General features: G+C 37.1%; 1 pseudogene; it reads left to right on the forward strand.

The window, feature by feature from the left end:
* The first annotated feature begins 25059 nt into the window (after positions 1-25059).
* Positions 25060-31306, forward strand: LOC149212984 (putative galacturonosyltransferase 3; annotated as a pseudogene).
* Positions 31307-72089: the final 40783 nt, after the last annotated feature.

The raw sequence follows: 72089 nt of genomic DNA on the forward strand, positions 1-72089 counted from the left end.
TCAAGGGAGTCTCTCTATCCCTTTTTCTGCTCACATCCTCCCTTTGTGGAGTTTGGAGGACTGAGGTTTCATTGGCAGCTTCTTGCCTAGGAGGCACTCTGCTTTGAGCCTGCTGGTCACTGAGATTTTGGGCCTCAACTGCCCCTTCTTGCTGTGTGGGCTGCTCCTTTTCCTGCTGCCCTTCTCTTTGCTGTGTACCCTGTTGCTGTTGTTGTTCTGCCTGCTGCTGTTGCTGTACCTCCTCCTGAGGTGGCTGTTCTGATTGCATTTCTTTCTCCTTTCCTTTGGCAGAGGCTTGCTCAGTAGCTCTGGCCACTTGCTGATTTGTTGTGGAGGAAGATGCAGCTGTTCCCACTTGGATGTTTGGAAGAGTGAGCACCTGTGCAGAAAGCTCCAAGTCAGCCATTTTTAGAAGATTTCTACGTGCTCTTTCTTTCAACTCTTCTTGTGTAATAGCTTCTTCTAGGGTTCCTCTCCTCCATTTAATTTGGTTTGCATGTTGTTCAATGTGAGGAATCTTGAGATGATCATAACGAGATAGCTTATATTTAAGCCTCCTCAAACTGATGAAGTGGTTGGGGTCATAAGGTTTCCAGAGGAAACTGGTCTTCAAACCAAGGTCTTGTAACATTCTACCTGCCTCTATCCAGCCTTCCTCCCTTATAATATAGACGAGGTGGCCAAGTTGGTTCCTAACTTTCAACTGTGCCTTCTTGCCCTTTCCTGAAAAGTGAAGCACATCAACATTGCCAAACTGCCTGAAGTATTCTAGGGCAAAGAGCCTCATGGGCACATATTTGGGCAGTCTGTATGGGGGTAACTCACAGCCATAAATTCTAATGACTGTGTGATGTTGGTAAAAATACCAATCCCCGATGCTGTATGCTTTTGACAAGTGAAGAGTCTTTGCATCTCATCGGTCAATCTTGGAGGAGGTGAGCCCAGCAGCAGAGTCATGGCTGGATGGATGAAGAGATCTATGAACTCACAGTAGGTGTATGGAGAATAGAAACTGCAGTGGAAACCAGAGGTCCAATACACTATTGATCTGAGGTTGCCCTGTGCATCCTCTCTTTTCATAGGAAAAGAGAATTTATCATGTTGATAGTATAAGATTAAGTGGTAAATGTAGGAGGTGTATTTGAACACCCTTTCCCTTGGCAGGTTCATCAACTGCTCATGCATTTTCTCCGAAATGTAAGTGACATAGTCATAGCAGACTGGATTTTTGCCAGGAGAGAACATGAGCATCATCAGCAGCACAGTTTCATCTATATACTCAATCGAGTCATACCCCAGAATGGGACTGATCATATCTACAAGGTACCTGCCCAATTGGTTGAGATAAACATGACTAATGGGAGGGTTTATCACAGTATCAGAATTAACAAACAACTGGTTGAGTTTGGTAATTTGGGCATCTGTCATTCTGGCTCCCTGCCTTATCAAATCAACCAGGGATAGAGGAACCAATTTCTTGTTTGTTTTGAATTGCAACATCTCTTTGATGGCCTCAGGGGTAATGTAGAACAGAACTGTGCCTGAAGGGTCAAGCACAGCCCTCTGGGTGGCATCATACTTATCAGCACATAAGTGAATCAGGTCAGGAAATTGATTCACCTGAGGGAGCTTGAAAATTGGGAGGAAGGAATCCCAAATGCCCAAGATGTCTGTTCCAGTCTCATGTTTGATTTTTAATTCATTTAACAGATGAATATGGAACTTGCTCTGGCTTAGCATTTCTTCTGAGATTTTATAATCTAAGTCTGCTAATGCCTTCCACTCTAATTGTCCGTGGGGAGCATTCAAAGGGGCAACATTAAGGGCTATGGGAGCCACTGGTGGGTCCATGATTTCTTGTAGGATTTATGGATGGAGTTGCTATGCAGAGCAACCCAAAAAGTTTTCTTTGAGGAAGGAATGTGAATTGTATGGCACAGAGTGAGTGAGAGGGTTGCAGTAATTGAAATACTGCTTGAAGTGTAAATGAGACCAGTAAGAGGTGTAAATCTGTCTTTTTTAGCAGGTGCATACAGTTTGAGTGAGTACTTTCGCGTTTGCGTGAACAGAGTACCGTTTTCAGTGAAAATATGGGTAAACAAGGCTCGGCTGTTGTTTTTCGAGCTCACAGTTGTAAATGGGGCTAGGCATCAAGATTTCACCGGTGAATTTTGAGATTTTTATGTGGCTTAAGCTCTTTCGAGGGAATTCACAGACAGAGTAGGCATATGAAGGTTTTTAATGGAGAATACCTGGTAAAGAGCGAGCAATGGTCACGGATGACTGTGGAAATGGCGCGCTGGACGTCTCCGAGTTGGCTTCAGCAAAGGTGGTGTAACTTGGACGTAAAAATCATGCAGAGAAAGCAACAGCTCTTGCAGCAAAAGTATGAAAAAACGCAAAAATTGGCCTAAATATGGACTTTTGGCATTTTGGCGCGTTTTTTGGATGACGTCAGCATGACGTCATCAGGTGGGGTCAAGGTGGGATGACGTCAGCATGACGTCATTGGGTGAGGTGGCGAGCTGCTACTGGTCCACGGGGATGATGCGGTGGCAGACAGATCAGCATGGGGGCGGACGCAGGAGCTGACGCGAAGGCGGAGTGGCAGTGACGTGGGGATGACGTTGGATGAGTGGATCGAGCGAAACCGGAAGCGGTTAGCGGTTTTATATCGCACCGCTATAGTTACGGAGGCGGAATGTGTCAGGCGTACCTCCGATGCATTGTGGGGGAGGCGCGTGGCGGGCGCCTGACGTCACCTTCCGGTATCTGTCGGACGTCGGGGCCCGTCCGATATGGATAAGGACCGTTGGATTTCAATCGCTTGATCGGACGGCGATCGGGTTGATGAGATGATCGGTGGATATGACAAGGGGGCGGTATTATTTAATATTTATTTCGGGATCAGCGCTCGGCGGAAAACATTAGGATAGGGTATTTTCCAATGTTTTTCAATGTATTTTGGAAATATACAATACGGGCGGAACTTTGGATAAGTGAACAAAGTAGGTGTTTTGGGTTATTTTTGTAAATGAAGCGGGTATAGGTAAAACAAGGTCATTTATGAGATTTTCTTTAGCAAATGAAGCTTTTTAGGGGCCAAATGAAATCAGAAGAGGGGAGGGGGTTAGATTTAGGTTCATCAAAGTGACCAGATGCCATTTGATCCCTGATAGAGAACTTATTGGCTATAATGCCAAGGGAAGGGATATTTATACATTGTTTGGGGTTTATACACCATGGTGTTATAATACTAGGGAAAGGGTAACATAGGGGAATTATATAATAGAGTTAGGGTTAATATGGATGAAAGGAGTGGGTGGGGGAGATGATGCTAAGTTTATTTGAGAAACACTTAGCTTTTAGGAGTATATCAAAATGAAAAGAATTTTACACAGGAAATGTGGCTTTTAAATGACCAAGAACCATCATAAAACCTTAGAAATTTCTCATCAATCTCCATGGATGAAGGGATGTTAGTAATAAAGTGGAAGGGGAATTTAGGGAATTAGACATGCTCCTTTGCCTTTCTTTTCTTATCTAGACCAGCAAGATTCAATCTGAAACGAATACCACTTCTGCAACCCCATCTACTTACCCAGCTACTTTGCCTAGCATTTTCTGTTTCTTCTTGGAGGGTGCATTTAGTCTTGCAGACCCTTGTGTGCCTTTTCTTTTCATTGGCTTTTCTTTTGCTCATCTATCTAAGATTACCCTTATTCCTTCCATGGCCCCAGATTAAGCAGTTGGGAACCTTACTTCTCTACCTGCACTACTTGTCTGCCAAGATTAAACAGTTTGGACAGACTTGTTTCTCTATTCTACAACAGAAAATTCAAACATGGCATGATCCAGATTAGGCTGTTGGACCATCCATCAAACTCTAAGATAACATGAAACTATTTACACACCTTGTCTTCTTGGAAATATGGGAGCTTTTGTACCATCAAAGCGGAGCATATTTTGCCCTTTCATAACCAATCATGAAATATGAAACCTATTGATATAGGTAGCTAACAGGAGGAGTTAGAGTTCAGTTAAGCATGTGTGATTTCTAATTTGTTGCAGTCAAAGTCGTGTATATCAAGTTGTTTTCAGTTAAAATAGGTCTAACTGTTGGAGGAACTAGTGGAAGGCTAGTGTGCAGTGAGACTTCAGTCAAATGTAATGATCATCTAGTTAAGTGATCAATCATCCCAAAATTGCTAATGCATGCAAACAATTCGAGTTCCCCAGGTATGGTGGAGATTCCAAGGCAGTTTAATATTAGTTGTAGACTAGCCTTGAGCTTACAGGTGTTGCATGCAGTCACATTATCAACCTTAGGAATTGTGCAATCCATTTTGGAAAAAACCTAAATAATAGGGGCCTAATTTCTCAAGGAATTGCGCAAGGAAATAGGAGCTCAAGCAGAGGTAGAAATTGACAAAGTTTGGGTTTCAGCTTCTTAGTGAGCAGAGGGATAGGTTATTCACTTACAGGTTGTGCACAATTGAGTAAATCAATTGTAATACATCTATATTCATAAGATTGATGCAAGAAGGATTTGGAGTTATTAGAAGATTGCTTTCCCCATGAAAAATATTGTGTGCATGTATTTTATTTCTTATTGCATGTCTGAATTTTTTGTTCTAAATTGTGAATTAACTTTAATAAAGTAGTAGAGTAGGTCTATGTCTTATGATTTTGAAAAAACTTCATGATGAGTTGTAAATCTACACCATAATTTTTACATCGTATCATAACAGGATTCACATTAGAGCATGGATTTCGAATTTGTTTCTCAGGAGGTTCGAATTTGCAGTTCAGTGTAGCAAGAACTCTTAGGAACTAAAAATATGACCTTCAACGGGTTGAGGCTAGAGTATTCCTTGGAAGGCAACTCTAATTTCATTGACTACAAGGATCGCATGGAGGAGGTATTCGATGATAATGGATTGCTAGAATACATCAAGAGAGATGTTACAAAACCAGCAGAATCTAATGCCCAAAACCTTGCTCAGTCGAAGAAAGTTGTAGCCAAGGTGTGGATAATAATATTGGAGGGAGTACGAGACCACATTGTCAGCAATCTCCATGGGAAATACAATCATTATGGAATGTGTTAGGCACTCACAAATCTATTCTAGAATAGTAGTGACCACAAAAAGTTGGTGCTCAAGGATAAACTTTGAAATATCAAGATGTAGAAGAATGAATTTACCCTAAAATATCTGAGGAGGTTCACACAAGTTCATGATGATCTTGTAGGAGTTGGTGTTACTCTTTCAGAGGATGACTTGGTAAGAATATCCCTTCTGGGCCTTCCCAAGTGTTGGCATACCTATCAAGATTAAGTGAATGGGAGGGAGAAACTACCGAATTGGGAACACTTATGGTACAATTTGGCACAAGAGGGAATAAAGCAGAATACTAGAGATGGCACCTCATCCAAGGGCAAGGATGAAGAAAAATTTGCATTGGTTGGAAAGGGAAAGAAGGGAAAAGGGGAAGAAATCTCAAACCAAACTAGAATCCAACCAAGGGAGAAAGAAGAAAGATTTGTCAAAAATTGAATCCTTCCATTGTCATGAATACGAGCACTACGCCATGAAGTGCCCACAGAAAGAGGCAAGTGAGAAGACCTTAGGAGGAGCAGTGGGTGAAGCCTTGGATTCATAGTTCGACCTTGACTTTACCCTTATCGCATGCATGTCCAACATAGTGATGGGGAGCGTGTGGTACTAGGACTCAGGTGCATTGTTCCACATGACATGGTGTGGAGACTTTTCAGTGACTTGGAGGAGAAATATCTCCATATGTACATCAAGCTAGGGGACGACAGAAGGTACAACATGACCATTATTGGTACAGTCAACTTTCAGAGGGAGTCAGGCTCCCCTCTCAAGTTCAAGGATGTCATGTTTGTTGTAGGCCTAAAGAAAAATCTCATCTCTGTTGCAGTTTTGGAAGACCGTGGTTATGACGTGATCTTCAACAAAGGAAAAACATTCGTAAGACACATAGCCACAAGACAGGTGAAGAAGATCAAGGTTTGTGTGAAGAATCTATATAAGTTAGATGTGGAAGATTGTGTTGCATTAAAAACTAAGGAATAGAAAGTGTAGGGCCATGATGTAGGTGAACTTTAGCACATAAGCCTTGGCCATTTGCATCATGGCACCTCAAATAGTATACACCAAATATCCACTAGCCTCCCTAAAGGAGCACTTGAGCAGTAGGATGTATGCAAAGGATGTACCTTGGGCAAGTACATGAAATCTGAATTTTTTGATTGGCACAACAAAGCGCATGCAGTCCAAGAAAGGATCCACTTTGATGTCTGTGGACCTTTCTTTATAGCCTCCACTGCCCGACACAAATATTTTTTCCTTTTTATTGATGAGTTCTCACATAAGTGTTGGATCTCTTCATGCGGAAGAAAGATGGGACATTCTCCAAGTTCATAGAATTCAAGGCACTATTTGAGAAAGAAACCAGGAAGAAGGTGAAGGCTCTCTGGAGAAATAATGGAGGTGAGTATGTGTTGAATGAATTTAAAAATTTATCTGTGAAAGAAGGCGTTCGACGAGAGTTGACAACACCCCACAACCCACATCAGACTGGGGTGGTTGAGAGAAATATCCATAGAATTTTGGTAGCAACAAGGGTGATGTTGCATGACCAAGGCCTACCTCTGCATTTGTGGGTTGAGGCATGCAATACAACAATTTGTTTGCAGAACTGAAGTTCTCATCGGATTCTTGGCATGATATTACACCGGAGGAGGCTTTCTCGAGAAGAAAGCCGAATGTGTCGCACATCAAGATTTTTGGAGCCTCTATTTACTGCAATGTCTCCAAATAATCAAGGAAGAAGCTTTAGTCAACAGCAAAATTCAGGGTATTTCTGGGTTACACAAAAACTCCCCACAACTAACATGTGTACTTTCCATCACTCATAATGATAGTTATGTGAAGGGATGTAAATTTTGATGAGGAGAAATCTATGTGGTGCTCTCTTGAGAGGGAGATTTAGATGCCACCAAAAGATGGGATTTTAGCTCAAAAATAGGAACCTAAAGAAGTTTTAGAGCAACCACAAATTGTGGAGTAGAGAGTGGAGACATTCACTAATGAAAAACCTCTAGAGAAGGCAGAAAAAGAACTAAGGAAGTTGATAGACTTGTGCAGGATGCGAGGGAGAATGTGGGATATCCTTCAAGTTTACGTAAGCAGAGGTCACCTAAGAGGTACACTGGTGACATGGCCCTTATGAATGAACTTATAGAGATTGAGCCATCCTATTTTGAGGAAGAAATAGAGAAACCTGTATGGGTTGATGCAATGGTGGAGGAATATGAATCCATTGCAAAGAATTGTGTTTGGGAAAAGATCCCAAGAACAACATATAAATCAATAGTGGGTTTGAGATGGATCTTCAAGGTGAAGCAGGCAATAAATGGAAGAATAGGGAAGCATAAGGCTAGATTTGTGGCCAAGGGGTACTCTCAAGTTGAGGGAATTGACTATGAGGAGACATTTTCTCTTGTAGTAAGGTACTCATCCATTAGATCAATTCTTCATCTCGCTACATAGATGGGGTGGAATATCCACCAGATGGGTGTAAAAACAACATTTCTAAATGGGGTTATTAAGAAGGAGGTGTACATAGAGTAAAAAAAAGGTTTTGAGACATTTGAGCAAGAGTCTCATGTGTACAAACTCAAGTGAGCACTGTGTGATCTCAAGCGAGCACCTCGTGCTTGGTACACCAATATCAATAGTTATCTCCCCAGTTTGGGCTTCACCATAAGTGAACTAGATGTAAACCTCATCATGTATGGATAGAAGCTAAATTTCTTATTATTGTCTTATATGTTGATAATTTTATTTTAACTAGTGATGAGACGTTGATAATATCTTGCAAGGAGGACCTTGCAAGGGAATTTTAAATGAAGGACATGGGTCTCATGCACTACTTTCTCGGGTTGGAAGTATGACAAGGTGATGGATAATTATTTATCTCTCAAGGTAAGTATGAAAATGAGATATTGCAGAGATTCTGCATGGAGAGTTGTAAACCCATGGAAACACCTCTAACAAACAACTAGAGGAAGGAGGATGCCGCTTCAGGTGAAGTGGATGCTACCATTTATCGATAGCTAGTGGGTCCACTCATGTATCTTGTGAACACATGACCAGATATGTGATGTGCAGTCAACGAGCTAATACACGCTATGGTTATGTCAACCAAACTATTTTGGAAGGCAACTAAGCATGTTTTACGGTACCTCACAGGAACTACCCAATTTGGGCTATGGTATAGACGAGCAGAGGGAGTGAAGTTGTGCAGCTTCACATATGCAGGTTGGGCACGAAGTCCATCAGAATGAAAGAGTACATCAAGTGTAACTTTTAGTGTTGGGTTTGTAGTTGTTTCTTGGTACGACAGGAAGCAAAGATCTGTGGTGCTCAGCTAGACAAAATCATAATACATGGTTGCAAGTCAAAAAACATGTGAGGCGATATGAATGAGAAAGATACGTGTTGGACTATTTGGTCAGATGATGGATCCAATTGTGATAATCAGAGTTTCCTCAATATCTCTGAGAATCTTATATTTCATGATCAATCCAAGCATATAGATATCCAATATCACCATTTACGAGACTGTGTCTAGAGGCAGATGATGTTGCTACACTCCATTCTAATAGAGGAGTAAGATGTTGACATTTTGACTAAATCTTTGTCAAGGGGGAAGTTCGAATTCCTTAGGTGCAAGATAGGGGTGGTTGATAATCCCTTTCTTGCAGAGAGGGAGTCTTAAAAAATGTAGCAAGAAATTCTTAATTTTGATTTTTCCTTGATTAAATTGAGAAAAATTGAATTTCCACATCAACAGACAGCTTGGATATAGTTAACTTGTGTGACATGGCTTGTGTCACCTAGTTTACACAGTAAATTTGAGTTGGAGGAGTTATAGTTCAGTTAAGCATGTATGATTGTTAATTTGTAGCAATCAAAGTTAGTTATCTCAAGTTATTTTCAGTTAAACTAGTTCCAATTGCTTGAGTAACTAGTGGAAGGCCAATTGTGCAGTGGGACTTCAGTCAAACTCAGTGATCATTTAGTTAAGTAATCAATCAACCCAAAATAGCTAATGCATGGAGAATTCGAGTTCCCCAACTATGGTGGAGATTCCAAGGCAGTGTAACATCACTTGTAGACTAGCCTTGAGTGTACAGGTGTTGCATATAGTCAGATGATCAACCTTGGGAATTTCGCAATCCATTTTGTAAAAATTCCTAAATAATAGGGGCCTAATTTCTCAAGGAATTGCGCAAGGAAGTATGGGCTCAAGTAGAGGTAGAAATTTACTAACTCTGGCTTAGAGCTTCTCAGTGAGCAGAGAGACAGGTTATTCACTTGTAGGTTGTTCTCAGTTGAGAAAATAAATTGCAATACATTTCTATTGATCATATAAGTGCAAATAGACATTGGGGTTTTTAGCATATTGTTTTCCTTAGGAAAAATTTTGTGTGCATGTGTGTTATTTCTTATTGCATGTTGTTAGGATATTCCGACACATAGGAAATAGTTAAGTACAACTTGGTCTAGTATAGGGTTAGGTAAAGTGTGTTTCTTTACTATGTACATTTTGTAACTTACAATCCGACGGTCACGATATGTAGTGATCCAACGGTTCATTGTCTCCTCGGTATTACCGACACTTGATCCGTGGCTTGACACCCGATTGGTCCATGATTTCTATTTAAAGCGCATGGAGGGTCATTGTTAGGGTAATCCGTCTATGAGAGAAGCTTATGTAAATTTTCATTCTTTTATTAATAAATTTCCTGAAGTGGCCGCGTTGGCTCAGGCTGTGGACTGTTTCCCTCTTTGAGGGTTTTAACCACGTCAAAAATACTGGTCTATTGATCTGTGATCTGGTTATGAGCGGTGTCCTCTGGTGTTCTTTCTGAGGAACTTACCCTGTAAATTCCTACATGGTATCGGAGCTATTTGAGGGTCGCGTTCGTTGGTGATCCAAATCTGAAGCCGGTAGAACTGCATGCGACTGTCATTTCCTAGATATACTGTTTCTGACTGCTTTTGGGCTGAGAGGACTGCTCTATTGTGTTGGGACCATCTGTTCCAGTGAGGAACCCCTTTCGTTTCACGCGAAAAGGTTTCCGGTAGCCCTAGCTGCGTCAATTTTAAGATCTGGAGGTATACAGTGTTTATTTGCAGTTTACAGTTATTTTCTCTCTGTTTATTTTGGTTTTGGTTTATTTATATTTTTTTATTACCGGATCTATACCTTTCATTTCTGCGTATGATCTTTTCCCTATGACTCTGTGCGATTTGGGCAAATCAAAAACAGAAAGGAAGTTTTTTTTCTCATGCGTATGCTCTTTTCCCTACACCTTAGTGTGATCTCGGAAAATCAGAAACATTGAGAAAAATATTTAGTTTCCGGCTAAAGCTAACTTCAAGCCGTAAGGTTCGTTTTCTTTGCATGTCCGTGTTGGGTTTTGTGTTTTTGTTTTGTAGGAAAAAAGAGATTTCTCAAGGCAAGCACGCAACCCAAGGCACCCCCCCTCTCTCTCTCTCTCAAATTTTTTGTATAGCTCAATTGGTTCAAAGCTATTTTAAGAGAGTAGAGGTCTTGGGATCAAATCTCCATTTTGTGGGGGCATTTTTTTTTCATTCCCACACATTCGCGCACTTCGTCAGCAACTTCAACAACTTTTCTTCAAAAAGCCATAACTTCTTCATCCGGAAGTCGTTTTCAGTGCCATTTTTTGAAACCAGCCTAATTTTTTGAGATCTATCCATTGGAACACTTAGTTTCAGCATCTACAGCTTCATTTTTCTTAAAAGAAAAAAAAAATGGAAAGTCCATGCCAAGTTATTCTTGACAGCACTAACTACTTCCAATGGTTGTCCTACATGGAGGATTTACTTAGAAGTAAAGGTCTCTACCGAATAGCCACGGGCCAAGAAAAAAAACTGAAAGATGAAGACAAGGCTGCTAAATGGGAAAATAGACAATATCAAGCACGTGGTTTGATAGGGATGTCTATTTCTCCAGATCTTAGATTCCATATTTCAGAACTTGAAACTCCTCATGAAAGAATGGAACAAATCAATAAAGTTTTTGGGATTAAAAATGAACTTAGAGCCCATCAACTTGAAAATGAGTTGCTTACATTGGACCCTAATAATTTTTCTTGCATTGAAGATTTCGTGTCTAAATTCAAGACCCTTAGATATCTTTTGAAAGGTGTTAAGGTTAAGAAAGAAGATAGTAACCTTATTTATTCCATCCTTACTAAGTTGGGACCAGCCTACTCTGTGTTTGTTTCCACCTTCCATTCTACAAGAGAAGCCTTCATTTCTCAAGGAATAGACTACAAGCCCCCTTCCTTTGACTCTTTTTGTGATTTTTTAATAACAGAACAAGAAAAACTCTTACACCTTGGTCTTCTTAATCTTGGAAACTCTTCCAAGAAAGCGTTAGTCGCCCAGCAACAACCAAATTCAAAGAATCCTAAGAAGTCATATCCTAAAAAGAATGGTCCTAAACCAAACAAGGGTCCTAAGCAAACTCAGCCTCAAAATGAAAAATCATTTTAGCAAAATGATAAGACAAATAAAAACAAATGGAAGAAGACTGATAGACATTGCAACTTTTGTAATCGAGATGGCCACTTAGAAACCAAATGCTTTAAGAAGATGGAAGCCTTGGAAGCAGCAATGAAGAAGCATAACATCCATTTGGAGCATTCTTCAACTTCAATTTCATCTTCAGGAATGGCACTTTCTGCATGTGGTTGTCAATCATCTCGGTCTGGTTATGCATTAAATGTATCTTCTTCTTCTCATTCTCATGAGTGGCTCATTGATTCTGGAGCTTCTTATCACATGGCCAAAAATAAAGCCATGTTTTCTTCTTTAAATGATTGTAACACCAAAAATATATATGTTGGTGATGATAGATCTCTTAATGTTGTAGGGACTGGAACTGTTCATCTAGACAATGGTCAGTTTAATGATGTATTATGTGTTCCAACCTTATCATGCAACCTTCTATCTGTATATCAGATAACTCATTCAGGTGAAGGTAAAATCGTTGAATTTTCACCTCATGATGTTGTAATCAAGAACCTAAGAGCTCCTAAACAGATTTTAGCTACTGGCATTGCTGATGATTCTACAAGGTTGTATAAGTTTCACAACTTTGGGTCATCAAATCTTCCCTCAGTATTTGTTGCTCATAACGATGAAGTGAGCAAACTTTGGCATGAGCGATTTGGTCACTTAAACTATCGCTCCCTTCAACATCTATGTAAAGAAAATATGGTGATAGGTCTTCCTATGGTATCTTGCAGAGATGGTGGTTGTTCCGGATGTGTACTCGGAAAACATCACCGGGAGAGTTTTGAAAAACGTGCCTCTTGGCATGCCTCAACCCCTTTACAGCTTGTGCATAGTGATTTATGTGGTCCACTTCCAGTTGCTTCATTCTCTGGCTACAAGTATTTCTTAACTTTCATTGATGATTTCTCCAGACGCACTTGGGTATACTTTTTAAAACTCAAGAGTGACGTATTTAACACATTTTTGGCCTTCAAGGCCTTTGTTGAGAAACAACCTGGACATCAAATTCTTAAGCTAAGATCTGATAATGGTGGAGAATATGTTAAAAACACATTCATCAACTTTTGCACTGAGAATGGAATTCAAATGCAACATGCTGTTCCATACACTCCACAACAAAATGGTGTAGCTGAAAAGAAGAATTGCACCTTAAAGGAAATGGCTAATTGTATGCTACAATCTAAAGGACTTAGTCTTAGTTTTTGGGCAGAAGCAATTAACTGTGTAAATTACATTATAAATCGCACTCCTACTAAGGCTTTAAAGAATATCACTCCAGAAGAAGCATGGAGCTCAATCAAACTAGATGTAAGTCACTTTCCTATTTTTGGAAGTGAAGCATGGGCCCATATTCCAGATGAAAAGCATAAAGCTTTAGAACCTAAGAGTGAAAAATGTACCTTTGTTGGATATTCTGAAGATGTTAAAGGCTATAGACTTATTCCAGTTAAGTCCAAAAATGTTATCATTAGAAGAGATGTAAAATTTGATGAAAATATATCGGCCTGCGAGCCTAGTCTGGCGGATGTGGCACCTCTCCCTATCTCTCCTACTTTTGAAAACATTTCTTCTTCAGATGATGAAAGTGAGGATGAAAATCCTCCCCCACCTTCTCAGGATCCTCCTTCAGCTCCTCAGCTTCCAATATGGGTCTGTGCTACTCGGGATGAAGCAGGTGATCTTGTCGGTGATCCTATAGATCAGCGACGTACACGTTCTTAGTTTGACAGAGCCTCTTCTTTACTGGCTCAAGCTCCAGTGAATCATGATCCTGACACCTTTGCAGAAGCTTCAGGCCATCCAGATTGGGAAGCAGCTATGAAAGAAGAATATCATTCATTGTTGGCAAATGATACATGCGATCTTGTTCCTCTACCAAAGGGACGAAAACTTGTTAGATGCAAATGGGTTTACAGAACCAAGTATGGACCAGATGGGAAAATTGATAAACATAACGCTCATCTTGTTGCTAAGGGCTTTTCATAGGTTGAAGGCATTGACTACACTGAAAACTTCTCCCCTGTTGCCAAAATGAACTCTATCCGCCTTGTTCTTTCCCTTGCTGCCTCCTTCAAATGGGAAGTCCATCAGATGGATGTTAAATCTGCCTTCTTGCATGGGGAATTGCATGAAGAAATCTATATGGAACAACCCATTGGCTTCATCCAAACAGACTCCAGCCTTGTATGTCGACTTAAGAAATCCCTTTATGGTCTCAAGCAAGCTCCTCGGGCTTGGTATGCCAAAATGGATAGCTTTCTTTTAGAATCTGGATTTTCTAGGTGTCATTCTGACAATACTGTCTACACCAAGAAAGTGGGCAAGTCTCTTATCATTCTTGTTCTTTATGTTGATGATCTTATCCTCACTGGTAGTGATCCCAACCTTATAAACCATGTGAAGTCCAGCCTTAAAAAGAAATTTGAAATGATAGACTTAGGACACTTACACTATTTTCTCGGTCTTCAAGTCTTGCAATCCAAGGAGGGTATTTCACTTTCCCAGTCCAAGTATGCTTGTGATATTCTGCGTCATTTTCACATGGAATACTGTAAGCCAGCCCCTTCTCCCTTTCAGTCTGGAGTCAAACTTTCAGTCACTTGTTCTTCTCCTAAAGTTGATGCTACCTTATACCGTCAACTTGTAGGAAAACTCTTGTATCTAACCCATACTCATCCTGACCTTTCCTTTGCTATTGGCCTTGTTGCTCGGTTTATGAAAAACCCACGTGAAAGTCATTGGAAAGCAGCTAAAAAAATACTTCGTTATGTTCGAGGTACAGTTCAGTTTGGGATTCATTACAGTGCCGAAGCAGCTCCTCTATTGGTTGGTTTCACTGATTCTGATTGGGCTGGTGACCCTGATGATCGGAAGTCTACTGCCGGTTATGTGTTCACTCTTGGTTCAGGACCTATTACATGGGCTTGTAAGAAACAGGGTGCCATTTCTCTTTCGTCAGTAGAAGCAGAGTATCGTGGTGCCGTGGAAGCTAGTAAGGAAGCCTTGTGGCTTCCTCAGATCCTATCAGAGTTTGGCTTTGATCAGCAGCATCCGACTACTCTTTGGTGTGATAATCAAAGTGCCATTCATCTATGCAAAGATCCAGTCCAACATCAGCACAGCAAACACATTGAACTACACATGCACTTCATCAGAAAGCTCATTCATGACTATGTTCTTGAAGTGCAATATTGTTCAACAGATGATCAGGTTGCAGACATCTTCACAAAGGCTCTCATAGAGGCGAAGTTCAATAAACTTCGATTTATGGTTGGAGTTCAGGAAGTTGTCACTAAAGGGGGATAGGCTCTAGTGCCTCCTTCCTTCTCCTATTGTGTCATATTTGTAATTCCTTCAATCCTATCCAAGTTGTTCTTAAGGGGGGATGTTAGGATATTCCGACACATAGGAAATAGTTAAGTACAACTTGGTCTAGTATAGGGTTAGATAAAGTGTGTTTCTTTACTATGTACATTTTGTTACTTACAATCCGACGGTCACGATATGTAGTGATCTGACGGTTCATTCTCTCCTCGCTATTACCGACACTTGATCCGTGGCTTGACACCCAATTGGTCCATGATTTCTATTTAAAGCGCATGGAGGGTCATTGTTAGGGTAATCCGTCTATGAGAGAAGTTTATGTAACTTTTCATTCTTTTATTAATAAATTGCCTGAAGTGGCTGCATTGGCTCAGGTCATGGACTATTTCCCTCTTTGAGGGTTTTAACCACGTCAAAAATACTGGTGTATTGATCTGTGATCTGGTTGTGAGTGGTGTCCTCTGGTGTTCTTTCTGAGGAACTTACCCTCTAAATTCCTATACGTATGAAATTTTGGTTCTAAATTGTGAATTAACTTCCAAAGAGCAGTAGAGTAGGCTTGTGTCTTATGATTTTGATTAAAACTTCATGAGTAGTTGCAACTCTACACCATAATTTCTACAAGGATGGTGGAGGAAAATTACAGAATATTCGTTAGTCAATATGCCTACTTCAAAATATCTATGACAACTTTTACGAGAAGAAGACGTTGAGGATAAAAGATTGGACTTTCAAGGAATTAGTCACAAAATTCACAAGGGCGGTAATTTTGGTTGCAGGTGTGGAGGTAGACGAATTAAATGTAATTTTAGCTGCATGTGTGTAGGTAGACAAGTCACAGTTACTCCTTTTATTTTTGTCGATGATGTGTTACTATTTGGTAGATTGACCTCTTTTGATCAGTCTTTGGACTCTTTATGAATAATATTAAATCTCATATGATTCATTCTTACCCAAATGATGCATTGGTACTGGAGATTTATCATATTTTTGGTGTTATCTCCAGTACATTGGATGTCGGTTTTAAATATCTTAGATTTATGCTCCAACCTAATTGTTATGGAATTAAGGATTGGAGCTAAATTATAGAGAAAGTCCACTGTATACTTTTATCATGGGCACATAAGAGGCTCTCCCTAGGAGGCAAGTTGACTCTAGTTTGAGCAGTCCTTTAGAGCATCTCTGTATATTGGCTTCATATTTCTGCTCTGCCTAAGAATATCAATAAATGCATCTTTCCGGCTTCATCTTCGCATGGGACAATTTGTATCATAAAGGATAGAGTGGGCTTCATTGTTGTTTACTCTGTATGGAGGTGATGGATGACCAGAATCATCTATTTCTTTGATTCTCCAAAGTAAAATCAATTTGGAATGGTGTATTTAATATGTTCCATTTATAGGAAGATTAGAACTACTCTTTTGTGGTTTATTGTATTTGGCACTAGATTATTGAATACAAAACATTTGGACCACTTCCAATATACATTGGGGGTTCGACCCAAAGAATGCATTACTGTCCCAAGCTCCTTTTTTGTGATACATCCACCTCCATCCTTGTCAAAAAAGCTAAAGTCCTCCCTGAACTTGGACATAACCTCCATCCCATATTCCTTTAGTAGATAAAACCCTTCTCTCATTTTCTGACCATGCCAATCTACCCTCCATCCCATATTCTCTCATGAGCCTTGTGTAAACAACCATTTCATTCAAGTATGGGGATTTTGATGCCTACTCTAACCATATTTGTTAGATACTTTCCCCCTTTTCCTACTTATGGTTTCTTGAGTTGGCCTCCTCTAAATATTCCCTACTTTCCTTAAATTATTTGAAATGTATCCTTTGGCTACTAACCCCATTTTACCAGAGATCCTTGACATGTCCCTTGAAATTTTGATTCAGACCTGTTACACTAAAATTTGTCACCATGACTATTTGCAGTTAGTATGGCTCCATCAACTGTCATACTATCCTCCTTGGTAAGTCTCATACCTCTGCTCTCCATGTCAAACTCCAAGAAAGAGAGAAAGTCTTTACAAATCTATTTATCTCTGGGTACGCAATTTCTCTCAGCCTTACCTATGTGTACGCAACCCAAGTTCACAATACTTGCGTACTTGTACGCTCTATATGTAAAGGGGTGGGTGCGTACCCCTGTAAAGGTCAAAAGGCGCGAGTTTCATCTTAAAAAAGTTACTTGTGGTCATTTATAGAGAATTCTAGAAGCTTGTTCGACGTGTATTGAGCGCCTCCAGATGGTTCATGTATCCCTATGAAAGAGGAACTTATCCCATCAAGAGGGGAGCTATCCCATCCAAAGAGGGGCTTATCCCATTGATGGTGGACCTGATTAACTTCCTCTAGGGCACTATAAATACATGCATTGGGCCAGAAGGGAGGGAGGTTGAAAGTTGAATATTCCTAAGGGTAGATGCTGCTGGAATTAGGACTTCCTTGTAGAAGCTTGTGAGGAGAGATTCCCATCCTTTCTTGTTTCATTTGGAAGTGGGTGAGCTTATCAAAGTAAAGGATAACTCTTGATGGACCCTGGGAGGGACCTGCACAACAGGCCCCATGAACTATTTTATGCCAGTGAGTCGAAAGCTTTATATTTCTTTTCCACATATTCATTCATGACCAAACACTATACCACTAGTTCTAAGAATCTTATGGTTACTATCACCACAATAAATGTATATTGTATTTTAGAGGAGATAAGAATTGTATATTGCCCTTTGGGACACTCCAAAAATATTTTGATGCACCCTATTTTCTAACACTCTAGTATACTTTATAACCTTAATTCCCATTCCTTGTTCATCCATGTGGATGCACTTTATGATGTTCTAGGACAACCTAATGTCCTTGTCAACTCCATCTCATCTTCCTTGTCATGATTTCTAGGACTTGTGTATCCAACAAGAAATTTGGGAGATGAATGACATCAAGGTAGAAAATCAAGGGGTTTTCAAGTCATTTATTTAGGGTTCCCACTAGCATAGTCCCACCATATGATTCACCCAATCCCTAAATTGGGGTTTAGTGCTATTTCAATTAATTATTAGATGATCATGGTGGGCCATAATTCCAGGTTAAATGTTATGACTATTCATAGGATATTATTGGAGATACTTTAGGAGACACCTCTTTGGCTAAAGCGTCAAGGAAGGATTTTGACTTCAATATCAAACCATCAATCGTATCCTCAAAATTTGTCCCATCAACCATATCCTCAACATATCGAACCAACAATCAGGAAGACAACTGAGGTGAAGCATCGGAATCCTCTCTCACCCATGTTGTTTAGGATATATATCAATCTATGAATGCCTCTACACTCCACCAACTGTGCATCAATAAAAAAAAAATTTGCCCCATTGTCCACCAAGATGGATACACATTGTCCCAACATTGTGCCTCTCATTTCCAAAATTGTAAAATTGGGATTTTCCATGTCAAAATTTTAATTCAAGACTGACTATGCATTGGAAGGCCATTAACAAAATATTAGGACATAAAAATTGAATAATTGACACAATACCAAATACAATACATACATTGAGTTTTGTCTCACAAGGTATCTAGATGCTAATTGAGCAAGTTCACACAAAGAGAGAAAGGCAATGTCATGATACATTGTTCAATTTGTAATCAAGAGCATTATCTTGGATAAGGGAGAAGTAACATTTAGTTTCTTTCTCATATACAAAGGCAAAATTATGAATCAACGTTAAACGCCTTTTGTGAGGCAATGTTGTTGTAAAGGGTGTTAGAAAGCTTGCATTGTAGGGAAGGCCCTCACACCATACTAGATTGTGTTAACCAAAACATGTTAACCATGTCCAATGATCTCAAATTTCATGAGCATGTTCAGTGAGTGACCATAAATGAGGGGTGTTAGAGTGGCTAATAATCATAGCTTATAGTGGATGATTGTCATCGTACCTAACATCTGTGGTCTAAGTCATTTGTTTGGTGCCCAATATTGGTGAATCATTGTATTACATCATGGTAGCATATCTTGCCTTTTTTAAAGAAAAAATATATTGAAAATAAATTAAGTTATGTCTCATGCAAATGTTCAATATTGTTGTGTTGTGAGTGGCTTGCATATTATATGTATCATATAACTATAATCACTTATTTCAAGCCTACCTTAAGAAATAAACGAAGAGGTGCAAGGCCTTTTCATAATAAGGACTCCCACCAACTCCTCTCCTTGTAGCAATCTTTCAAACGTTAGCCCATAAATCAAACACATGCCCTTGTTTCTCTAGTTTGGAAACCCTTGGATGGATATGACAATGAACTCCTCCCAACCACTTCTTTAACCATCTATTGAATGCCTTTGATTGGTATGTGTAAATGATTTTGATTGATTCCTGGAGCAGTGTGAAATCTAATTTTGCATTGACATAATACAAACACCAAACTTAACCCGTGGTAGTTAAACTTTCAGCCTTACAACTCTCTCATCCAATATTAAATACTTCACTAATTAGTCAAGGGGTAATCTCCTTAACAATATATTAAATATTAGAAGCATTCATAATAATTGAAAAACTAAAGAATATTATTTAATATTAAGTTATAATGCAGGTAGCTGCCAAGTTGACATATGAGAACTCGTTGTTTGTGAGACAAGGGATGCCCTCCATTCAATGCTTTAACTATTTAATCTATGGATGTGTACATACCTTAATTTCCATTGGATCGAATCTTGTGACCTTTAAAGAGGAAACACTTTAACACAAATCGAACATATAAATACAAACTTAATTTGTATGTGTATCAAAGTTACATCGAGAGTTGCATGGAATGCTTAATTTTGTATAGAAGCAAGGGAAAACTTGAAGGGTTGATCACAACAAACATGTATGGTTTACTGGTGTAACATCATGTACATTTAGTTGTGTCTATTAAAGGCATGTTAGTTTAATGACAAAACCAATGGTTTGTCAACTTGGTCAGCTTAGTGAGCTATGTGTTAATCATCTCAATGAACAACATATAAGGTCAATTAGCTTAGCCATTGACCTACACATTCCGTTGTCACTATTAGTGACATGTTAGGTTGGATATTAATATGTATTTTTTATTAGTATTATCTAGGAGATTGACCGAATCAACATGCATGTTTGACTACAATTGTGGGAGATATGTTAGATAGGTCAACCCCATCAACAACATTTATGTTCAATTGCACATGTTAGAGGCATGACACAATGGTCAATTGATTAGTAAAATGTACATTTTGGTTATCACTATTAAAGTTGTGTTAGGTTGGTTAACTTGTTCAATGACTTGTATGTTTGGTTACAATTATTAAAGCCTCACTTGATTGTTTAATGCAATAAATGGAGTGTAAGTCTAGTTACCATTGTCGAAGGCATATTTTTTTGGTTAAATTAGTTAATATCATATACATTTAACTATGATTGTTAGAGTCATCCAAGGCTATTAAACCCATTTAAAGTAGTGCATAACATCGATGGGGGCTTTCTTATTGCATTGTGTGTGAGTATAGTGTGTTATTTTTTTTTTGTAAGTCGAATATTTTTCATTAATCAAAAACAATGTACAAGGGCGTCAAAATGCATGGCTTATAATTATATATATATTTAATGTAATATGCCTTTCATTAAGAAGAGGAAACAGACTTTGGGGGATAGGGGATATGGTGTTGTATAGGGGAAATGTCGATCTCATCTAACTCATCTTCACTCTCCCTTCCCTATCATTAGCATCCCTCTCCTTTTTTTTTTATCCATCAACACCAATAATAGACTTTTTGTGAAGAAGTAGCATTGGATGACTCAGGACAAGGGTTAGAGCTCATATGTTTATCTTGGGTTTCTCCTTGAGGTTTTTGAGCTTACGTATCTTTCTTTAAATTCTTCCTAAACGTCCCAACAATATCCTTTCCCATCTCTTGTTCATGAAACTTCAGCTTGCGAGCACAATATTCATCCTAAATTTCCTTTGAAGATTCATGTAGCCATTTTGCACCGAGGCCTATTCCTGTGGGGGGAGATTGGGAGGATCTACATTTGTCAACATACCTTTTTATTGTTGTCCCATGCCGCCCCAAACTTTATAGCCCATGTTTGTAGCCAAGATATACCCTCTTCCATATGTAAACTATTTATCAAATTGATAAAAGGAGAAGACTGAGCTCTTCCATGAGCTTCTATTTGAAGATGAGAATGACAGTAAAATGTTCATTTTTAACTATACACCTAAACAAGCTTAGAGACCCTTCCACCTCATTGGCTTAAAATTTGGACTCAAACCATGGCAGAATGTGAAATTTTGAAGCGTGTCACTCTAGTCCCTTTGACAAGGAATGACATGACACCTTTTGTGAAAGAGCACCAAGAGACTGTCGCCTCTTGCCCCTTTGAAAAGTGGTGAAACTTTTTAGAAAAAGGGCAAATGTCTAAAAACATCATGGAAAAAGGTTTCCAAAAATTTAAGAATGATTCCATCTTATTGAATCACTACTACAAGAGACTATCGCTTCTTCACCCTTTGAAAAAGGTAAAACTGTCTAGAAAAAAAGATATCTAAAAACATCGTGAAAAAAAGATTCCAAAGCATTTAAAAATGATTCCATTCAATTGAATCACTACTACATGAATTCATCTTAAAATTTCATTTTATTTATTAAATTTATCATAATCAAAATTCCCCATGGAAGACATTGAGAGGCATTAGAGGATATATGTATTATTTTTCATAAGAGCTTGTTAAAACATACCATGGAAATTTAATAACTTTATTTAAAACATTTTGTCTCCTGCGTACCAGTCACCAAATAAAATTTCGAGGTGGCCGATGCCATTTTTGTTCAAACCCTCAAGGATCACCCTCGAGGAGCTTTCAAGAATGGAAGAAGAACAATGGACGACACAATTTTATTCATACCTTGGATTTTTTAATTCTGGAGAAGGTTTCGGCAATTTTGTTCAAACCATGAATTTTTGAATTTTGGAGGAGATTTCAGCAATGGAGACCAACGTTTTGCTACGAGTATCCTATTTTTCCCTTCCAATTTGATAGAGGTAGGGGATTTTTGGGGTTCTGTGCAGGGAACGAGACACCTAACTGGAAATTGTGCGGCTCCTTGATTTCGCTATGGAACCCCAGACCCGCATAAGGTTCAAACAGGGCTTTTCCTTTCCATCGTCACCCAAAAAATGCCCCTCTCTCTCTATAGGTTGTCGTCTTCTCCTCCAAGGTAGTGAAAGAGGTTGATAGACCTATTCCAAAAATTCTGGACTCGAGTAACTGTTGGAAAAGCTTCGGTTGTTGGACATCCCCTTCGGAATCATACATTTTCCCTAGCACAAGCAACAAAAACCCCTCTGAGGTTGCTACAGTAAAGGCCGTTGATAAATCTGGGGAAGAGGGAAAAAAAATATATGGAGCCCGTCGAACCACCAAGTCTTGGGAAAGAACTTTCGACTGTATCCATTTCTCGCAGCGGTAAGTCTCTATCTGACTCCAGTTCTATTATCGAATTTTTGTCTTTGGAAGATTTGATGGTTATTGAAACTAGAGTAAATTAAAGGAAAGGAAAAACCATAGTAAATTAAATTCAGTTTGAATCCATCAAATAAAATAGACTTCTTTGACTAAGACTAATTCTATCCTAGCTTTAACTGATGGAATGCAAATTTGGCAGCTATGAAAAATAATGTGTAGCATGCACCGAGCATGGGTACTAGAAATTACTAATTAGAGTATATAAAGGTTTTTTAAACCCAAGATGTAAAAATCATATAAAAATTGATGGCTCTAGGCTAAACCCATGTGTGTGTCCTAATTGCCTCAATGAGTTGATATGAGAAGAAATGTTGAGATGCATTTGGCTTAGACACCAATAACAATCATACCTATTTAAATTAGATTTTAGGATATTGTGTTTTAGATTTCAAGATCCTTGAAATGATCTTTATCTGTCATGAACCCCGTTTCCTTTGATACAAGGATCTTAGAGACGCACAAAGGTTGATCCTTTACCTTCAATAAGCATCTACCCAATGGAAAATCACAAACAATATTTTTCAAACCCTCTTGATTGATGTCCAAGGGCCGAGGATACTTCACCTTTTGTAGCCTTTTAGACTTCTCTGTGAGACAGACAAAGCCCTAATACAAGGCCGAAGGCATGTCAATGAGCTCAAGAATAATATTATATATATGAGCTTAGATGCTAGGAACTTTATAGCTTCAGATATGATTTTATATAAACCTGCAATAGAGAAGGAATTCCGAGTGAGACACTATCTCCAAACCAAATTCAATTCAAGGGTAATTTCATAATAGAAGATTTGACCCTAAAGAAACCAAATCTTCCTGGCTATAGTCATGACAAAAGGCCTTAGATATAGATCGTTTTACCAACAATTTGACAGAGAGCTCTATCCTAGAGATGCTTGATTGATGAGGCCTTGATCTCATTTCCTTTCTGGGATCTGCAACCTAGAATTTTGCAGTAGGAGTTTCAGGGCTTCACGATGACTGATCTTTGAAGAGGAAGGAGGTCAGTGTTGTCAGAAAACTTCTTGTGATTTCTTTCTTCCTTACTTGGGCTTGTCGTCACCATAGCTCTTATACCTTGCCCTCACCTTAACTTTGATACCATTCTGGTGGGGCAAGCTAAACATGACAACAATAAAGGTAAGAAGTTGTAGATTCTTATGTTGTCTATCTTTTAGCTTCTATAACATCATATGTTTTATTGCCAATTTATGCTACATTTAAAATTGGCATACTAATCTGAGAAGAGGGTTTGCAATGCTAATAACCTCTTCTTCAGTCCATGTTGGCACACTCAAGTCTTGTTAAAGGACCAACTATTTCTTGTGCAAAATTTGAAGAAAACGACAACATACAACATGTTTTCTGAGAATCAAAACAACTTCTAGAAGTGCTATGATATTAATCCAACACTATGTTTATAAACCAATTCATACTAATGGACACAGGATGTGTAAAATGTATTCTTTAAAAAAAAAATTCTTTGTCGGCTAGTTTAAAGCTTATAGCCTTACTCCTACCTTGAAGAAAGGGCACTTGCTTCCCTTTCACTTCATAGGTATATTATACCAACTCCCTATGGTTAGTGCATCATTAATGTAAGTGTAACACTCATCCATGTGGCAGTCACAAGGCATTTAGGTAAGGTTTTACTAACACTGGCATCCTAGACCATTAAGATCTATCCACGGCCTCAAAATGATGTATTTCCTTTACTCAATAGAACACTCATCATTTCTCTTCCCCAATCATCAAATTTTTTCTCTTCATTCTGAATGAGAAATCAATCAACAAGTCACCATTTTAAATGTTATATCACAATATGTTTAGCTTCTCTCTCGTGCTTACACTCTAGTATTCGCGTAGCTTCAGAATTGTGAATCTTAAACACAGTCTCATGATGTGCATTCAGGGAGGCATAATTCACCCTTGCTTTGCATCAAATTACCCCCGTAGCATTCCCTTTACCTTTACATGCCTCAATGCAAGGCATACCAAGTCGGTACTTACTCAGTTAAATTAGTAAGTTGAGGGGCGTCATATATACCCAACACTGCCTACCTATTCTTCCTCTTCCTATGTCATAGTGTATGAATAGTTAGCCAGACTTGTGAGGATCCCCATTAATAATAACATCTATGCTGGTATCTGAATCCGAATGACGTGTTTCCCGTAATTATATGTTTTGGTTTTTTAACTGAAAAGGCTAATAGAGATAGAGACCCTCAAATCTGTCTACTTCCGGCCCCTATGCCCATTTTCATCTAGGTTTTTACCATGTCAGTGTCCTTTTCTTTCTCAAAAGTACATGAAATCAGTTGATCTATCCATTTCGTAATAACTTTGGTAAATTTTTCTAATAAAATTCTCTAAAGTATATATCAGATCTAAGGGTTTTTTTGGTTGTTGCCGACTTCATATATTTCTGCTAACCATGATATGGGTTTGATCTAGAGGATTATGATTGAGTAAGGGTTGCATTGCTTGATATCTATTTAGGAGGAGGAGAAGGAGAAAAGTGGTGTTAGGGTTGAGAGCTAAAGATGCCTGTGAAAAGAGGAGGTGTGTGGAATGGAGGGTGGCAAGACTACCAGCATGGTAGAAATGGAGGATGGGGAGGTCGGGGTTTTCATCATCAAATCGCTGTGGTGGGTTTCCTTGTTATCTTTGTGGTCATGCCATTGGTTTTTCTGGAAGCTAGGTTTCGTCACGCCGCATCTACATCTACAACTGGTAAGCTTCTTCCTTCCCTCGTCCCTCACTGGTAAGCTTCTTCCTGCCCTTCTCCCTCACTGGTAAGATTCTTCCTGCCCTCCTCCCTCGTCAGGTTTCTTCTGTCTCTTTTTTTGGGGTGGGTCAGCGTTTAATTTATCTTTATTGGCAAGCATTCCCTTTCTTAATCAGGTAGTATTACAATGAAGTGTAGAATTCTTACAACATTCAAGTAAGATCTGCATTACAATGAAGTGTAGTCGTCTTATACTATTTTAGAAAGATCCCTTTCATTGAGAACCAATTGAACAATGTATTTATGTGATTTGAGCCTTGGCGGGGAATTATCATCACCCTTGGTTAACCATTGAACCAAGACCTCATGGACCTGCTTCAAAATTTGATTTGCCTTCACCACCCCCGGTTAACCATTGAACCAAAATCCCATGGACCTACTTTGGTATTTGATTTTCCTTTTAGCTTTTTTCGCAGGATCTGAAGGCGCAGATGTTATCAAACTTACTTTCCTCACTTATTGTCAAAACTTTAGCACCTCTAGCATTTTTCCTGACATTTTGTGAGTTTTCTTTATAGGTTTCCTTTCATTTAATCTATGTGAAGCTGTGAACTCCATCTCTGCATTAACACAATAGAATACCTACCAGGAGAAAGATTCAAAGTTTGTACCTCTCTCATGCAGGAGCAAAGGTTTTACCAACTGCTCCTAGGGTAATTTCCCTTTCTAAAGATAATGAAACCATTCACCCCGATAGCAAGAAATAACAATGCTCTTTCCATTTTTTAACAAAGGGAAATGTATATAACAAATATTTCATTAAAATTGGATTTTTTTTTATTACAAGGACATCACTAGAATTGAGTTTTTTGGTTATTTTGAAATTCTAGATCCACTATTTAATTCCGAATTTAATAAAATATGTGTTATATGACTGGTAAATTCATTGGGCAATGGCTCGGTGAATTCGTTGGGCACTCCTCATTCTAAGTAGGATGGTACTAAGTGTGCACTGGATTTTGCATAAGCTGGATGGGTATTATAAAAATATATTTGTTAAGAGTTTAGTTCAACATCTTACTCATGGGAATTGAATCAGGGTGGGAAGGGTAACAATCATTCTTCCCATCCACTCATTATCCAAGCCAGACCCACTTTCCATCCATAAAGCTAAATCCACTTCTCATCAGTCAAGCTAAAACCAGTTCTAATCCACCCAACCTAGACCCAATTCACAACGACAATCTTGTTCACCAACTGCTTTCTACTATACATATCATTTTCACACTGTTCCCACAGTGTTCAGAGCACATTGGCCAAAACAAACAATAGATATTATACACACCATTTTATTATTGATGTGTAATGAAATCTCTATCTTAGCATATGCATGATAGAAAAGCAACCCCCTTTTTTCAGTATTTTTATAGATATTCTTCTTCATCAAGTCTTTCTACCTGACCTTTTATGTGTTTTTTGTCATTTAAAACAGTAGGGCACAACTTCTTAGGAGATTGATCTGTTAGAATGGTATTCTCTTTCCACATCTTGAAAACCAATTCTATTTTTCTATGGCCATTTTGTTCTTTTTCAGGATCTAGGTAATGCACTTGCACTTACGTTAGTCTAATCCCAGAAAATAAATAGTGTCCCTAAACTGAAATTTAATCAACCTGAGTGGATTGAAATGGAGGCGAATTATTGAGGACACTGGGGCTCTGTCATATGTTTAAAATCACTCTTATCTATTTATCTGTGGGGTTCACAGGAACAGGTAGATGACTAAAGAAAGTAGAGTTTAACAGAGAGCATTGACTCTCTCTTCCCAAAGGAGGCAAGTATAAGAAACCTGCTGCATTTGGATATCTTAAATTTTATTTCTCCCCTATTGAGCAGAGAATTGAAAATAAATTTTATTTACTGGGTAGGTGATTGATGTCATAACAGCTAACACAGAGGACTCGGGAACTCTAAACTTAAATATTGTTGGATGGAATGATTTATCTTCCTCGTGGGTATTAGAAAAGCCCTTTGAAGTAAACCAAAGGGATATTACTAACTTTGAGGTACGAATGGTGAAAATTTTGGTTATTTTCTCTATTGAACATGTAAGGAAACCTATGTGATGATGATCTATGTAGTTGAGTAGGGTTGTATTAAGCAGGAAGCGAAAACTGACATTGGCAGGGGTGCTTCTCTATTTCTAATGGTGTACATCAAGCAGAGGCAAATGACTTCTCGAGACAGCTCAGAAAAGTTACATTCACAACAAGATTGTGTGATCTTCAATGAAGAAGGTAAGGAAAATCCTGAGGGGGGTAAAATGAATGACGAGGTGTAGAAAAAAACTTCCAATGATGAAGAACTTCTTACGAGGTTTCAAGAGGATGACACAGGAAGTGAACATCGAGACGTCAAAGAGAATGCTCTTGATGGTAAGTTTTGATTTTCCCTAGTTAATTGATCTATGATGTTGGTAGCCTACTGTAAGGTAATGTCTAGTCAAACTCCCAGGACAATGGTTGTTGTAATGCAGACCATTTGCAACTTGAAGATAGTCTGACAAAAGTTTTGCGAAGGGTAAAATTCTTTGCTGCACTAGATCGCTACCTTTTGTTCTCATGGAAAAGGGAATTGTTATATTATTTTCCAAAATCCTTTTTGAATGTTACTTCTCCAATAGAAAATTTTTATATTTCTTAGATTTTAGCACAGTATACTTTAATTTATAGTATTTTAATGCTTACAGCAATTGAGACAAAAGAGGAGGGAGAAAAGGTCAACAAATCTGATTCAACAGGATGAAGAAAAATGAGTTGAGCTTGAAAACATAGCAATTAAACGTTCCAAGGAGGTAGATTTTGTTTTCTTGGGAAAATATATCATTTGGAGGTGGGGGAATGAGGACGAGAATTCTGACTCCACTATTAGATTGATGCGAGACCAACTGATCATGGCTAGGGTGTATTCAAGCATTTCCCAGGCTAGGAATAATCTTGATTTATAACATGAATTGATGCTTTGTATTAAATAATGTCAGCGTACATTGGGTGAGGATAATGCAGATTCTGATCTACCTCAAAGGTAATAGTTTTCACATTCACTACTTCTAAATCAAGAGTAGTAACTGCTTCCATTTGCATTTGGTGTTCATATCCTTTGTTTCTTTTAAAGTTGCAATCTGTGTGTCAATATTTTTGCTTTTCATTCTCTTTTTCATGGCCGATAATTGATATGAATGTTCCAGTGCACCTGAGAAGATCAAGGCTATGGGTCATGTCCTATCCAAGGCTAGAGAACAATTTTATGATTGTGCGACAGTAACAAAGAAGTTGCGAGCCATGCTTCAGTCTGCAGACGAGCAAGTAAGGACCTTTAAAAAGAAAAGTACATTTTTAATTCTACTGGCAGCAAAGACTATTCCCAAAGGCCTACACTATATGTCCATGTGATTGACCATGGATTATTACTTGCTTTCCCTTGAAAAGCGAAATTTCCTAAAAAGGACAAGTTGGAGGATCCAAATCTTTATCACTATGCGTTATTTTATGACAATGTATTGGCTGCATCTGTGGTTGTGAATTCAACTGTCATGAATGCTAAGGTGAAGTGTTATTAATTTAAAATACTCTAAAGTTTAGAAATCCAACAGTTTTTCCGCATTTTACATTTAATATTTTGATCTCATTGTAGGTGATTTACTTGTGTTTGCAGGAATCTCAAAAACATGTATTTCATCTCATCACAGACAAGTTAAATTTTGGGGCCACGAAAATGTGGTTTTTACTTAATACCCCAAGGAAATCTGCGATACATGTAGAAAATGTTGACGATTTTAAATGGCTCAATTCCTCCTATTACCCTCTGCTTCACCAACCTGAATCCACAACTATGAAAGAGTATTATTTCAAGGCAGATCACTCGACTACACTCTCAGCATGTTCCTCCAATTTGAAATATATAAATCCAAAATATTTATCCATGCTAAATCATCTTCGTTTCTATCTTCCACAAGTTTATCCCAAATTGGACAAGATCCTTTTCTGGGATGACGATATTGTGGTGCAAAAAGATTTGATTCCCTTGTGGTCAGTAGATCTTCATGGAAAGGTTAATGGTTCAGTGGAAACTTGTGGAGAAAGCTTTCACTGGTTTGACAAATACCTTAATTTTTCAAATCCGCACATAGCGAGGCACTTTGATCCTAATGCTTGTGGTTGGGCATATGGGATGAATGTATTTGATCTCAAAGAATGGGAGAAACAAGATATAACTGGAATATATCACAAGTGGCAGAACATGGTAAGTGTGTAGAGTGGTTTATTTATGTTGATTCATGTGATGCTTACTTTAAAGTATTTGAAGTAAATCTAAAGTAATTAGCTAGAAAACTTAATGGGCTTTTCTTTGTTCGATTTCCAAGTTTTTCTTTTATTGTATGTCAGAATGAGGATAGAGTGTTGTGGAATCTTGGAACACTACCCCTTGGATTTTCGCATTGGCTGCTTCTAAATCAACAGTAGTAAGTGCTTCCATTTGCATTTGGTGTTCATATCCTTTGTTTCTTTTAAAGTTACAGTCTGTGTGTCAATATTTCTTCTTTTCATTCTCTTTTTCATGACCGATAATTGATATGAATGTTTCAGTGATCCTAAGAAGATCAGGGCTATGGGTCATGTCCTATCCAAGGCTAGAGAATAATTTTATGATTGTGCGATAGTAACAAAGAAGTTGCAAGCCATGCTTCAGTCTGCAGGCGAGCAAGTAAGGACCTTGGAAAAGCAAAGTAAATTTTTAAGTCTGGTGGCAACAAAGTCTTTCCCCAAGGGACTACACTATCTGTCCATGCGATTGACCATAGATTATTACTTTCTTCCTCTTGAAAAGTGATAATTTCCTAAAAATAACAAGTTGGAGGATCCGACTCTTTATCACTATGCATTATTTTCTAACAATGTATTCGTTGCATCTGTGGTTGTGAATTCAACTATCATGAATGCTAAGGTGAAGTGTTATTAATTTAAATTACTCTAAAGTTTGGAAGTCCAATAGTTTTGCTGCATTTTACATTTAATATTTGGATCTCATTGTAGGTGATTTACATGTGTTTGCAGGAATCTGAGAAACATGTATTTCATCTCATCACAGACAAGTTAAATTTTGGGGCCATGAAAATGTGGTTTTTACTTAATCCCCCAGGGAAAGCTACAATACATGTAGAAAATGTTGATGATTTTAAATGGCTCAATTCCTCCTATTGCCCCGCGCTTCGCCAACTTGAATCCGTGGCCATGAAATAGTATTATTTCAAGGCAAATCACTCGGTTACACTCTCAGCATGTTCCTCCAATTTGAAATATATAAATCCAAAATATTTATCCATGCTAAATCATCTTCATTTTTATCTTCCACAAGTTTATCCGAAAATGGACAAGATCCTTTTCTTGGATGATGATATTGTGGTGCAGAAAGATTTGACACCCTTGTGGTCAGTAGATCTTCATGGAAAGGTTAATGGTTCAGTGGAAACTTGTGGAGAAAGCTTTCGTTGGTTTGACAAATACCTTAATTTTTCCAATCCACACATAGCGAGGCACTTTGATCCTAATGCTTGTGGTTGGGCATATGGGATGAATGTATTTGATCTCAAAGAATGGGAGAAACAAGATATAACTGGAATATATCACAAGTGGCAGAACAGGGTAAGTGTGTAGTGTGGTTTATTTATGTTAATTCATGTGATGCTTACTTTAAAGTATTTGAAGTAAATCTGAAGTAATTAGCTAGAAAACTTAATGGGTTTTTCTTTGTTCAACTTCTAACTTTTTCTTTTATTGTATGTCAGAATGAGGATAGAGTGTTGTGGAAGCTTGGAACACTACCCCCTAGATTGAACATTTTATGGCTTGACCCATCCGTTGGACAAGTCTTGGCATGTGTTATGTTTAGGATATAATCCTAGCGTGGACTGTTCAGAGATTTACAATGCAACTGTTGTTCATTACAATGGGAACATGAAACCTTGGTTAGAGCTGGAAATGACGAAGTGCAGGCCTTACTAGACAAAATATATAAAATATGATCATCCTTTCTTACAACAGTGCAATATAAATGAATAGTTGTGACCTCAATATTCATATTGCAATAGATTGTCAAATGTAAAGTGTAAAGGCCCTTGATTCTGGTTGATAATTCATTATAATTCATTTGTTTTTGGAGTTCCACGAAAGGTTTCTAGTTTATTGCTTAATGAGTCAGGTTTTTGGAGGTGCAGTGGCCTAGCCAAGTTTAACATTTACAAATTTTGTGTCCTCATTGTATTCCTTCATAGTTGGAAGTAAAATCCTATATAAGTATTCTTTTCTTTGTTAGTTAATATTTCTCTTTCATCCAGTAACTACACAAATTGTTCTTCCAAGAACAAGAAGAAGTACAAGACAAAAAGATTTAGGCTTTCAAGGCAGGGAAAAACCTCTCAATAGGGGAAAACCCAACAATCCTCCTCTTATTGAATTTATTCAAAATGAGATATCCAACACAAGACCAAAGAGTCCCTCCAAGTTAGCCCTCCTCTTTAAGTCAAGGTCAATAGTTGAGTCTCTTCCTAGTCAAAGTCAGAAGCAACTTCTGAATTTTTGTCCTTATTGCTGGTTTAGTCTTTTATTATAATACACTAACTTTCAATTATATAATATTTGCCTTCTATTACTAATCTTCGGCTACTACAGCAAACCCTTGACTCTTTACCACAGATATTCAGATCCTGCTGCAAATAGATAGCTTTAGATTGAGATTCGGCTTAGTCACAGACTTCGGTTTCTTCAAGTGTTGTAGACTTCTTTTTATCTTCAGTTTTTCTTCTCCCCTTGGATTACAGACTTTGAGCTTTTTCACTTTCTTGGTTGCTACCCAAAAGAGGTCAAATATAGGGTAAAACGCCTGGATATCATTCTCCATGAGCTTTGACTTAACTAAACAAAGAGTGACTATGCCTAGATTGTTGCCTTTGTAATGTTGAAATGTCCTGCAATCTTTGCATGTGACAAGATGCAATAGCCCTAATTGGAGAACATTGAAACTAGCTCAATTCAGTGTTTAACTACCATGACCAATTCCTTCATTTTCCCATAACACCTATGCTGCAATAGTCTCACATGGAACGAGGGTTAATTTGCACATGGACATCTCTCTTTTGACAATGAAGGCAATGTGCTAGGCTCTCATCTAATAAATGTTCCTAAGATATAATAAACTTATGGTGTATGAGTTATCATCATTCTTACTCCTTAGTTATATTATATGTGCTCCCTGTCTTTGTGCTCATGGCTGAAATAAATAACTCTCCATTGAATTTCTACTAGCATCATTCAGAAACTCTTGATTGATTGATGCTCTATGAAATGCATCAACTCTGAGTTACTCATAATCCACTTTCTTGTTGAGTTAGAGATCAACTGCCATGGTTCTGGAGATGTTACATTTCCTCAAGGGGTTGCTAATTTGGTTTCTGTACGATTGTTAAGAATTTTTCTCTCCTTACATAGTGTTCTTAAGCATTGTTGGGTGGATTTCTACTTACTAGAGTCATTTCCCTCTCCCCTAAGCATTATTTTCATTTTCTAGGGTGAGTTTGAGCTCAATCTTGGTTGTCTAAGAGGCCATAGGTACCAGACAAGGCCATACATAATTGTAGGAGATCATTGGCTTTCAAATTTCCCTTCATTCCCATAAATCCATCGAAGACATGGGTGCTGAAATCTACAAGGCAAAGCATTCTTGATGTGTATTTATGGTAGAATGTAATTATATTATAATGTTGTTAAATTGAGATTCATTACTTGAGTGATTCAAATTATATGTTGTTCCATTGGTATTGGGAATCGTTACATGAGAACCCATTAACTACAATTATTCACCAATAATATCCAGAGGTTGTTCTGTACTAGAATGATGATTGTCCAGTATTATGTATAATGAGGATAAGGTTGAAGAAATGAATGAGGAGAAATCGCATTCAAGGGGCAGTGTGGATGAAATTTGTACTGTAGAAAAAGAAAATACAACAGTATGGACAAATATGGACAAATTTTGATGAAGAACATGCAACATCATCCAACTTCAATGAAAACACAAAGTGTGAATAGTTTGATTTGTCTAATTTGTCACTTATTTCATATTGAACTGGTGGATCTGTATCTTCTTGTATTGATAATATGGAAGATCAAGATTACATACAACAATGTATACACACTTTTACCTTAAGGCAAAGTGTTGGGCAAAAGACCCTCAAGGAGAACTCCCCTGAGACAAGTATCAAGTCAGTGAGCAAAAACTGTTGTAAAGATGCTAGTAGTCAATTGTCCAAGGGTGATGTTTGGATGCCCTCACAAGAACTAAAGATTGTATCCCACTATCCAAAGGATCTTCTCTCAACTAAAAAGGGTATGCTAATAAATGTTTATGGGAAAAAGGCACAACACATTTATATTTGGTTGGGAGTTTATCCATATTGCCCATGATGTAAATAGTTATAATGTCATGTTGAGTAGATTTTTGGCACACCTTTAAGAAGGTATCATTATCGAATGGGGGCTAAAAATCTAAAATGTTATCCATTGAATTAGATTTAGGATTATATTTGTCTAGATGGGAAGGTTGATATAGTTTGAGCTTGTAGGAATTAATTATTGGAGAATACCCTATTGCAGAGGAAGCTTTGGGTTGAATGAGATTTGATGAACCTACTGTAGAATATGTGAGCTGAATTTTTTATTTTTAATATATTTTTGCCTTATACTGTTTCTTATGATGGGTGGCATATGATATGTAGGAAGCTTTTCACTCTATAGAAGATATTGATGGCCTTATGTATGGTCAAGAAGATTCCTAAACCTCAAATGACGACAATCTGCTATTCAAAGTTAATAAATATATTTTGGATATTATAAAGTCATTTGTATCATGCTTATGCATGGTACAAGCTCTATATCCTCTAGAAAAGCTACAATAAAAATTTAGCATAGAAGGATTTGTAGTTGATGGCATCATCTAGATTGTTGGCTGCCATTGTGAAATGGGATGAGGGAAATGTGTAGAAAAATCATATTCTAGAAACCATTTATCTTTGGTTGGGAGTTTACCCATATTTCCCATGATGTAAATAGTTATAGTGTCATGTTGAGAAGATTTTTGGCACGCCTTTAAGAAGGTATCACTATCGAATGGGGGCCAGAAATCTAAAATGTTATCTATTGAATTAGATATAGGATTATATTTGTCTAGATGGGAAGGTTGATATAGTTTGATCTTGTAGGAATTAATTATTGCAGAATACCCTATTGTAGAGGAAGCTTTGGGTTGAATGAAATTTCATGAACCTACTATAGAATCTGTGAGCTTAATTATTTTTATTTTTAATATATTTTTGCCTTATACTATTTCTTATGACAGATGGCATATGATATGTAGGAAGCTTTTCACTCTATAGAAGATATTCATGGCCTTGTGTATGGTCAAGAATATTCCTAAACCTCAAATGATGACAATCTACTATTCAAAGTTAACAAAGATATTTTAGATATTAGAAAGTCATTTGTATCATGCTTATGCATGGTACAAGCTCCATATCCTCCAGAAAAGCTACAATAAATACTTAGCATAGAAGGATTTGCAGTTGATGGAATCATCTGGATTATTGGATGCCATTTCTATTATGCCCTATGATCACAAGCATGGGGCTCACCATTTTGAGTTGGAGAATGAGAAGGAAAGAAGTTGAAGAATAGCTATCTAAGTTTTTGGATTTAGTTTGGATTCTAAAATGGATACCAAAGAAGTGGTAAGTTATTTCAATGAAAAGGCTTAAGTTCATCTGTCATTGTTTGAGATGTTTGCATTTGTATAGGTTTTTCTAGTATAAGTATTATATTTTATGCTTAGTTCAAGGAGTTTTCTTCCAATATGTCTAATAATAATATGTTTTTTTGGTAGTTGTCACACTCAACACTTCTGAAGTGGTAAGTAATATGTATAGAGCTTAAAGAATTTATTTTTGAAATTAAGTCTTTCCTTGATGTTGTTGAGAAGTCAGAGCACACATATATTCTTCTAAGCACTTTTTATGCTTGTACATGTTACCTCCCATATGTCTTTCCATATGTACCTTGTACCTTGTTACCTCCCAATGTACCTTGTTACCTCCAAACTTGCAAGTAAATTGTTACCTTCCATATGAATAATTATCAGCCACTGAGACAAAAATCAATGTTTCACCTGCCAAAGGTCCCAATGTTCAATCAAAAGCAGTACCCATAGCAGCAACTCCACCTCTTGTCCTAGATCTTATTGGTTATTTGATAGGTTCAGGAAATGCACTTGTCCCTAGAGATTAGTGAGCAATAGGCTCTGGGTGGGTATTAGATAGTCAATTCCATTTCATTTTGTAAATAGTAAATGGAAAAAATTGGCTTTATTGTTGTTAGATGTGAATTGTATTTACTATTATCAGCGTCAACCTAATTAAAGCAACTTGTGATATTTGTTTAATGCTTTGTGCAAGCCTCCATTGCCTATTTTACTTGCAACATCAGTATGTCAAGCCCTTCAAAATGGGAAACTTATATGGCGCGATGGTCAAATTTTTTGCAGCTTGAAGCTTTAGAATAACTCTTTTGGTCTTGCAGCTACTGGACCTCTACAGGAACAGTTCATAAAATATGAAAATAGTTGAGATATTAGTTCTATTTACTGTAAATATTGCTAGTTTAATAGGATGTAGATGCACATCTATTTTGAGTCCTTTTCCTAAGTTTCGTTCCTGGTAAATTAGGTGCCACCATTGCAGCCTGGTAGCTCAACACACACACTGCTACCAATGGTACTATTTCAAAACATATCTTTTGGACTGGAAAACGCTCTTTTGTAGGTGGAAGTAAAAAATAATCAACAACTTGTTTGGTATTTTAATGATAATATTTCATTTGATGTTTTCTTCACTGAGGATGGTAGGATGGAGTGTGAAAGATTTATGGACATAATAATGAATATATGTGTGGTATATTTTTTAATTATTATTAATAATGAGGTTTTTTTTATGTAAGATAATAATAAGTTTGTTTATGTAAGATAGGTTTCGGTAGTCTTGTTAATAAATGATTTTTTATTTTTTATTTTTTTTTATGAGGATTTATTTCAATAGAATCACTCGATTCATTATTTTCCTAGAAATGTATTTTTGTGGTTAATATTATTAAAAATGTATATAGTTTTTGATATAGGTGTTTAATATTATTAAAAATGTATATAGTTTTATCTAGTATCAAGTGCTTTCATGTAATAATGTTAGTTGGATTCATAATAAGATTACTATTATAGATATTCGGTGGTTATTGAAGATATCTTTAAGGAAAAATAATTGAGTTCAAAATTGGAGGATTTACCTCTCAAATTAGTTGTGATGAATCTCTCATACTAATTTATAAACCATTCATTTGAACTTAAGTTGGGGTGGTGGAGAACCTATGGCCTGCCTCCTTATATTTTGTTTCAAGTTGAAAAGAGGTTTCATAAATCCTTTCCTTTGACCCCTACGATTTTGGTTTTTAGGAAGGAGTTTGAGATTGTAAGTGTTGTAGTCATTTTTAAATTTCATGAATAAAGCTAGCCTTGATGATCCCATCCAAAAATTAAGGCATTGTGTTATGTAAACTTATCTATGATTTGTAATTATTAGCACAAGACACCATTAAAATCATGTCAATAGTTGACATCTTCAATATACAAGTCTCAATAAAATCTATTCACATGTTGGAAGTAAATCCAAGGATTATAGAAAGACAAATGTGATGGGATAGATGATCAAATTCATGTATACTTTGCAAAGAAAAGGTTGCAAGATATTTCAAAGATTAACAAGGTGTCACAATCATAAGATAACCTTGCACTTGTTGAACCACACATGGCATGTTGAAGGAGAATGGTAGTTTTAAAAACCATTGGAAAAGCCTCCATGTACCACTCATAAATTGTTATGTTCTTGACCTACGACAAATTCCAGAATACCAAATATGTAAAGAAATACAACCCAGAACATAGAACAAAATGAGAAAAACAACAAGTATTTTATTATTAAGAGATGAAAGCAGTGTTCACTTGCCACTTCGAGGGGGCAACCTCCAACATAGCAGAGCTCAATTACAAAATAAGACTCGATATATCTCAATGGGGATTCTCTATCCTTTATATAGGATTCATAAATACAATACCATGGGTCATTACCATGGTTCTCTCAATACCATCTATCTAATACCATGGCCCGTTTGATACTAACTGCGGTCCCTTTCTTAAATGCAGGTCAACCACTTACAATTATTAATACGAGCTTTATTGACTCTTTGACTAACTATAACTATGACTCGACCCTATTACATAAATGAAGGGGTTAGGGTTGGACGCTAACATAAATCCCAATGAGGTTTCTTGCAATCCTTATACAATGGTTGGAAAAGTAATTAGTGATGACTTGATTTTTAACCAAAATAAATAAATAAGGGGAATTTATCTAAATGACAAAGGAGCATTAATCCCAACTAATTATGTCCAATGGAAGTTCATGTTCATGGTTTGAAAATATCATCTAGAAAGTTATTATTCATGGAATTCCATTAAAATTTACAAGCGTAGAACCTGCCAGAATTTGGAGCACCATTTCAAATATCAAGCATTATCCACTATCCCAAAGTTGTAAAATATTCACATATGCTTATTTTTATACTTTCATTTTACATTTTGAATTAGTTGTAGGATTAATAACATTCCCTATGGTTTCCAAAGAAATATGTTGTTCCTTCTAAAAACCATTTCTCGCAACCCTAAAAATGAGAGCCTAATTCACCATGAACTATATATTTTCACAACCTACGTTACTAGGGAAACACCATACAAGATTTTCCATGTAACGTTGGAAAATTCTAGGATGCTTGTGATTGAATTCCTACCTAGGATTGTGTCTCTCTATGTGCCAAAATTGATAATCCTTCTCAGCAAGCCATGATGTCCCTTGATTATTCTTGAATTACTTTTCCTATAACTACTACATTTATTTATCAGATGTCAATACTATATAAGAATGTTGCACACTTGGACAATGAAAATCCTTCATCGCAATATTTAAAACCATAAAAAAAATTCAAGTAAAACACCTATTGCCTCATTGCCTCCAAAAAGGAGTCCCTCTTCTTGAAATTATCTTTCCTTTCCAAATCCTTCTAGAGAAGCAATTTTGGTGATTTCTCTCAACTAGAATATGATGATGATGATACGATAGATGAAGCTACCTTGGGAATGATGGAAAATATTTTTTGCTAACTCCCCAATTAAAAACACACTATGAGAAACATAAATACCATTCTTATATACATGTTAGGGATTTATTTAGTAGATAAATGTAGTGCATAAACACTACCTCTTGGATTTATATCTTGAGCATATCATATTATCCTTAATAGTGGAAATAATGTTTCTTGAATATTTTACTTAAAAAATGAAATTGCAATGGACACCAATGGTGATAATTCTATCAAAACATTATAGAGTATCTTAAGAAATCCTACTTGGATTATAGGGCTCTACTAACATGCAAATATTTTATGATTGGATCATTGCTTTCTATTTAGTCTAAGAAGTTTATGATTAAGAGCTTTCCAAGATCTATAAAACCACAAAGTTAAAATAAATTACTCATGAATATCACAAAGTATGCTACCCTAATTGAGAATATAGATTGTTCACTTTATCTCTTAGCAAATGCAAAGATGTATGTTAATCTGGTTGCTAGAGACAAATCCCTAATTCATAGATCTAATTATAACTAGAATTGTGATACCTTCTCCATAAATTTCTAAAGAATCTTAACTATGCCTTAAAAATGTATCTCCAAGCATTAATGTTGTACAAGATATTACTTATTGATTTTGGGCTTGGGATGAGAGAGATAAAAGAGAGATTGACCATTCTCAAAGTAAACACTCACTTTTCCATACATAATGTCCCTTTTTTACCTCGCACCATGTACCATTTTTTTCTAATAATATTATAAAGCTTGTCATGTGCATAAATAGGGCATATATCAAAAGGTATAATGGACCAATGAGTTAGGAAAGCTTCCATAGGGCATATCTTGGAAATTATAGAAAATCAATGGATAAAAGTTTTACCTCATGTAACATGAATATCTTACTTTTATCTCCTCAAGTTTTCACTGTCTAAAACATCACAAAATAGAAAAATGACTCATTCACTTCCTAAACCTAATTTTTGCTCCACTTTTGAAATGTCAATAGTATTCCCTAGGTTCTTTTGCACACTTTGAATCTCTTCGAGCTTAGACGTTTTTCAATTATACTCAAGTCACCCCTACTTGTAAAATTGGGTGAGCTAACTCATACTACATGGCTTAGTCAACTTGACATAATCTTATTTCATATGTCCTCATTGTATTGGAGTTAGCACGAGCAACATATATCAACATATACCATTGGAAATGTCCAAGAATAATCATTTGAACCATATATCCTATGCTCCCATTTAAACTAGGTATTTAGAGTAAAAATGAATTCAAAGATAAGATATCCAATCAAGGCATCAAAAGTCCAACAACAATATTTCCAACAATCTTCATCTTACAATCTTTATCTTCAACATCTATAGTCTTCCCATATCTTTCACATTAATTAAAATAATATTTCCAGCAATCTTTGTTGGAGAAATGACATGAACCCACGATTTTCACAATTTCTATCTTGATGACTAGGCTTAAATGGATATTGGGCACATTAATGTCAACTAAAGAGCAACCCCTAAACATGAAATACTTTAGGATAGTTTTTTTGGGAATTTTAGCCATAACATTAGAAATTGCCCATGGTAAAAGTAGGTTGTTTGTTTGAGTTGAGCCTAATGTAAAACTATAAATAAGTATGCAATGTTCTATGATGGGTATGGCTAATAAGTGAACCATGTGAAACAAACATTCCTATAGATTAACTCTTTTTGTCAATTTACCACAAGTGCACCAAGGGCCTGGTTTTGTGAAGGCTTCTAAGGTTAACAGTATTGGGGCCTTTGGGCCTAATAAAGTATTACAGGTGCTTAACATTGAGTTCGTGATTTAGACCTTAAGCCTTGTCCTCAAGCCTTTGGGAATTAACAAAAGAACTATTAGAACTATTAAAAATGGTGCTTGAATGTCTTAGTAATCGTTTCTAGCATTGAAGCCATAATAAGTGAATCTCACCAAATTGGTCACCCAACTAAAACTGGGACCTCAACTGAAACCTATGAATGCCATATTTGAAATGATTTCAGAGTGATAATAAGGTCACAATATTACATCTCTCATGCAATGGAATTAAGGATGATGGCTTAATGTTTTATTGATGCATATATCATCATTAATGGAGTAGGTAGACTATATTACTCCTCTAATGGGCTTCCTAATATGCTTGTAAAATTGATAATGGATATAAGTCCTATTTAATGTGCACAAACTCGAAGTAAATCCATTTACATAGAGAATTAAATAAATCAAATATTCCAAATAGTTCATATAGGCTTATTCCAATTTATGATTAGCTAGAGGATTAATTTATATATTAATAATTTATTTTAATATCAATGTTAAAGATAAAAGTGCAATAATTATCATTCTATATAAATTTTCAAATTGAAGTATATAAATTTCTAATATTAAAAATCGTGTAGTCTAACAAGGCGGAGGAGTTGCCCGGAAAGTTATGGAAATTCCGATTATATTTATAGAAAATCCGGCAAGGATTTAAATCCAAATTATAATTGTTAAACTCCGAAATTTTAGGTGTCTTAGACGTTTTTGATGGTGTTGAATCCATTTCCACCATCAAAAACACGATTCAAACATTGTCTCTACAAGATTTTCTGAATTTTTTTGGGGCGGATTCTGGCCACTTTTGGCCGCCCGGGAAATTCCTTCGCCTCGTTAGACGACTCCATTAAAAATTCTAAAATATGTTGATAAATTATAACTACTAACTTGTATTTTTTAAAATATCTATTAATAGTTTATGGGATTTTAAACACACACTGATGAATGTATATGACAATAATATAGCCTCACCATTTCCAAACTTAAAAAAAAAAATAAAAAAAATCATATAATATTAAATTAATAAATAATTTTATGAAAATTACTTTAAAAACTTAAATTATAGTATCTTAATATTAATATTTTACACTATATTAATATTAATTAATTTAAAATACAAAATTGTACTTTATTCAATTAAATTCCTAAAATAATTTAAATAAAATATAAAAAAACACAATCTTAAAATTTATTAATCATTTAATAAATAATTATTTTCTTTTAATATAAAATTTAAAATATATATATATATATATATATATAATTTAATTTCTATTTAAACTATATAAATAATATGTTTAATAAATAATTATTTTCTTTTAATATAAAATTTAAAAAAAATATATATATTATTATTATTTAATTTTTATCAAACTATATAAATAATGCAGAACAACAATTATAGTACGTGAAATCTGAAATTTTAAAAGATAAAATTAATTAATTAAATTTATGAAATTAAAAATAAAATAATGAAACTTCCGAAGTGCAAATAGTGTGAATTCTCACCACTGCAGTAACCGTTAACCGTTAACGGAAAGGATCGCATCCATTCATTTAAGCATAATGTGCATTCCATGGACGTTGATGGCCCACGCTATAATGTTTGCCATGTCATATTACGGGACTGGCAACCCACGTGGCCGGCCCCAAAACAACTTATACCACCCAACTTATAACAGCGGGCAGAGTTATTTTGCTTGGGCGGAAAAAAGAATTGAAATCTTTGTTATTGTTGGAGTGAAAAATGTAAATATTTTTAAAAACAATTTTTGTTCTGATTAAAATTATGACTCTTATCATCCAGAGTACTATCATCCAGAGTATTGTATTCAGAGTACTATTATTCAGAGTACTACCATCCAGAGTACTATATTCAGAGTACTACTACTAGCATTTGCGCCAGATGTTGCAAAGGAAACGCCGTAAGGCATAAAATGCAGAAATCCATTATCCATGTAGTGTGTGCATTATTGAAGAAGGTGGATATCTCTAAATTTGTTAATTTGTTGCGAACATTTATGTTGTTGCATTGCTAATTTATTTAGAATCTACTACTACCTCCTTGGAATATAATTGTAGATATGGGTCTCCTGATCTCTTGTAAACATTCTAATTTGATGATTGTTATAGCTATACATCCCATGAATACTATGGAGATTTTAACGCAAACCCTAAAGCATAATGAACAAAATTGATGCGGCTATGAATTTTTCAAAACTTCAGTCCTTTGATTGTGAACTCTAAGCCACATTTCAAGTTTACCAAAGCAAACCCCAAAGCATAATGAACAAAATTGATGCCGCTATGAATTTTTCCAACCTTCAGTCCTCATCTAATTTTGAACTTTGGCAAGAAACCTTTTAATAGTAGGCTAAAAAATTATTTTGAATGTCTTACAAGTCACAAGTGGGACAGGGGACTAGTTCGTTATGGTATATGGGATCCAGAGAATTATCAAAATGGATTTACAATGCGGAGAAAAGATTTGCAGGAAGCTTGAAGCTTGAATTCAATGCCGAGGCCACATCATGTAAGAGAACGAAAGATATGTAATTGACAAGTTTAATATAATAGCCGATGAGGGGAGGTTCCCCTAGTTAACTTATGACACCAAATCAAAAGGTGAATTTAGTCGTTGTACTTCGACTTCATTGAAAAGCTTGTATGGAGATGAGATTGATGCATGATTAGGTTATTTTTCCTTCTCAACTCTGTATGTGGAATTGGGTTTTCTAGCTTTGAATAATGAGGCAAGGGAAGTTTTCATGAATTGTAGATTGTAGGTTATTTTAGGAATAAAGACATTTCTATTTGGGAAATCGCTGTGTCATGTTTGATTGAATTACACATCATTGAGACTTTACTAAAACATCCAATAATATTAACATTTATTAGAATTTTGATGATTTGCCTTATTTTGAAGTGACTCCAAAATGCTACACATGATCATTGTTCACAGTGTATTCGACCATAGTCTTTGATAAAATTGTTTTCATTTGAAAATTGCACCATTTAAACTCAGCCATATTCTAGTGATGGAACATATAAATTTTACTGTACAATCCTCCCTGCTACCATCTCTAAATCCTGCAAGTACTTAGCAACGCTCCCCACACCCCACCATTTAAGCTTAGCCATATTCTGGTGATGGAACATATAAATTTTACTATACAATCCTCCTTGCTACCATCTCTGAATCCTCCATGCACTAAGCAAGGCTCCCCACACCCGAAAATCAATTTTCAAGGGAATATTTTTAATAACGGCATGTGCATCATCTAGTTGCCCTGCAAGACGAGAAGATCGACCATACAGGCATAATGATATAGCCCAAGTGTGATACAATAAGAATAAACTAGCAATATCGTTTTAGCTAAATTTGGTGAGCTCAGAGGTTTGTTTTCCTCTCAAGCCCAATTATTCATGCTCTAGAATCTGAATTGGGCAAAATTTACTGATCCAATGTTGTAAAGTTGATGATCGTTGAGAAAAGATCCATGAACATAAGAGCAAACTTCATGATTTGATGGGACCAAAATCCACATAGTCCAAGTAATTTATCTATCATTCAAAAAGGATTTTTATTCAGATGACTGAACATTGTCCAAGTAAACTTATCATTATCATTCAAGAAGATTTTTTCAGAGAAGGGAAAGCGCTGCAAAACAAGTAATTCGTTTTCAAGCCATTATAAATATGTCTGTCCAGAACAGTTGGTTAATCATGTTTTTTTTTTTTTTGATCACACAAACACAAACAAACCATGTAAGAGCTTCTGCAGTGATATCCAAGATGCAGAAGAAGACCAGACATATTATAAACACCGCACATTTTTGAAATTTTAGCAAATAGGAAGAGTTATGAAGTTTTTCTTCATGACAGGATATATTATTCTATACATAGAAGGTACATCAAAAGTTAATTCAACAGTCAAAATACAAATTTGACTATAAGGGTAGTTCTTCAATCAAGTAGTGGAAATTGGCTAGCTTTGAGGCAAAAACCATGCAGACACTGTGTGCTAGGCATGCTTTTGAAACTTTTGAAAGCCAAGTTTTAACACAAAAGGTAGATTTTCTTTCCAATGACAATAATCTTCACCATGCTTCTGCACTACACACCCTTTTTTCCATCAACACCTTCGGCAAGATGAACTACTAAAGCATAATAATTGCATGCTTCCATGTTTTCAGGTTTGACTATTTACATATATGTACACCCAATGCGGAAGGGCATAATTTTATAGCACAAGAATTTTGGATAACTAAACTGCAATAGAAAAACAAGAAAGTGCCTTCTCTCAAGAACACAGTCTCCTGTCAAGGGAAGTCACTTGGAAAGGGATCACTCACATTTGCATACAGAAGGAAAAGCATGAAAATAAAATGCTATACAACAAATGGCCATAATTGATGGATAAATTTTGCACAGTGCCTAGGAGGCCCATCTCAAGGACTATCAAGAATCAAATGATCCAATGGCAGCCATGTCATAAACTTGAAAGGGATCTGTTTCAACACCATATTCCATCAAAGTTCTGTCTTCCAGTTGATCATCATGGTCATACACAAAATCAGGAATCTCAATCTATCCCTTCCTAATATAATCCCAGATAAATTCTAGACGATTTACATACTTCAGTTTCCAGTATAAAAAACATAACACATCTAAAACTGTATGAGCACATCTGCAACAATAGATCTAATGAATTATTTGAATCAAAATGCAAACTCAACTTAATACTCACCCTGAACTCAAGAAGAAACAACCAAGGGTTGCAAAAAATAGTCTTGACTGAAGCCCTGAATGTAGGAAATACACCACCTGAAGCCTTTCCTTAAAAGCCAGAGGAAGTTATTCCTAGATCAACCACAAAGTAGACACACCAGGGCAATTTTCACTCCTTTGAACAGAGGTATGAATGTAAACAAGATAGTAAGGCCCTTCAAGTATTTCATTTGAGATCTTATTGTAAAAATATTTTTGTAGCCTACAAGAGGAGCTGCAGACATAAATATAAACTTCGTCTCTTAATGGAAGGCATGGATAATCTGAAAAGGGATATATATGGTAGAGTCCAAATTTTTATTGCTGATTTATTTAACATGCTTCAAAAACAATTCATAGTTTATATAAACGGAAAAAATCTCAATCTGAACTGAATTGAAATAGCAAACATGGAATGATAATAGGTTCAATGGAGCAATCAGTTTACAGACAGAACTCAACCACTAACATTCCACTTTGGAAACAAACCACCTTCACACAATAAACTAATTCGACTGAATTTTTAATGTGCCAACCAATTGGTAAAAAACATTGAGCTACAAGAGGTGCCATTACCAGACAGCTTAATAAACTTATCAAACACAATAATCCTTTTGTAGTATCAATTAATAACCATAAAAACTAAAACCTTAAAAGTTTACTCTAGCAATTTCAGGATGGCTCAGGGGTCACTACAATATAGTTGTATCCTTGTGGTAAAATGGAAAATCGAATTGTTCATCGATTTCAAGATGGCTCAAGGGTCACTACAATATAGTTGTATCCTCATGGAAAAATGGAAAATGAAATTGTTCATCGATGGCATGGAATTGAAATAGTGTTGGCCTAGGTTGAAGATATGGCATAGTGCTTGGATATAGATACAAAGAAGAAAGAGGAAGAATATATTGCAAAAATGTTAAACAAGACCTTATATTATTATGCACGCATAAAATGAAACCACGAGCATAAGAATTGTAGGAGAATTTATGCAATGGCAACTACAATAGAAGTACAGATGAAGATACAAAGGGAGAAAGAGTGGAAGAGGAAAACCCAAATTCTATGTATTAGAGATGGAAGAAAACTCTTAGCCCAACACCAATAACTTCTTCACTCTACAAGCAATATGAACTCTTAAATATATTCTTCTATCCAATATGATGTCTTAAATATATACTATTGTTTGAAGCATACTTTTCTTAGACAAAGTTGCTCACAAATTCGCTACCTAAACATTCATTATCATTCTATGAATGTGTTCTGATAACATATTTCTATAGATATGGGTTGCATCTACTCTTTTCACGGTTTGTATATTAGTTTATATGCCTTCGTCTTACCTTTGGGCAGGCGCAACAGACACAATATCAGTTCAAAAACACAGCTTAATAATGCAGCCAATCCAGTGATTCGGCAAGGTTGGGGCCTTATGCTTTTTAGTTTTCTGTGTTAGTTTAAACTAATACCAAGGAATTCAATTCTACAATTATATTATATGGGCAGACAGAAGGACCCATTAGCCCTGATTTTGCAGTATATGAAGCCCACATTTCTGGGCTATCTAATTACTAATGTAGGTGGACTTGGAATAGAGATGACTGCTAAAATCTAATTATCACTGTAGTTTGACTTGGACTGGCATTACTTGCCAAATGTTTGGGAACTTAGGCTATCTAATTACTAATGTAGTTGGACTTGGAATAGAGATGACTACCAAAATCTAATTATCACAGTAGTTTGACTTGGACTGGCATTACTTGGCAAATGTTTGGAAACTCAAAGGAGCAATCTGGTCGAATAGCAAGAGACTTTTTGGCAAGTTTTAGACTGAAGTTTGTTGTTTCACTTTCAACTACATTTCAGTGAATAATCGCTCGGTGAAATTCAGAACCGAAGGTCAATTACCAGTAAATATTGATCCTACCGAAGGTATTTTCAAGGTATTTGGGAAATCGGTAATTAGAACTCGCAATTATTGGTACCACTAAGATAAATGAGACAGCATAGCATCGTTGATAAGAAAAATCCTTGATATGATAGCTCACAGACTATATTAGAGTAAAGCGAATAATGTAGGTGTGCCATTAATAAAACAAAAGACCAAGTAATTTCAACATGTTCAGAAAAGAAACCATATATGACACAGTTAACCAAAAGAGGTAAAGATTACAATGAAGATCAGGACATCTTGCCTTCAAGGGAGTGTTTACTAAATTCTCAGGATTAAACATGTGGTCCTATGCTCACTCAGAATGGTCCTACTCCTATGCACCACACCTAATATTGTTTGTAAATTTTTTTACAATATTAATACATAAGTGATTTAGATTTTTTAAAAAATTCAATGTTAGGGCATTACATTTAGACAAAGTTGCTCACAAATTTGCTACCTAAACATTCATTATCATTCTATGAATGTGTTCTGATAACATATTTCTATAGATATGGGTTGCATCTACTCTTTTCACGGTTTTTATATTAGTTTATATGCCTTCGTCTTGCCTTTGGGCAGGCGCAACAGGCGCAATATCAGTTCAAAAACAAAACTTAATAATGCAGCCAATCTAGTCATTCGACAAGGTTGGGGCCTTATGCTTTTTATTTTCTGTGTTAGTTTAAACTAATACCAAGGAATTCAATTCTACAATTATATTATATGGGCAGACAGAAAGACCCATTAGCCCTGATTTTGCAGTATATGAAGCCCACATTTCTGGGCTATCTAATTACTAATGTAGTTGGACTTGGAATAGAGATGACTGCTAAAATCTAATTATCACTGTAGTTTGACTTGGACTGGCATTACTTGCCAAATGTTTGGAAACTTAGGCTATCTAATAACTAATGTAGTTGGACTTGGAATAGAGATGACTGCAAAAATCTATTTATCACAGTAGTTTGACTTGGACTGGCATTACTTGGCAAATGTTTGGAAACTCAAAGGAGCAATCTGGTCGAATAGGAAGAGATTTTTTGGCAAGTTTTAGACTGAAGTTTGTTGTTTCACTTCAACTACATTTCAGTGAATAATCGCTCGGTGAAATTCAGAACCGAAGGTCAATTACCAGTAAATATTGATCCTACCGAAGGTATTTTCAAGGTATTTGGGAAATTGGTAATTAGAACTCGCAATTATTGGTACCACTAAGATAAATGAGATAGCATAGCATCGTTGATAAGAAAAATCCTTGATATGATAGCTCACAGACTATATTAGAGTAAAGCGAATAATGTAGGTGTGCCATTAACAAAACAAAAGACCAAGTAATTTCGACATGTTCAGAAAAGAAACCATATATGACACAGTTAACCAAAAGAAGTAAAGATTACAATGAAGATCAGGGCATCTTGCCTTCAAGGGAGTGTTTACTAAATTCTCAGGATTAAACATGTGGTCAGAGCTCAAACAGAAATATACCAGGAATAAGCCTGCGCCATGAGATTGAAAATCTATAGGCATCTACTCCCATCACAGACATTAGATCAATATCCTCCTTCAAAACCCACATGAAATTTTGCATCAGGTTGACACCCAAATCATCTAGGAGTTTAACTATTGATACATTAGTATGAAAACAACAATAATGGGGTTGGACATGCACATAAAGCTTGAGGATGGCTTACAAGTAGCCACTGCATATAGGTTGTCCTAGTGACATTTACTGTTCTTAGATTTGCAGATAATAATACCTTGTAATGACGGTATTAATCAACAACTACATCTGCATTACCTCCATCCATAGTAATCCCTGAAAATACAGTTAAAACAAACAATAGCTACTTCCAGCCTTGGCCTTCAAAGTCCCAAAGTAAAGTAAGGAACTGAGTAGAATGCAAATGAAGGGATGAATGAAGATATGTGATGAAACAGACCTTCCCTTCCCTGTTGAGTTTACCGAGGCCATTCTCAAGGCGAGGACCTGTGAGAGTACCGTTACAATGCTTATCCAACAACCCCATTGCTCTTATTTCTCCCTCTATGTAAACATATAGGGTTATTCAGAGTTAGTGATACTCAAATCCTAGCAACCGAAATGGGAGATACCGCTTACTTGAAATTTAATAGCATCATGATGGAGGGTTACGAAACCTTAGCACTTCTATTGATTCTAAAATTGCCCACTAGGTCAAATGAAACTCTTGCCCCTGCCTCTGCCATTAGCCCTGTTGCATCCTCTGTCACTGCCTGTCTTAATGAAATTAGCCATGCCACTGGATCTACTAAATCTCTGTTTGTCACTAGTAGTGCTTAAAGAAGGGTTGTTGCTGGAACCCAGTAAACAGCTCCAAGTCCTGAGTAAAGAAGGTCTCAGAATCTGTTGCCCGATAGTCTCCACCTCTCACAGAAAAAAAACATACCAAACAGATGACAATGGACAAGACAACCACGTAGATAATGAAGAAATAGATTGAATTCGGCGGGAGGATGAGTACAATGTTGGATTTTTTGATGCCAAGGCCGGTTAACCAGCGACAAGTGACTTTACGCTCTACCATAGTTGGCGAAATGTGGTGGTTTCCCCAGTGGCAGAGTCGATGAGGGCTATGCGGCCATTGTAGCGAAGCAAGGAGACGCAGGTGGGGAGATCCAGGAATTCGTCTTGGGAAAATCCACTGGTTTTCGATTGTTGCAATAAGTTTGGTTGGAGCTGCAATATCTGATGCGTACATCGATCTGGACCTTTGCTTCAGCTTCCCAGTGAACGGTTATAACCATTCAACTCCCTTCTTTTAATCCAACGATTGACAATACTATAATCGACACATGATCTAACGGCACATACGGATGACAGGTAGATTTTAGGGAAGTTTATTTCAGAGGGGAACGCCTTACGGCGTAATTACATTATTTTTGTTTTTAGTCAAAAATAATTAACTTTTAATTAATTATAAGAATTTTAAATAGTTTTTATAAAGCCTAATCATATATTAAATTTAATATTTTAAAAATTAAAAATAGATTTTGAAAATTTTTAAATATAATTTTTTTTTTCCTATTGATTCGTATAAAGTGATTAATTTTATAAAATTATAAATAATAATTGTTATATATATATATATATATATATATATATATATATATATATATATATATATATATATATATATATATATCTATATATATATATATATAACCTATTTCTATTATAATAATACACATATTAATATCGATATTTACTTTCATGTCATTTCTAGCTGTTATATTTTAGCGGTTGAGTCATGGATTCCTGTCTATTTAATGTGCTAAATGTGATCTGCTCATTCAACTTGTCCTGACGATGAAATGCGTCGACATAAGTTTTTCTATGTGATTTTCGCCGAAGATTCTTCACAAAAAAATTGATATGGATCACAGAAGTCTCAGTTCAATAATCAATATTTACTATTTAGCAAATTTCAATAATTCAAATCTCAATAATTATGAATAACTTCAATGATTATGAATATTTTATTTTTACTTATGAAAAAGTTTTTGGAAGTTTTTATTTAAAGTATTTGATGAAAAATAAACATAGAATGCTTGATGAGATATTCAAAGTACTTTCCAGGTGTTGTTAAATTCAATATAAATGAGTGAAGTGTCCAATCAAAGTAGTTTCAATCAACTGTTGCCACTAAATCACCATTAAACCAAATATTAATAATAATTTACTCTCATGATATATATGATATTATATTATACAGTTTAAGTGAGCTTATGGTTAAAAGTATGTGTTCTTGAGAGATTAGAAGATCAAAACTAGAAAAAGTAGAGTATGTATGCCTTCTTAAACTTAGCACCAATAAAAGTGAGTCCCTTGTCCCACAAACAAAAAAAAATCTCCCTTAACTTTCAATTACTTTTTACATTAAAAAAACATCAGTTAGTTTAATGAAAAAAAATCTCCCTTAACTTTCAATTACTTTTTACATTAAAAAAACATCAGTTACTTTAATTGCAAAACCCCACACTACGCTTATATTTTATTTCATATTTCGTCAGTGGCACTTTCTCTTATGCTTCCTGCCACCACAACTACTTTCATGGTAGACATCATTTCTGGAAGGACGTTTTAGTCCTAAATCACAACTACTTTCATGGTAGACATTATTTCTGGAAGGACGCTTTAGTCCTAAATCATATGATTTATAGAAAAAAATGAGGTGCGTGGATGAGTGGGTCATCCATTGTGTGGAGAGTCACGTTGCTCGTCCTTCCACGAAAATTGATATGGTTGACAATTATAAGATTAAAATTTGAGAATTCCAAGAACCCTAAACTTATCTGTCCACGTGATTAATACTTGACCCAGCCTCTTCATCATCATTTCATCATCATTTTTATTTCTGAAATTCCCAACAACGACACCTCTACGCCCCACTCTGTTACGTTGATCATTTTTTTACTCCCCAAGATCAAACCTATCTCTGTCTCTCGCCATGGAAGTATATGCTCCTCGCTATCTTCTTTCCCCTCGTCAACCCCTCTTCTTCCTTATCCTGGCTACCTACTGGGCCTCTCTAATTCGCTGCTCGTTATGCTTCGATGTGCAATATGAGTATTGCTTAAATTCTAGGAATTGTGGGATCATGAATATAACATATCCTTTTGGCGCAGGAAAGCGTGGATGCGGTCACCCTGCCTTTCTAATCAACTGTATGCAGAACGCAACTCCAGTTATCGAAATTCATGGCCGGAGTTACACAATACTGAGGAGGTACTCTGCTCTCGTGTTCCTTATTGTCAGGGGAGAGAACTGCAATTTTATCAATCGTCCCTTTAATAATCTTCAGATACACTTATCAGAACATGGAAACGCCTCCTGCTACATTTCGAGTAAAGAGAACCAGACCCTAGATGTGTACAAGTGAATTCGATTCCAAGAACCGGACCCTTTTCAAGATGCATTTGATTCCACAGGAGGGCAGCTCTGGAAATGTAATGCTACCGTCTATTACGATTTCTACAACTCAGGGTATTCGATTCGGGGATGTTCTACGGAACAAGTAGAAGTTGAAGTCGGAAGAGCAGAATGCGTTTCCAATGATACACAGAGAGACAAAGTCTGCAGATCATGTGAAGCAAGTGGGGGATATGCGGCCGTTTGGTTGGAGCTGCAATATCCGATGCGTACATCGATCAATACGTACATCGATCTGGACCTTCGCTTCAGCTTCCTAGTGAACGGTTATAACCATTCAACTCCCTTTTTTAATCCAACTATTGACAATACTATAATCGTCTAACACATTATCTAACGGCACAGACGAATGACAGGTAGATTTTAGGGAAGTTTACTTCAGAGGGGAATGCCTTACGGTGTAACTATCATTATTGTTTAGAAAATTATTACTCTTATCATCTAGAGTACTATATTCAGAGTACTACTATATCCAGAGTATTATATTCAGAGTACTACTATATCCAGAGTACTATATTAGAGTAGGTAGCTTTGACTTAATTTCAGAGTAGGTAGTGTGTTATGTAAGCTTATTCATGATTGCTAATGCCAATGAAGAAGGCCAATACGTAACACAACAGAAGACAAAAACAAATTCAATGAATTACTCGGCAAACAAACACCAAAAATATCTCCACTACCCAATGACGCTCCCTCCTCATTTAACAATGGCGGATATTATATGCAGTTTTCCTAAAACTATTATATCCGTCGGTGACAGGCTGGCGTAGTACGATAGGCAAAGGAGGGAGGGTGACAAGGTGGCGTAGTATTTTCGAATTTTTTTGAAATGGACAGTTATTCATTGTGTAACGAGTTAATTTTATAAAATAATAAATCTTTTTTATTATGTTATTTTTAATATTTAAGTTTCATTTTATTAATAATTTAATTTCAAGTGTTTACCTAATTTATTATTTTAAAATTAATTCTATTTATTTTTAAAATTAATTTTACATTAAAAAAAATTATAAACCAATATAATAAAAATGAATATATTTTATTTTATAATAAAGATCATTTATCTTATTCAATTTCAAAAATAGTATTATTAACATAATAAATTATATATAATTAAAGTAAAACAAAATTGAAATGTAATAACATATATACATTAAAATTGAAAATTTTTACATCAGAAAATGACATTAACAAAATGTACATTCTTTTCTTAAAATACAAATAGAAAGGAAAATACCATGGGCCAATGCCATGGGCAACTGCCATGGGCCAATACCATGGGCAACTGCCACATTAAATACCATGGGAAGATTCCATCCACTTTGACCATATCCATATATATATATATATATATATATATATATATATATATATATATATTAAAAATCCCCCCGCCCAAAGATTGTTTGCCCTCAGGTAATCCACTTCTATCCACAAAAGAAGCATTTGTATATTGATACCAAGATCCCATACAACCCAATGTGTTATTCCATGCCTCCATTCTAAATGATCATGAATGGCTCCTTCGATACCTGAATCCAAAACAATCCTTTGGTCAATCCTACGCCCAATAGATTCTCCTGGATCCTAATGCCACCTAAGTCCTAGGACATGTTGGTTATGACACCACCTCAGCCCACCTAAGTCCCATCTCCCCTCATACCTAAGCATGAATACACTAATTCTTCAATGGATTTCGCCCCAAGGTAAGGTAAATACAAACTTGATTGGTAATAGTAAGATGATTGTACCACCTCCTTCCTTTCCTATTCCCTTTTTTTTAACACAAAATCTCCTTTCTATCATCAAACTCCAAAATTTGACAAACCCCTTGTCAAATGCTAAAACCAATCAAAATTTTCAAAACTATAAACATGGTTTAGTCCATAACCCGCCATCTTTCATGCTTCCACACTGATGTGTGAGTGATCTTGATGTAGTGAGATCAATTTATCTAATGCAATAAAACAAATACTTTGGCGTGCACCTGAAGAGGACCATGGTTGGCTCCTTGACTAATGCTACAGTAAAAATAATCTTGTCTCTACTATTAAGAGTGATGACAACTTTGGCTCCCGTAATGAATCAATGGTCAATGCCAGAACCGAAGCCTATGAAACTTGCTCGGCTCCTTCCTGCACTTAGAGGGTTGTGGTGACAGTGCAATGCCCAGGCTATGTCCACTTACTTTTGCCTGGAAAAGATATGGGGACGCTCAACTCCTTTCTCTACTCAGACAGTTGTTGTGATAGTGTTTTGGCAATGCGACCAATGCTCAAGCTATATCAACTAATCAACATGCAACACTCATACTCCCTTTCACCTTCCATTGAAACGAATCAGAGGCTAAAACCAATCTAACACCTCTACTCATTAGATGGCTCGGTGTTCATTTTAACACACAAAATTACCCTCCTCGCGACCTCGATTGCTAATGAGAAACATCACCCTTCAGATCAACAATGCGACTGTTTGGTTATGAGTGCCTTGAATTCCCTTCTGTTAGTGGTATAGTCCCATACGATTGATTCGATGGGTTTGCACGATTTTCGGCTGGCCTCCTTGCTCTAGAGAGTTGAATACTCCCTTTCATGGTGAGGTGCCTCCCGGAAGGTGAAACAGTGGATCAAACCATTGTTGACCTGATCCACGACTCAGCAATGTCGATAGAGTGTTTTGATGCAATCTATGCCTATGGGTATTGGTTCTATCCTCAATGGCCCTCAGATTCACTTGCTAAAGAAAAAATATTTCGCCCTCTCTCCCTGTTTAACTTGGTCCCCTTTGATGAAAGTGTTATCACCAAAAATTGATCATCTAGCCTAATTTACTAGATGGATGAAAGTACACCATGTAAAGTCAATTTTACCATAGCAAAATTGCTTTCATTGTGAGAAATTACTTAATAAACCACCTTTGTTAAGTAATTTATAATTAAACCCATGAAGAATAATTAAATAAATCACTATTTATTTTATTTTTTTCCAGGAATAATTAATTAAACCATTGTTCAATTATTATTCCTTGTCATATTTGACCCAATTATGAAAAATCAAAAGATAAATTATTAATTATCTTATTTTTCTCTAGGAATAATTAATTAATCACTAATTAATTAATATTCCTTGTCAAATTTGACTAAATCCCTTAGGAATAATTAAATAAATCATTATTTATTTATTATTCCTTAACCAATTTCTTGAGATGATAAATAAATCATTTATTTATTTATTATTTCTAAATAAAAGTTTAAATACGTTTTCCCTTCTAACCAAATATAATAATATATTCCAAGTGGTTATTCCAAGAATGGGGTTAATAATATTTTATTATTGCTCATTATTCGAGGATAACTCAATATTTTGTTATAAATAGAGGGGTTTTCCATTCATTATTCACTTTTGATTATTTTCGTTGTTGCACTCATTGTTGTAACTCTTATTATTTTCATTGCCGCACACCATTTCTCTGCCTTTGAGTTCCCATTAAGCTCAAACATTTTATTTGTTGGGTTTTCACATTATAGAGGAGAGAGACTCTATACAAGCTGAAGAAGTTTTAGGATAGAAAAAAACCCATCCCATAGAGGGGGACTGGTAGAATTTATTTGTTCCCTTCACAGGTGTTATAATAAAATATATTCTTTGTATATTTCGTTTCCATTGGATATTTGGAGTTATTATTGTTTCTTTTTGTTGTTTAACTATGATTGTGTCATAGGTCAGGACTTTGCAAGGTTTTGCTTCTATCATTTGCTGCAAATCTACAATGTTTAGTAGCCATTTGTATTGTTCATAATGTTTTCCATCCGCAATCTTAAGTGGGTTCTTTTCATACATCTTTGAGACGAAAACACTACAACAAAATTGGCAACTCCATTGGGTTTTTACTTCAGATCCATAAACTTGGGTGACCTTTAGTTTTCAGGTTAGGGTTTCTTATTTGTTCAGACTCTTAATGTCATTTACTAGCTTTCTAACCCTAGATATGTCAAATTTCTAACTTTTGCTAGTTTTCTAGTCTTTTCTGCATGTCACAGGAATGAGCTACGACAGAGACGGTAGTTTTTTATGAGATTTTCTGACTAGGAATCAAGGATCAGAAATCACACTTCTTAGCCCAAAAGGTGCGATCTCGATTCTAGAGTGCATATTTCACACCAAAAACTGTGAGCCCCCCTAAAAATAGGTTAGTACCAGCGATTTTAGGGTTTCCAGGTTTTTATCATATTTGATTCTGGGTTTTGTCAAGAGTTGTGTGTTGGGTTGTTTGACCTCTGTCTCATCCTGCTTAGGCCTTGATATACTCTGATTTACTCATCAAAGTGGAATTTATCCCCTTAGGGCTTCTAGTACGCTTCCACCTTTATGGGAGGAGTTTAGCTGAGTAAGAATTATGAGTTTCTCCAGCACTTTCAGCCATATTTTCCAGATCTATACCCTTTTCTTTCAGATCTCCAAAGATAGGTTGTTTCCATCCATGGTTTCATATTAAACCTTGTTTGGTCATTGGCCTTAGGGTCCCATCGGTTGCCCTAGGATTTACACCCATCTCCCTATCTTTTTGTAGCGATCTCACTCTCTGGTTTTTTGTTGTTGCTGCACCACTTTCCAGTAGCCTAGTGTCATTTCATCCCAGTCACACTGAAACTTAGATCCCTTGAACTTTTTAGTGTGTTTTCAGTTGATTTTTCCAACAACCAACACAGTGTTTGCAAATTTAGTTTAGGTGGGGTTTAGTTAATGGTTTTGTTGTTCATTTACTATTGTTAATTTTAGTTTATTTTCAACAATATTTTTTCTTTTTTACAAACGCGATATAGGCTTAATCAATAAATACACTTGCACACATTAAGCGAAGGGCGGTTGGTTTAGACCCCCAAGCCAAGATTAAACATAATAAATTTAACTCCCCTCATCGAGACAAAGTCATATTGTTGATCTCCCTTCACCATTTTCATGTCACATGTGTCTTACCACCATTGTGCCACCAAGGCGTTTGTCATAGAGACTCTTATAGCTTCATCCCCATTTTCCACTCGGGCATATTACTCCTCCCCACTAGGTTTGAGTTCATAGCCCTCTGAGTCCTCATACCAACTCTTCTCCTGGTTCATCTGATTCTGAGCCTCCTTCACCACATATTGTCACCATGTTTGGACCCACAACTGGTGTAGGAACCCAACCTAGTGTTGGCTCCGGTTCTACCCTAGTGATCACATCTAGAGGAGCAATCTCATGAACCATTCAGAAAACTCCCATACTCCCTTTTATGGCTGGCTTAAGTCTCCTGGATTTTAGCCAGTTGATAAATGACCCAATACACCGCGATGCTAGTTGGCATGCTATGCCGACTAAGCTTCCCTCAAATATCCCAAAGTTTGAGGGTAATTCTGGAGAGGATCCTACCGATCATGTTTTCTCCTTCCACATGTGGTGTTCATCCAACTCCATTACCGATGACTTCATTCGTTTTCGGATGTTCCAACGCACACTTACTAGAGACGCTACAAAATAGTATGTAGACTAGCCCGCCACATTTCATTCCATTTTCGTGACACTTGCTAATTGTTCCTCTCATATTTCTAACTACCTCTCTGATACGACACTGGTAAAAAGATATTAACCTCATTTCGTCAGTACTCTGCCACTCACCTTTCCGACCATGTTTAAGAGTGGCGTAGAAGGAGGAGCACATGTTGTGCCCCTCACTTCAAAGACCGTGTCTATCTAGATTGGTTTCTCAGGAGCCTTTTAGCACCCATTGGAAAAGATGACGCGTCCCATTTTCCTCAGACTGAGGAAGAAGCTCTCCAAACTGCTCTAAGATATGACGTGATTTATGTGCAATCCGGTTCTGTCTATTCCATCATTCCAAACCTTCCCCATCCTGGAGGTTCCAATGCACCAGGGTTCTTTCCCTGGTCCTCCCCCTCTCATCTTAGAACCTAAATCTTTCAGTGTCACGGGTTGTCCTCAATTAGTTTGGTACATTCGATCCACAATGAGCTCCTCCACACCGTGCAGTTACCATCCCAGCCGAGCCATCCAGATCCATCCCCTAGGACCTCCTCCATTTGTGGGTGCCTCTCCTATCGTACCCCACGAACTGTTCCTCCAGGTCTCAACCATCCAAGAGTTGTTCCGCCGAGACATTACCTTGCAGGCCAGATACCTTTCTTATTTCTCCCTCCCGCAATATTTTATGTCCCTTTCATGGCTTCGTTGGTCCTTCCTAACATGACTTTAGGTATCCCTGTATGGTACATTGATCCCCCTGCAAGCATTCTTCTTGGTCAGCTAAGACCTTATCATGCTCTGACCCCAGTTCAACTAGTCCCTATGGCCCCTACCACTACTTTAGTTCCATCACAACCTCAAGAGAAACTCACTCCTGTTGTGAAAGCATCTGGACAGGGGGAAAAGCTAAGAGGAAAGAACCTAAGGACAAGGCTCCCCAACCTCCTCCAGTCCCCAAGACCCCAAAGTCGTCACCTCCGTGCGCTTTGTGTAAAGTTGTGGGGCACGCGACCAATAATTGTCCTGAGCTTCCTCATCTCAAACCTTTGGTTCATGAAACATTCCCTGAGTCAAATATCCCTAAAGTCCATGTTAACTTACCGAGTCCACCCAAGAAACCCACAATGTTATGCAAAAATCACCCTTGTGCCCTGTGTGATCATCATGGTGACTACTTCCATTGTTGCCCTCATCTCAACGAATTTTGTGATTTCCTTAAGGCACTTTCCATATACGAGACCACTCATAATGGATCACCTTTTCCTCTTCCTATGGATTTTTGTACCAATAGTAAACCAGAATAGGGGGAATCTGGTCCCACCATCGTGATCCCTTCCCCAGATGTCGAGATGACGGACACCACGGACCATATCCTTTACCTGTCATCATCCTTGAGTTCCTCGTTGGCAATCCTTTCTGAGGTTTCTGAGCACGCTTCTATTCAACCTCTTTCGATAGATTTCGAGGTCTCAACATACATAGATCCTTCATCTACTATCTCGTCATCTACCATTCCATATGATGCGTATGTGAACCTTCTTTCTTAGTTTGACGCACTAGGTACCGCGTCGCATGATGTAGTAAATATTCCTCTTGTCTGCTCATCTTCCATTTTGATGAGGACATCATGGAAGCTATGTCTACCCGTAATTACCCTTGAAATTAGGCAAGGGGCAATATTTTTTGGAGGATTCTAAAGGCCATTTCCTTCCTAATAATCCCAATGCAATGTACCTAAAGAAATTTTTCTCATAGCTTATCTATTTGATTTGCATGTCTTTATTTCTGTCATGAAGTTAGGTAGGATGCATCATCTCATCTATCGTCTTTTGCACCTTTTAGATGGATCCATCATCCACACCATATATCGGTCATGTTGAGTGTGCAATTCGCTTATCCGGGAATATAGCTGTCGAGCAGTAAAAAGGATCTTTTTCACCTCTATTTACCCTACATTAATTGTCAATCCAGGAACGATTTGTTATCTCAAAGAGTGTACTCAGTTTGAGGCGGTCATTTGTCAGAGTAATGCTAGTAGTATAGTGTTCCAAATACCAGAGTAAATGGATGCTTCGAATAAAATCTACCTAAAACTCAAATCATGGATTCAGAAAGCTACAACAATTTATCAGTCAAGGGTACAATAATGGTAACTCTTCCCTCTGTAAACTGATGAAATTAAAAAGCAATCAAGGAAAAGATCATCAATCTGGGAACTAGACAACATATGTCAATGTTCACTACAGTCTCAAATCGTTCTGCACACCAAAGCGATGATAACTCAAATGACAGGAAATGGAACATCAACTAATTTTATAAATAGGATTGAACAACAAAACCTTAACCTATAGGAATTAAGTAACAATCTTTACTTTAGAGATGAATTGAATAGCATATAGAAATGGAACAGCAAACTAACAGAAATAAAATATAGAACAACAACTTAAATCAAATATAAACGTACAACAAACCAGATTAAACACGCGACACTATTAATATTGAAAGGGGCAGTAATCTGAGCTTCGATACAACAAGTATGAATCACAGTTATAAAGAAATAGAAATTGTGATCACGACGGAACAACAATGTTATATCAATTGTCAAAATCGACAACAATGTGATATACAGTTAGAATGAATAACATAGCATTCCTGTTGCAGAGAATAACATTACTTAGTCAAGTATAGAAGAAATATAACAGAACCGATATGTTAAATAGCAAGGCACGTCAGATTACTCAACAGAGCGAATAGAAGAGATCAAACCACGCATGAATCAGAAATAATAGTACAGGAGCAAGTGATCAACTAGGGCCGGGCCCTTAGCCTCCAGGGACACACTACTTAAGGTTACTCCAGAATCAAAGATATAACGGCAACAAGATTTATATATTAAAACATCAAAATAGAGTTACAGTGAATCGCTCTTCAAAGAGAGTTGCTGATCAAAGTTTCAAGTACAAAGGAGAATTTCATAAAATAACAATAGTCTGTTCCCCGGACTAGCAGTGCTACCCCCTTCTTATAACAGCCGAGTAGAGATATCAACGATATAGGAAATCGTTAAGGTAGTGATCCCTCAGGATCAAAGGACCCTGAAGGATTCGCCAAACTGTTAGTTCTCAGTTATCCTCTTGTTCTCTTGCACCGATTTGGTATCTCCTTTTCCTTTTCTTGGCTGATACGCTCCAATTTGGATTGCCTTGTTTGAATGCGATTCTCTGTCAAAGGGACAATATTTAACTTTGTCTTGTCTTTTCCTTTGGGATGGCAGTCTTCCGTTTTCTCCTCTTTCTGCATAGAAAAAGGGTAATTATTAGTTATTTCACATTGCATATAAATCTTCTAGATTTTATCATAATCTCTTGTCATATACCTAGTTCATGATGTAAAGAGGTTATGAGTTTTAAAGAAAAGATGACAAAGTAAATGAAAATAACATACCTTCTCCAGTGCTTAATACACCTCCCTGCTTACCCTTTTTCATGCCCTCATGAGAACATTGTAGTTGACATGCAAGGCGGTGAGGGAGTAGGCTAGAGATGGGATCTCATGAGGTGGTCTACAACCATGATACCTAGCCAGGTGCTCAAAAAGATGTACTGTCTGACCCTCAGGAATTTCGTATAAGGCTTGGTATCCTGGTGTAGGATGCCAAATGACCGGACTTCAGAACCTACAGCCTAACCAAGACGGTCCTTCCCTCAAAATAAGGTCACCAAAAGGGCCCAAGCAATTAGCAGCTAACTTAAAGTTCTCATAGTTAAATGGTTCCCTGTGTTGGATGTTCATATTAGAAGTCTGATATCGGAATTTGGTAGCTACAATGGCAAGGTCTTTGATGGTAAAGAAGTATTCTATCCCTTGCTGATTGATTGTTGTATGAATAGGTCCTAATGCTTCAATCATGCCCGGAGTCCTCATTAGGTTCCTATGTTTATTCCATAACTGCAATGGGTCTCTAGGCTCAGCTCTCACCCATAAGTCTAATCCATTTTCTTGTCTTTGAAAGGCATTGTAGGCTTTAAGCCATTTTATTTTATTAACACCAAAAGAAATGAATGCCTGCAGTTGGACATCCCCAACGAAAGGGCTGGAATTCTGCTCTGTTTCTCGATCTAACACAAGGTTGTGCAAATAGAACTCACATAATAATCTCTGAACCTTCACCCCATAGTGCTTACAACAGTTTATGAAGTCATCAATAGTGTTTATTTCTATAGGGGCTCCTACTTTGACAGCTTTAATTTTCAATTGCAAATATCTTTCCATTAAAAACAAAGCATAGTTCCTAGCAGGTGCTCTACACGCTAGAACATCAATATACAAAGAGCATAAGGTATCCATTTGTTTGATGACTACATCTAGTCTATGAGTTACCTTTTTGACTCTTTCTTCTTCCTTTCGCCATCCTTCAAAAGCCTGACTTTCGGATAAGTTGACATCCCTCAGCTGCTGTTGTAATTCCTCATACTTTTCTCAAGAGACAGTATGTTATGTAAGTTTCTCTACTACTTGTTGGGCTTGCACCAAACCCTCTCGCAGAGTTACTGTCCTCGGGTCACTATCCCACATAGTAGTTGTAAGCAGGAGGTTTACTTGAATCTTCTTATTGCGTCGTTCCGTATTTATGGTTCGAATTTCCTCAGAGGACTGTGCCTCTGTCTGAATTTCTTTGTCACAGGCCGATATGTTATCTGTTTGTACTTCGACATGGGCAACAGCCAAATGCTATTCCTTTCGGTTTTGAACGGCAGGCTGGACTTGAGTCCTCTTAATCTTTTTCCTAAGGGGTTTCGCTGGAGTGGTTGCATGCTTTACCATCGAGGTCCTTTTTGCTTTCTTCCCCATCTTCAAAACCCTGATTTGTTGTCGAAGTCGTGCTATCACGTTAAGTAGTCTTTGCTATTCCTTTCATAATATTTTGATTTCTTCTGTTTTCTTGGAAGGAACAACCGTTCGCTTACTTGGGCATGGACTTTTGCCTTGACCAATTTCCTGATTTTCTTCTTAGGGTGCTTCCTCATTATTCTGCTGATCGGGTTGTTCAGGGGTAGAAACCCTAGCTTGGTTTGCTATTTCCTGGGTAACTTCTTCTTCCACCCCTTCTTCTTCATGAAATTCTTCCGGTGTATTCTAACTTGGAACAGATTGTTCCTCTTCTTTATCTTCATCACTTTTCTCTCCGGATACACTTTCATCATGGGCAGAGTGAATCTCTTCTTCTTCTTCCTCATCGCAAAATTCTTCAGATGCACTCTTATTATGAACAGAGTGCTCCTGCGGTCCTTCTTCGATGTGGGGGTTTAGTGGGCTAAGAGGTTGAGTATATTTTCCCATATTTGCTAGAATTTGGGCCAATTCATCTTCTCGCAGCGAATTTTGCAATGGTCTTTCCTCTCGTTGCTCTGTTTCTTCTTCCGCTTGACCATATCTCTTCCTCTGTTTCTCCCTCATTGTTTTCGTTCAATTCTCTTTCGTTCTCCCCTGCTTCCAATTGTGGGGGTTGCTCATCCCCTGAATCATCTATCTCCATCGGTTGACTGGTGTTCCCTTGGGAATTTTCCAGCCTCCCTCTAATCCATGCCAATCTAACAAATTTCCTTTGTTTCAGCGGTCAGTTCGACGTACTTGCAGCATGTTTTCGTTTTAGGGCTTGTAAAGCCAGTCCCCCGTCTATTGTGAAAATTAGTTCTTCCCAACTGCTCTGTTGCTGAGCAAGATTGTAGCTAACTATCAGTCGTATCAACCCATGGTGACTTACTACAGATTCTACATGGCGAGATTTCTTCATGCTTTGGGCAACATCATGTAATAAAGAATTTAAAAATGCAGGCAAATTCATAGTGCATTTTTATTTTAACACGGCTAAAAGTTTAAGGTGGCGTGGTCTTACCATGTCTTTCCTGCCTTCACAGGTGATGTAACTCTAGATGATTCTCGCCAATTCCACCCACGGCTCTCCCAAGGCTGCTAGTAGAACTCCCTTTCCTCTTACAGTCATGTTTTGGCCTTCATCCTGGAAGATTTTTATGGCGTCTCGCAATCTTACCTTCTTTAGATTCCACACAGGTCCAGTGGTTGGCAGTCCCAAAACCTCTATAGTTATGTCATCGATGACTGTTATCTGTCTCCCTCTTACCGTGGAGTGATATTCTTGCAAGTTTTGCAAAAATTCAATTGCCACATTCTCTTTGGATTGTTGTAGACGATTGAGATAAACTATCCATCGTGCCCTTGTTAGGATTTCTCATGTAGCATCAGAGACTGTCAAAACCTGTGGATCTCTACGAATTGATTTTCCTCCCATGCTTAGCATGCATTCTGTAAAAAACACAGAGACGGCAATGGAACAATAGGTTGTTCAAGCTATTAGCAACCACAGAGAAAATGACGAAAGAACAAGCTCGTTCAAATTTCAAATTACTGCTAATTTTTGCAAAGCATAACACGGAAATAGCTTTGGAATAGAAAGCCATGCAAATTGGAAAATAATATACCATTAAGCCTTACTATTCCTGAGTGAGAATTCTCTGAATAATAGGTTGACATGTATGCTAGTAAATTATCAGGTCACCTGCTCCCCCCCTGCAATGTGATAGGCCGTCCTCGGCCATCAAATGAGGGAGTGGCGCGTTGAACTGCCATGGTACAGAGTTAGAAAGGAACAACATATACCGAGATGCCATGTTTACAAGAACGAGTAGATTGCCAGAATCGAGGTATATAATAGAATCTCTTAATAAAGAAGAGAATGCTGTGATATGATGCGAGATTTGGAGGATAGGAGAGCTGACATGCACAAAAGGTCTGATGCGGTCATTATCAACTTTTTCCGTCATGATTGATTGTAATAGATTTTCATGTATTAAAGGTTTGGAGGAATTATGTACATAATCTTATTTGACCCATTACAAAGATAGAAGAAGGGTTTTATAATTGCTATTGGTGTATAAAGAATGTGACTTCAATACCATCAATAGAGCTCTGTTGCCCACAGGTGTCCATAACCTTGACAGAGTTGTTTATTTCACCCATGAAACCATGATCGTTTGTGTATGCTTATGAAACTGCTGTGCAATGTCAGAATGGAGGCCATTATGCTGGCTTGGTAACCAGATAAATCATAATGCCATTCACTAGGAAGGAGTGAAAGGTGGGCAGGCTGGCTTGTGATGAGACCTCCTGTTCCAAGGACTCTTTATTTTTTTTGATGTGCCTCTTGGATCATATCCTTGGTGTGGTGGCCATAGTGGGAATGCCACTTCACTTTCTTCCTTATGATCATGGTAGGCTGGCTCTTGATGAGACCCCCTATCCTTCATCTGACAAACCATGTTAGAAAATTATATAAACATTTTTCTCTTATTTTTTCTTTTATAAAGTACTTTTCCTATTTATACACAAAGGGTGGTTCAGCACTCCTTAAGAGTAGGGATGGTGGAAGAAGTCTTAACATCTCAATAGAAAAATATACCCTTTGTTCTTATTCCTTAATAATGATCAAAGAGGATTATGGGAATTTAGAAAGAACCATCATGATAAAGATAACCAATCATATCAGTATTAGTAGAATAGTGACAACAAGGTGATCAATAGTTGTGTCCTTTCCTCTTTTCTCTTATCAATTCAAAGCAATTTCTTGTAAAGATAACGACTTTTATGTAATTTGTTGATTTCAGTATCCTCTAGTTTTTGTATTCATTGCATAGGTGTATAGTTGTGTTTCAAAAATGATCTAAATGATAAAACACACAAAGAAGAAAAAGATAAAACAAGTACTGTGCACAAAATCACAAGCAAAAGGAAAGAAATACTCAAAACTGTTGTGCATTAAGAGGAACAGCAACAAAGAAAACAAGTGCAAGCAAAACAATGCGAAAATGTTATCCTTTCGAAAAGGAACAACAGAAAAATGAAGGTGTTGTTCCTTCGGAAAGGAATAGCAGAAAACACAAGTGTTGTTCCTTTAGAAAAAGGAACAACAGAAAATGCAAGTGTTTTTCCTTTGCAAAATGGAACAGTAGAAAACGAAAATGTTGTTCCTTCGGAAAAAGGAACAGCAGAAAACGAAAATGTTGTTCCTTCAGAAAAAGGAACAGCAGAAAACGAAAATATTGTTCCTTCGGAAAAAAGGAACAGTAGAAAACAAAAATGTTGTTCCTTCAGAAAAAGGAACAGCAGAAAACAAAAATGTTGTTCCTTCGGAAAAGGAACAACAGAAAACGAAAGTGTTGTTCCTTCGGAAAAAGAAACAAAAGAAAATGAAAATGTTGTTCCTTCGGAAAAGGAACAGCAAAAAATGAAAATTTTGTTCCTTCGAAAAAGGAATAGTAGTAAAATGAAAGTGTCGTTCCTTTGGGAGAGGAACAGCAAAAAAAATGCAAGTGTTGTTCCTTCTGAAGAGGAACAGCGAAATGGCGGAAATGATGTTCCTTCGGAAAGGAACAGTAGAATGGAGGAAATGTTGTTTCTTCCAAAAGGAACATCAAAGTGCAGAGGTGTTGTTCCTTCAAAAAGGAACAGCAAAGTGGTGAAAATATTGTTCCTTCAAAAAGGAAGAGCAAAATGCAAATGTTACATAAATGCAAAAATATATACAGAAAGTAATTTATACTAACAAAACAAACAAATTATGTACAGTATGTAAGAGTAGTCGAATCACTTAATGAACCAAAGGTGAGGAATATTTCTCTTCCTCAACCAAAATCTGCATGTCGAAGTCTTCGCGAAGTTGCTGGTAGAAGGATTCTCGAGTAAGTGGTTTGCGGTATAATCGAACTCGGTGGCCGTTTGCCTTAAAGGTATGTTCAGATCCATCAATGGTGGTTAGAGTAATGGTGCCATTATCATGTACCTTCTAGATTTTGTATGGTCCCAGCCAGCGAGTCTGAAGTTTCCCTGGAAAATCCTGAAACCTGGAATCGTATAGGAGCGCCCAATCTCCTTCGTGGAAGACTTTCTTTTTAATGAGGGCGTCGTGCCATTTGGCTCGCTGTTGTTGGATTAACGCAGTATGTTGAAGGGCAGAGAGCTTGATTTCATCTAGCTCATTGATCTGCTATAATCTATTAATCTAGGCCTCGTTTAAATCTAGACCGACTTCTTGTGCTGTTCGCAGTGTCTATATTTTGAATTCTATTGGAAAGATGGGTTCCTTTCCAAATACTAGCTGGTATGGTGAATAACTGGTAGTACTTCTCCATGTTGTTCTGTATGCCCACAAGGCTTCTGGCAATCTTGTAGCCCAATCACATCTGTGTGACGCAATGGTTTTTGTCAGTATTGCTTCTATTATTTTATTCGTGCTTTCTACTTGACCATTTGCCTGTGGGTGGTATGGAGTAGTAATTTTATGCTGAATATGATAATTTTTTAGTGTTGCAGCAATTTTATTACCAGCAAATTGTGGTCCTCCATCCGTAATTATATCTCTTGGGAGGCCATATCGCACAAATATGTGGAACAAGAACTGTATGACGGAATCCTCTGTAGCTCTTGGCAATGCCTTTGCTTCAACCCATTTGGTGACATATTCTATTGCTACCAAAATATATGTTTTCTAACTTCATGATGGGTTAATTGGACCAACAAAATCGAGCGCCCATCGTTCGAATGGTTCAATAACTAGTTGTGGGTTTAGGGGCATTTCGTCAGACTGTCCAGGGCGTCCTGCTCTTTGGCAGCTGTCACAAGCTTGAATGAACTTCTTTGCATCTTTGAAGATTGTGGGCCAATAATACCCTGTTTGCAGCACCTTGTGACTAGTTCTCCGATCTGCGAAATGTCTACCACATGGTCCATCGTGACAAGCTTTCAAGATGTCAAAAATTTCATCTTCACGGACACATCTCCTGATGTGCATATCTGCCCCTGTATGAAACAGGTAGCCCCCAATCCAAGAAAATCAAGTACTATGCTAGACAATCTGCTTTTGTTTATTGGGGGTCAGATGTTTCGGTAGTTTGCCTACTTCTAAATAATTCGCAACATCAACATACAGGGTGTTTTAACAGTAACAGCAAACAAATGTTCATCTGGAAATTGAACTTCGACCACTGCTGCATCCACTGGTTTTGGCATTTGTGAGAGAAAATTAGCTACAAGATTTTCTTTTCCAAGTCGGTCCTTTAATGTGATATCGAATTCCTGCAATAAAATCAGCCATCTGGTTACTCTATCGTTTTTGATTGGTTTATTTGCTAAATATTTTATGGAAAAGTGATCTATATATAAGATAACAGGATATCCAGTGATATAATGCCTAAATTTATTGACAGCATGTATTACAGCTAAAAATTCCTTTTCAGTCACAGTATAGTTCAATTCAGCAGGAGATAAATTCTTGCTAATATAATAAATCGCATATGGTTTTTTATCTTCTTCCTGCCCAAGGACTGCTCCAATAGCTGTGTCTGAAGCATCTGATGAAATTTGAAATGGTAGGTCCCAATTTGGTCCTCTGAGTATTGGGGTTGTTGACGCAAGCTTTTTCAAATCCTCAAAAGTGCGATCACATTTTTCTGTCCAAAGAAAGTCAACATTTCCCATCAATGCATATAAAGGTGCAGCGATATGAGAAAAATGTTTTATAAATCTTCTATAATAACCAAAAAATCCAAGAAAGCTACGTACCTCTTTCTGAGTGGTAGGAGTAGGTATTAACAAAATTAGTTGAATTTTGGCTGGATCTACCTGTATTCCAGCTGTTGAGATATAATGGCCTAGAATAAGTCCTTCAGTCATCATCATATAGAATTTTTCATGGCTCAAACAGAGCCTGGTGGCAATGCATTGCTGCAGCACTTTTTCTAGTGTTTCTAATGCTGGGTCGAAATCATCTCTGTATGGTGTAAAATCATCCATGTATACTTCGAGCCCTTCATTTATTAAATCTGAAAAGATGTTGAGGATATCCCTTTGAAATGTGGCAGGGGCATTGCAGAGGCCAAAAGGTAAAAATCTGTAGGCAAATGTTCCCCAAGGATAGGTAAAAGTAGTTTTGTCTTGGTCTTCAAGGGCAATCTGAATCTGATTGTATCCACTGAAGCCATCCAAGAAAGAAAATAATTTCTTTCCTGCTAAAGTATCTAATACCTGGTCAATGAATGGAAGGGGAAAGTGGTATTTTTGTGTTTCTTTATTTAGCTCTCTATAATCTACACAAATCCTCCACTTTCCATTTTTCTTTGGCACCACTACAAGTGGAGAGACCCATTTGCTATTGGAGATAGGGTAAATAAAGTTCACATCTAAAAGTTTTTGAAGTTCAGCTTTTACAATGTCTTTTAGATGAGGGTTAAGTCTCCTTTGTGGTTGGCGAACAGGTCTTGCATCCTTTTCTGTGTAAATGTGGTGTGTACATAACTAGGGATCTATTCCTTCCATGTTAGGATAATCCCATGCAAATGCTTATTTGTATTTTCTCAATAGTTGGATTAGCTTCTCTTCTTATTCGGGAGTCAGGTTGCCAATAATGTTTAAAATTTTTCCTGGCTCAATTTCTACACTTTTGCTATTTGACAGGGTTGTTGTTTTCCTCTCTGAAGAGTTCCTTGTGATGTAATATTTCTCAAGAAGTTTAATACAGAAGATGATGGAATTTCTCAACGTTCTGAAGTGTTGAATGCGTTCTGGTGTTTGTCAAGCTGCATGATTCCTATGTATCTCACAATACAATAAGTTTCCTGTAACTCTCTCTGTTATGTATTTCAAATCTTTTACAATCCATTTACGTTCCAAATTTCTAAGTATTTAACAACAAAGAAAAAGAATAGCCTTCAGGATTTATTCATGCAATACCCTGAGCTCAATCTATGTCGTTAAGGAATGTTTTCTTCAGGTATAATCTTAATTTGTGTAATTCTTAATTGCTGCACTATTAGAATATATCTTTCGTAGTGAACTAAGTTTCAGGAATTCAAGTTTGCTCCTGAGGAATATGTTTCACTTTCACATCACCAGTTTAATGGAGAATTCTTAATAGCTTTCCATTGGCTAACCATACATCACAACCTAAGTTTAAATCTTGTTTGTTGAGATACCCAATAGGCCCTGCAGTCTGAACATCATCACTCCAGCATTTCAAGCATTTCACAGCTCTAGACTCCATTTCCCAATGAAATACAACTGTTTGAACATTACATCTTAGGCATTTAAAGAGATTCTTCAACCAAAAACACAATCAAAAAACCTGAGCCTAATAGCTAGCCTAAAATACCTTCATAACAGAGACAAATCAAAAAGAGAGAGCCCTCTCTGGTTACAGTTCGGCTAGAGTCTGTAATCCAAATATTGGTTAGTGGTTACCCCGGCCGTATTCCCTTGGGAGTCATAGGGAACAACCTGGGTGTTAACATAATTGGCGACTCCACTGGGGACTTCTTAGGATTTTCCAATTTCTATACATCCCTCAAACCCTGAAATCAAGCCTGAAACAAGTCAGGAGGCCTTCAAAACTGTTTCTGCGTCACATTGACAGTTTTAGGGAAGAGCTCTTTCAGTGAATCTTCATCTCAGCTTTGAAATATATATAGCCATTCCGAAATCTTGATCCAGTCCTTGCAGATATAAAAACTTCCTGTAAAATCCTGAAAAACAGTTAGAAACTGGCTCCTAAGAAAAATCCACGGCACACTAGGGCAAATCCTGACCCTAATCCACCCATCATTGTTGATAATCCAAATACCATCCCAAGAAACATTAGGAGGCAGCAAAAGCAGGAGCAACCTGCTGATTTAATCTCAAATTCAGATCATCCTGGCCTTATCTCTACCCCATGCAAGGTCCTTTTCCGGTCTACCCCTAATTCCCGTAGTTCACCATCCACTTCTCAGAGTCCCCCTCTCACATCTTCATCCACTGCACATATCCCCTTGACCAACACTCTAGGTTCACCCCTACTTGTCACCCCTGTGGTACCCACTGTTCCTATTATCCCAGCTGCCCCTGTTAATCCTCTAAATCCTGTAAATATGGCTAACAGATATGCACCCTTGCAGATACCAGCTAATGCTGCAGCTCTACCCCAAGATTACCAAACCAAAATCTCATATTTTGACTCCAATGGTCCTCTGACAACTGTCCAGCATGCTAAGAGGATGCAAGATCATTTTGAGACCTATGAAATAGATGATGACCGTGTCAGAATGAGGATGTTTGTTCAAAGCCTAACTGGGGATGTAAGAACTTGGTTTAGATCCCTGAATGCAAATTCTATTACAACTCCTGATGAACTGTATCAAGCCTTTACTAGTAGATGGGAGAAGAAGAAAGATCCTCTGCACATACTTGGGGAATATGACACTATCAAAAGAGGTCCCCAAGAGACTGTTTTGGAGTATTGTGCAAGATTTAACAATGTATATAATGCGGTTCCACAAAATTTAAGACCTCCTCCTGATTTAGCCTTGTACAAATTCCCTGATGGTTTTGACCCTGACATGGCCTATCAGTTGAAGGAAAGAGATCCTCAATCCCTTGCAGAGGCCCAAAGGGTTGCTGTCACAGTGGAAGCCAACCTAATTGCCAAAAGGAACAGGGCAAGGTTGGAAAAGAGGACTGCTTTCAAAGAGGAACCCTCTACCTTTGATCAGAAGCTGGATGCAATACTCAATGGAATGAAAAGATTAGGGGATAGAGTGGAATCGGTTGAGAGAAAATCATCATGGGAACCACCACAAAACAACCCTCCTAGGAATCCAAATTTTAGGAGAAATCAAAACCCAGGCATTGGCAAACCCAGTGCTGATCAAGACATAAGACCCCCTTTCCAAGAAAATTATGCAGAAACTTCCACATCAACAGAGCCCAATGAAGATCCTGAGATTAATTTAATGGGTCTAGATGGTGAAAGTCAGGTTTTCTTAACACAAGAAGATCATGAGGACGATGAAATCAAACTGTTTCAAACTAAATCAGGTGAATCCTTTGACTTCAAACAAGGCTATGATACTGCTGTCTATGAAGTCCATAAACAGTACAAGCTAAGGAGCAGAACTGTGAATGTAAACCAGCCTGAAAAGATAAAGGATAATCAGCAGCCTGAAAGAGTCATAGTCACAGAGCCTAATGATAAAACAAATTCACCTGCAGAAGAAGTGATTATTGAAGAGGTCACTGAACCACTGTCCTTAAAACAACAACCTGTGGCCACTTCATCCTCTCACCCCAATTCAACTATTACTCCTCAAGAGATGAGTAAAAAGGATAAGTCCCAAAGTCAAGATAAAAATCAAGAAATAGATTTAATGAACAAGGAAAGGACTGTTATCCATAACCCCAAGACCCAATCTGAAAAACCCTTTGACCTAGAGACTGAAATTGGCAAACTAAAGATAGCAATCCCTCTCTCAGAACTAGCCAAGCATGACATCTATAAACTACAAATTAAGAAGTCCCTACAACTCACTAGCAACAAAGATGATGTCAATGTGCTGGATGACACCCCAGAACTCCTGTTTGGCCCAGAAGT

Source organism: Pinus tabuliformis, chromosome 1_1, assembly GCF_031772625.1.
Source record: "Pinus tabuliformis cultivar Carrire ecotype Pingquan chromosome 1_1, CPIR1, whole genome shotgun sequence".
Lineage (NCBI taxonomy): Eukaryota > Viridiplantae > Streptophyta > Pinopsida > Pinales > Pinaceae > Pinus > Pinus tabuliformis.